Genomic DNA, 72,089 nt, shown 5'->3' with positions numbered 1-72,089 from the left:
ACAGGAATACAGCCATGATTAACCACATTTGCTCCCATTGCTCCAGCCACACTGGCCTCCTTACTGTTCATGGCAATGCACGCTCTGTCCCTAAGGCTTGGAACATGATTGCCACATAGTAGAGGTCTTAGTCCGTTTGGGCTGCTATAACAAAAATACCACAGACTGACTGACTTAACAAATTTATCCTCACAGTTCTAGAGGTTGGGAAGTCCAGGATCAACACACTGGCAGATTCAATCTCTGGTGAGAGCCCTCTTCTTGTTTCATAGATGGTGGTCTTCTCACTGTGTCCTCACAAGGCAGAAACGGTGAAGGAGCTCTCTGGGGTGTCTTTTATAAGGACACTAATTCCATTCATGAGGACACCACCCTTATAACTAGTCACCTCCCAACAGCCCCACCTCTAAATACCATCATATTAGGGGCTAGTTTTCAACATAAGAATTTTGAGGGGACACAAACTTTAGTCTATAGCTGTGTGTCCAATAAATAATAATTTGCCAAATAATTTGAATAAATAAAGTCTCTTGCATCTGAGCATGAGAACATGGAGATTTTGGTAGCTGAGGCCCTTCAGGTTATTAAGTGTGATTTAACATATATTTTGTCAGAGCAGAGAACTTGACCTGGGATTCCATATAGCTAAGGAGGCAGCACTTGGGAGAAAGGGTGGTCTGAGAGCTCAGAGACAGTAATCTAAGAGTCTGTGAGCATCTGTTGATATTGGGAGGACAGAGGTGGATTCTATAATAAAACAGCAGCAACTGTGAAAGGACTGAATCACCCACTAATTATGGCAGGTTAATTCACCTGTATAATTACTTATTTGTGTTCATGGTACCTGCCCTCTTTGTTGACTAGAAAACTCCATGAACCAGACCTGCTATTGTTGGCCTGAGAAGGTGGCTCTTGTGACACTGATGCCCATACTATCAGAGAAGGGGATTATAAGAGAATTAGTTTGGCATCTGATTCAAATTGCAAAGTCTGTAGAGAAAGTCCAGATAAATTCTTAAGCTGCAAGTGTCTCAAGAGTAAGATAAGTTCTTTGGGATTCTGAAAGTAGAATTCCAGAATATGTGGGTTTTTCTTAAGCTAAGTATCATGACTCCATCAATAAAATAACTTTTTCATAGATAAGAGCTAAATGAATCATAATACAGAGTAATTTCTGTTTTTAAATTATTGTCAAATTTTGATTATCATCTAGAAATATGGTTCTGAAACTTTAGTGTTTATTGTAGTTATAGCTAGGGTTCACTCCAGTCTTACTGAATGTTTGGAGTTATGTAGGTGTGGATTCAAAAGCCACAAAGGTTTTCTAAGCTCTAGCTAATACAAAAGGAGCTTGAAAAATGGTAACATGGGGCAGTTTTCTGGAAATAGCAAGTGATACCCTTGCCAATTATAATGAGTCCAAAAAGTTCCAAGAGTTCTGACTCCTCCTTTCTTTGGCTCAGTTAGGATTCACTTAGACAGTTTTTGTTTGTTTGTTTGTGGTTTTTTGCAAAGCTCCTTTTTCCCAGGGAAGTTCTCAGTGCTGGAGCTAACAAGCCAATCATTGCCCTGATGGGGCAGAAGGCTGTGCTCCCCTGTCACCTCAGACCCTCCCCCCAAGTGGATGCCCAATACATGGAGTGAGTGGACTCAAGATCATCCCTTAGCTAAGACAGTTTTTTTAAATGTCTGATCATCAGGGAACACCATGGGGAGTGTTGCTCTGAGGCTGCAAGATACACCCTTCTGATGAAGGACAGTACAGATGCAGCTTTGAGCATTTGTCCTGTCACAGTAATGCTACTTTAAGTGTATGTGGCAGGGGAGTCTCTGGGATAGGATTCTGTGTGGCTGAGTTCTAGGATAAGACCTGTCATTTCTCACATGACCACTCTGCTCATATACAAGGAGAACTGGCAAGAGAAAATGGAATTCCATCTCCTCCTGGTGATTTTGTGCAGTATATCTCCATTCTATGCAATTTTCTTGTAGCACATCCCTCCTCCCCTTGAATCATGGTAAGAACCCCATAAACTGTATTGTATCAGACCAGTAAAATGTTATATTCATATCTCTGTCTCAAGTTTACTATTCTCAGATGTCTATAATTTAATCTCTCCACAAATATTTTCATAAATTCAGTATCAAATATTTATATCAAAGTAACTTACTGGTACATTTCTTAAATTTTATTAACTGACAATTGCAATCAATAAATGCTATCCCAACAACACTGCAGAGGGCCTGAGACAATGTAGGAGGAAGTAACACATCATCTCTTTCCTGTCAGCATAGAGGATTTTAGTAGGGTTGAACAACTGGACACTGGCCTAAAATGTATAATTCCAGGGATTAAATCCTCTAAGATTATGTTATTTATCATTTCAAGGTGAGATTTTATACCTTACTGATGGAGCACAAATAAACTCACACGAAGTCACCTCTGAGAAGATAATATTCATTCCTTATTTTGTAACAAAGAATAAAAAAAAAAAAATTGGGAAGAAGTTCATGCTCTACTATATTTTAGAAATACCCTTTTATGCAAGTTACTTGACCTTTAACATTTTTCCATTATTTAAACAAATGTGAGGAAAATACAGCTGACCCTTGAATAGCGTGAAGGTTGAGACACCAACCCCTCACTCCCCAACACTGCCCTTGAAAACTAGGTACTGCTGTCTCTCAAAGGAATTGATAAGTGACTCATCCAAGGGCAGGAAGCTGAACCAGTTTGAACAGAATCAGAACTCAAACCCTAGTTCTCTTGATTTCACATATTATGATCTCTAATCAAATACACTTTTCCCCACTCTTAGTATGAAGATCTGTAAAATGAAAATACAAAAATCATTGGAAAAAATCTGCATGTAGGTGGACCCATACAGTTCAAACCTGTGTTGTTCAAGGGTCAACTCTACTACCTACTTCATTGAGATATTATGTAATTTAAATAAGAATGCGTGCAAAGAAATTAGTACATTGCATAGTACATAGTAAGTGCACAATAAATGCTGCTGCTGCTGATCTACCCTTGGTATATCAGCAGCAATCATCTTGACATTTACAATAAACAATGCCCTGAACCTCTAGTCCAAGAAATCATATCAAAGTCTAGCAGCCTTCTCCAAATATTTCCATGTTACAGTCTAAAGCTCAAATTTGGTACTAGCATCTGGATTCTAATAGTAGCTAAGTATAGTGGTCAATTTGTTTTCCCTCAGTTGCCTTTATTAGTTTCCAAAATATCACTCCAGACACAGAATACAGCATTGTTCCCTGATTTCACCAAATATATCAACCATGAATGGTGCTTCTGTGTGTTGTGTGCTTTAAAAATTGTGTTGAGATCCAGAAATGTCTATTACCTTGTAGTCTCCCAAACCACTGGGCACTGACTAGTGGGCAGCCCTATTACATTTCCAAGAGCATCCCAAGGACCAGTTTAGTGTCTCCAGTGTATTCATTCCTTTTTTCACACTCTCTCCTGTTGCCTATAGCCTTGCTCTTTTCTTAGCATTATATGTTTAGCATTATAGGCCTCAGTGTGAGTCAGAGATGGAGACCTGGAAGATGTATAAAAAGAAGTGCTAACTTGAATAATTCTGAGCCCAGGAAGAGAGTAGAGGTCCAGAGACACTTTCATTGGAGCTCAAGGCCCATCTCATGGATGCTCAGAAATCTGTCAATGTCTTCCATCAGGAGTCCTGAGAGAGGCCAGGGTCCACAATGTACAATAGGGTGTCTAGGGAGTGGATAATCGTCCTCCATATGCAGATTCAATCTCCTGCCACTCCCAGGACTGAAACTCATGCACATCCCCAAAAAGGAAGGCTACAGCATTGATTCACCCACTCATAACTGGGAAAGGAGGAGTTAACAGCATCTCTGGATACTTGGTCTTTCTACATTGCTTATTGTACATAAAACTGGAATTTATGGTTTATAGGGCACAACTGGAGATCGAAAGTCAGTCATGTAGGTTCCCTACCTGTGATTGATGGAGTGTAGAAGCTAAGAATCTAAAGTGGCTTCCTCAGGCTCTAACTTTTAAATCACATGTGTTACACATATTGTTAGCACTCTTCTCTTAATGTAAAACCAAAATACATCCCAGGGTGAAAAAATGACTTCTTTGAGAAGTACATCAGATGGTTTTAGACCATTTCAGAGGTGGATGTTGCTGTCTCTGTCCTTGCTTTTTGTGTCTATCACTAATCATAGTAAAGTTTGGTGCTAGGTACAACATGTGATTGCTGTGAATCTGTTTTGACAATTGAACATTTGTGGTAGTGTAATGACTTAATCAGAACTGTGTCCTTCAACAAGCCTCTGAGATTACTATAAATCCTAACACTTGACTTCTCATTACTACCTTCTTTTCTTGACTATTTGTTAATATCTCATTCCTTCAAGATTTCTTGTTCTTCCCTTTTTCTGCTACCTTTGTTCTCTTAGGATAATCATTCGTTCTGAGGAAATTGTTCACAGAATATTCTTACTACCTAAGTTACACAAGAGATGAGCAATCATTCTGTTTGGTTAAATGTACTAAAACCTAGGGTCAAAACAATTTTTGGTTGTTGTTCTCTTAATTGAGCTCCTTGTCCCCTTTACGTTTCACAGGTTTAGGAAGTTCCCCACACCTTCTCATCAAGAACAGTGATGCCAGAGTGGTCCATCTGGTGTGTCAGGCTGCAGGCTGGTACCCAGAGCCTGAGGCAAGCTGGGGAGATCCCTAAGGACAGAATTTAAAGCCACACTCTGAAAACAACAGAGCAGGTGGAAACAGCCTGTTCTCCACTGAGCCTTCATTCCTGGTAACCGTGACCTCTTTGGTCCTCAACCCCAGGCTCAACGAGAAGAAGGAAATAACTATTTCTGTTGTCAGGTTAGTTTCTATATTATTACATCTCATTGCCTTGAGTAGTGTTTTAAAAGGTGTGTTTCTTGTGTATTGCTGAATTTCTAATAGCAAGGAAGATGATTTTGAGTCCCTGAACTGTACTTTTTTAAGCAACCTTCCAATACCAAATTGAATTATTCTATTCAAAGTCTCCTACTTGGTCCAGAGTTGCTAGCATATCTTTGCTAAGTGAGATGTGATATGAAATACAAAATTCACAATATTCTTTCTTGAGCTTGGGTTTCTTACCAGAGTCTGATTTTTAAATAATGAATATAATAATTGTTAACAGTAAATTGACAGGAAGCACAGTGAAGTTGAAGCTTTCCTTTATCCTTACATAGGCACTTCTTTTATTCATAATATTTATGCAATGGCACAGTAAATAGTTGGATTATATTAAAATCATTGAAATGATTGTTTTGTCTGTAAGATGCCAGGGAAGTTATTTGTATTATTTTACTGGTCGATTTAAAAGTGATGGAGGCATGTGTGTGTGAAGTGATCAGATTAGGACTGACCCATCCCCTCTAGTGTAGACAGGGGCTACAGTAGAGAAGAATTTAAATGTTATCAAAAAAAAAAAAAAAAGACAGAAAATGTAAGATGCTTTAAGGTCAGCATGAACTAGATATCTGGCTCTTTTGAGAAATTAAGTATGTACTGACACACATTGCCACCTGTCGTAATTGATGTCTATATTTTCCTTCAGGACAGAAATAATATATGGATAATTTTGAGTATTATTTTAGCTGTGGTCTGCATTTCCGTGGTTGTTTTTTTCATTGTGGTGCAAAGAAGATCTAAAAGTAAGTGGGCTGGGGCAATGTGATGACTGTCATTTGAGTTTGTCCATTGTTGGGACCGGGTGGAGTAAGATGGTGACTTGGAAGAGTAAAACAGTTATCTAAAAGAGTTAAATGACATGTATGTGAAAGAGACTGAAGGCTTGGAAAGCAGGAATATGAAGAGTCATTTTTTGGTAGCACTTCTTCAGTTGAGAATCTTGGTTTTATCTTGGTACTGAATGGCGTGTAATTCTCAGTCTTGCTATTGTGGAAAAAATGCTATTTGCCCAACAGAATATATTACCACATGGACCCTAGTCTTCAGCCTCCCTTAGTTTGGCTTCAGTTAGGATTTATATAGGGGCCCTGAGTAACCTGGTTCCCATAATGGAACAGATGAGATGTCCAGCAGTGAAGTGTGGGACACCACTGTGTACACAGCAGCAAAAGAAAAACAAACTATCAGAATAAGTTAATTAAAAATAAGCCAAAAGTATAGATATAACCCATTTTTGAATAAGAGGATAACTTAGAGATAATTTAAACTTTCTCAAACCTTCTCCTGGAGAACACTTTCCCCAGATGTTAATTAGGGGAGATTTGGGGAAATATCTGATTAAATAAAGTTGAAATTTCTTACTTTAAAAATGATCAGAGATATTAAATGATAATATGAATTATGAATCTCTAAACACATTTAATTTCATGAAAGAATACTTCAGAAAATATTAAGTTAAAAATGTATAAATGTCCATATTTTATAAAGTTAATATATAATTTGAAAAAATACATAAGATGGGATGAATTAGAGTTTTCTTTTTATATCCATGGGTGATATTTATTTTATTCTCCATATATTTCTGATCCTCCCTATTATCCATAATAAGAATGTATAATACTCTGAAAAAAATTTTAGAAAAAATAGAGTCGATAATTTTTTTCTAGTTATACTTTCCATGCATATCAGTTAATCAGACATAAGGTGAGGATCCCTCTTTAAGGAGAATGGTGGATCAGCTGCAAACCAAACATCATTTAATAGATGTTCTGCTGAGCCACAGTTCTCCACAGACTCTGACCTCCTTGCTGGGTCCCTGCCTTCTCCTTTGCTTGAGCAGACCCACCAGGAAGGATCACCTGAGAACGCTGAGAGGGTAAGGGGTGGATGAGGAAGGGCAAAAAAACCCTTATCTCAAGAGGGGCCTGCTTCCTCTCTCATGATTTGGTCCAGTTGTTTCACATGACATCACCTTTTCCCATCCCGGACCACTTCCTCTACATTTGGCATCCCTAGCATGGAAACCAAAGAATGTTAGCATGGATGCGGAACTGGATATGCAGTTTCTCCACCCAGACACTAAATAAAGGTGTAAACAACAGTCTGTTTTCTTGTTACAGAACCATAAAATTGTAACAGGAGCCCCCAAATGGTAAGAATCCTAACAATTTATTCTTCCAGTAAAATTCCTGAAACATAGGAAGCACTTGATTAATGTTGTGTTGCATTACATATTGAACCCAATCCCTCATTTTCCATGTGAGAAAACTGAGGTCTAAAGGCATTCAGGGACCAATTTAGTCCTAGTAACAGAACTGAGATGGGGATTCTGAACACCCAGCTTCCAGTCTTGCAGTCCCTTCTCTGCCATGGTGTCTGTCTCAGGCAAGGGCAATTTTGAGTTGAAATACAATGTTGGTAATATTTGTGTTCTACAACATCTGCCAGTTTGGGACTTTCTTCTTTCCATGACCTAAGTAAATCTATGCTCAAAATGCTGCTGCATTGTCCTAATCCCACATCCTCCTCAATCTAATATACCTGCTATGGACCCTTACACTTCACAGTGCTGACTTGGTTATCCAGAGTGACAGCTAGAAAATAGGTGAAGTGATCCTCAACAGTCATCCAGGAGAACATGGCTTAGCATTGGCACTTATCATCCATTGAGGAAGACTTCGTATATTTAATTTGTCCAGTTTGGCCAAATAATTCATATTAAGCAAAACACATATTTTAGAATAGTGATGGGGTAAATAGCCATGTGGTTTCCCTATCACACTTATTTCTGTAGGGAGAGAAAAAGTTCTGCAATATAATGAAAGACTCGAAACGCTTTAAAAGTTGTAATAGTTGTTCTGGGACTGATCCTTTTATCCAAAGCATAGTTTCTGTTGCATCTTTCCGAAGTTTGATTTCTGGGTAGTTTGGGGCAAACCTCTCTCTGGCTTTGCCCTAGTTCTCTTTCTTCAATTTTGGAGGACCTGAACATCTTCCATGGAGTGGCTTGCCTGGCCCCAAGGCTGGATGGGCTTAGAGAGCTCCAGTTGGATTAGAACACTTATTACCCCCTCCCCAAGCCTCTCCTTTTATCCAACACATCTCCAAAATTGTCCAACCTTTTTTGCTACTTCAGAATTGACACTTGGAAAGTTTCTTCACTCCCAGTTTTTTCTCTACATTTTTCTATATGGCCTTCGTATTTTAGATTATTCAAAAGCTTTGTTTTCATAGTCTATCTCATATAAACCATATTGAACAGTTTTTAAAACATTTTCCCCCTCCCTCGCTTCCTTCCTTCCTCTCACTTCCTCTCATCCACAGCCGGGTCAGTATGAAAGAGCCAGTTTTCCCTTTAACCTCATATTCAGTTGAATACACATCACATGTAATTTATGATCTAATCTTCTGTTTGCCATGAACAATGTTACCATTTTGATGCCTAGATTCACAATCTCATAACTTTCAGACATAGTCAAAATAAATTTCTCTATGGAGCTTACTGAGACCACTTCTAGGAATTCACAGTATGCTTCACTTTGCTAATTGTAGTAGCAGAGAGCTAGTAATTACTCATACTTGTGTGCCAAGTTTTTTTTTCTGTCTCTCCATTCTCTATGTCTTCTGAACTTCCATGGTCTACTAGAAATGTCTTCATCACAGTTGACCTTGGTCTGAAAATCAATAACTCCATCTTTTTACTCTTCATCAATCTCTGTAATATGCTTATTTTTTTATACATCTTCATTGGAGTATAATTGCTTTACAATGTTCTGTTAGTTTCTGCCGTACAACAAAGTGAATCAGCTATATGTATATATATATCCCCATATCCCCTCCCTCTTGAGCCTCCCGCCCACCCTCCCTATCCCACCCCTCTATGCCGTCACATGGCACTGAGCTGATCTCCCTGTGCTACGCAGCAGCTTCCCACTAGCCATCTATTTGTAATATGCTTATTTTTAACTAAAGTAAAACTACAGACATTTCAGTACATTGAGTTTCTACCAGGTTTTGGCTATCAGAAACAGTAAATTATGGCAGACTATTTTTGTTATAGTCTTTGCCCTCTCTTTTTTCACATTGCATAGTCTGATTACCCATAACAGTATATATGTCTGGCATCGGTGGAAATATGGCTCAAACTTCTAGATACTTTCTGATCTTTCCGTTCGAATCCTGTCTCTCACTTGTTGAAAAATATGGATTCTTTTCCTTTCTTTTAAAATTATTTATTTTTACCTTTTTTTTTTTTTTTTGCTAGAAGTATGTGAAGGCTACAAGTCTACTGGGGAATAGAATTGATATTGTCAGGTTTCCATCACTGCAGTAATAAATTCCACTGAAAGGGCCATCATGTAGTTGATTTTCAGAATCACATTGGAAACCCCTACATTGATCCCCGTTTTTAATACAGGTGCATCTCTTTCTCTTTCCCCTACTGGGTTCTTTTACTGAGCTCCTCCTTTGCCTGTGAGGCTCCGATTCCTGCCATCCATATCCAAGTGCTCTCCTTAGCTGAATCAGCTCTCTTTTGGAGAGGTGGGTGAAAACATGCTTTGGTAGATTTGGTGCTCTCCAGTCAGGCTTCAAGAAGGTTGGCCCTAGGGTAATAAATCATCCCAGTTTGTCTGGGACTAGCCTGGTTTTAGTAATGAAATTCATGTGTCCCAGGAAACCCCTTTTCATGATGCAAAAATCTCCAGTTTCCTATAATGGGTACAGAAGGTTGGAGGAAAACTGTAAAACCAGTGTAGCAGCCCAAAAAATAGGTCTGAAAGCAACACTCTGTTTTTTTTTAAATTTTGTTTATTACTTGCTTCTTATTAGCTTTTATTTATTTATTTAGTTTTGGCTGCGTTGGGTCTTCGTTGCTGCGCGGGGTCTTTCCCTAGTTGCAGCGAGCGGGGGCTACTCTTCTTTGCGGTGCGCGGGCTTCTCATTGCGGTGGCTTCTCGTTGCGGAGCACGGGCTCTAGGCGCACAGGCTTCAGTAGCTGTGGCACACAGGCTTAGTTGCTCCGCAGCATGTGGGATCTTCCCGGACCAGGGCTCAAACCCGTGTCCCCTGCATTGACAGGCAGATTCTTAACCACTGTGCCACCAGGGAAGTCCCTGAAAGCAACACTCTTTTTAATATCAAATGAATACAGCATAGATTATCTGCCTTCTTTAGTCACTGTCACTGTTTTTTCCCCTGATAACTGATGTTGGCAATCATGATTTGCAGTTCACAGTAATGAATCACCTGTTGTTGCATCAGTCTGAGTTGTGTGCAAAGTAAATGCATTGTAATCATGAGCATTACCCATCCATCTTTGACTTTGCTTGTAGATTAACTGTGGTACATTGTATTGAGATAGTGCTAAAATTTTTTTGAAAGAATACTGGCTGAAAATTTCCCAAATTTGATAAATAGTGAACACTCACAGATCTAAGAAGCTCAGTGAACCCAAAGCATAAGAATCACGAAGAAAACTGCACAACGTCACACAATAATCAAATTACTGAAATCTAGTGATAAAGGAAAAATCTAAAAACCAGAAAGAGAAAAAAGATACATTATTCTTATTCTGTAATAAGAATAAGAATTACAGCAGACTTGTTAGTGGAAAAAATGCAAGTCAGAAGAGAGTAAGGGTAACTTCTTTAAAGTATTAAAAAAAATTTTTTTAACTGTCAATCTACAATTTACCCACCAGAAATAAATTTCAAAAGCAAAGGTAAAATACTTATTCATCCCTAAAAAAGGTTAAAGAATTAATTACCAACAGAACTTCACTACAAATGTTAAAGGAAGGCCTGTAATCCCAAGGAGACTAGAGCACGTGGAAATCCGGATTTGTACAAGGAATGAAATTTATGGAAAATAAATACAGAGACAAATATAAGACTTTTTTCCCTTTAAGATTTAAATCTCTTCAGAAGATAATTGACTGCTTAAAGCAAAAATAATGACATATTTGTGGGCTTTATGACATATACAGAAGTAAAATGTGTGACAAGAATAGTACTTAGGCAAGGAAAGGGTAAATGGAAGTGTATTATTGTATGGTTCTGGTTTTTTTTTTTTTTTTTGGCCTCGCTGCAGGGCATGTGGGATCTTAGTTCTCTGACCAGGAATAAAACCTGCACCCACTGCATTGGAAGCGTGGAGTCTTAACCTCTGGCCCTCCAGGGAAGTCCTACTATTGTATGGTTCTTAAAGTGCCATGAAGTTTAATATTACTTGAAGGTGGTCTGTGGTTAAAGATGTATACTATAAATATTTATCTAAGAATCTATCATTATGTAAAACAAAATTATAAAACATAATTAAAAATAAAGTATAATAAGAGGAAAGAGAATGCAAACAGCAGATGGGCGAGTAGAAAACAAATAGAAAAGTGTTACACACAAACATATCAATAGTAACATTAAAGATAAATATTCCAAAAGACCCAACTAAATGTCAGATTGTCAAATTGGATAAAAAAACAAGACACACAATATGTTGTCTATAAGAAACCCAATAAAAATATAAATAAACGTTGCTGAAAAGTAAAAAGATAGTAAAGAATATAGCATGCTAACACTAATCCAGAGAAATTGGAAGTGGCTATATTAATAGCCATATGAATATAATTCAAGTTAGATTTCAGAATATAGAATATTACCAGGGATAGAGGACCATGTAGAAATGATAAAGGGCCAATTTATCAAGAAGATAAGACAATCCTAATTGTCTGTGCGCCAATTAACAGAGTTTCAAAATACGTGAAGCAAAAAACTGATAGGTCTGCAAGAAGAAACTGACATATCTACAATATACTCGGAAATGTCAATAACAATATCTCAGTAATTGATAGAACAAGTAGAAAGAAAATCAGTGAGGAAAATCAGTGAGGACATGGTAGACTTAAACATGAGTCTCAACCAACTTCACCTAATTGATGGTTATAGGACATCCCACAACACAACAAAACACAACACAACAGCAGAGTACAAATACAACTTTTTCTCAAGTGCCTACAGACCATTTACAAAGTGTCATTTACATTCTGTGTCATAAAATTAAGAAAGATTTCAGCAAAATGCAGGGTATGTACCTTATTTGTAGCCTCATTAGCATGAAACTACTGTGGAAAAGAAATCATGAGTGTGGGATCCTGGATGGAATCCTAGAGTAGAAAAGGGCATTGGTGGAAAAACTGATGAAATGCAAATGAAAGCTTTAGTTTAGTTAGTAATATTGTTACCAATGTTAATTTCCCGGTTCTGATCATTGTACTATGGTATTAAGATATTAACATAAGGGGAGGCCAGGTGAGGAATATATGGAAACTCTCTACTATTTTTGCAACTTTACTGTAGGTCAAAATAAGGCTTTTTTAAATGTAAGTCAATTTTTGCCTATTAAATTAGCTTTTGTGGACTGCTGCCAAGAACATAGTTTATGTAGTCAGAAAGACATAGGTTGCAATCCTAGCTTTATCACTTACTACCTGTGTGTCTCTGGGTAAGTTACTCAAGTCCTCTGGGCCTCCATTTTCTTAATCTCTAAAACTGAGATGATGATACCTTCATTATAAAATTGTTGTGAGAATTATGTATGTAGGTTAAGTGCCAAGGACAATGCCTGGCACAGAGTAGGCAGCAGCAAGACTGTTTTTCTTCCCACTGCACGACTGAGTTGACCTATGTGCTATGTCCCTATCCTTTTGGAGCCCATAGTCCAAAGAGAAAAACATTCCAATCATTTCAGCTTTACATGATTTCCTTTCCTATGGCACTCATCAATCTGCCTTGTACTATTTGTGATTCAGCATTAGTGATTCTCATGAGCAGGCAAAGAGAATAAGAGAAGAGATGGCAATACACTCTACTATACTTTGAGCTCCTTGAGAAGAGGACTAGTGTTTCTCACTTCCCTTGGTTCACCACCCAGACCTGAGTACAGGGCCTTTCACAATTGTATTGAAGTCAATAGAAAGTAGGAAAGGAAGAGTAATCTGACCACCCACCCAGACTCCTTTTCGGTAAGGCTGAGGCCGATGGCTTTTTGTTTTTGTTTTGTTTTTCATGGGAGGAGGATCTATGTCCTCTGCATCTTGGGCTGCTCCAGGCTTTTTCTTTCTTTTCCACCCCTAGTGGTTCCATGCCAGGCAAAGGGCCAGCAGGAGGATGATATTAAGGTTGATTTGTCCTCTTCCAGTCATATGGTGACGGGAATGCCTTCTATTGGGAGTTCTGTCATTTTCCTTTCTTTCCCTCTAGGCTTCAGCATGGTTTGGGAGACCTTCTGGCTTCCATCCTGTTAATCATGCAGCTTTCAGTCTGCAAGCTTGAGATGAGGGGTCCCACCACTGGAACTTTAGCTGTTCCGATAGAGGCTTGCTGGTGGTGTCTGTTCCTGCAAGCACCACATGCATGCTGCCCTCTGGGGAGAGACTGGTACCTCCTGCTGACATGCTGAATTGCCCTCTGAGGACAACGAGATGCTTACAGCCATTGCCACAAACATGTTAAGACCTCACCTCATAGGTGGGGACATGTCAGAAGCCCCTGCCCTGGCCATGCTGGCTCTGCTTCCTCCTGGATCCATGAAGGCTGCTCCTGCCAGCACTGAGTTGATCTGTCCTGAGTGTGAAGACTGGGTGGATGCCATGTCCATAGCACCTGCTGTGGCTCCTATTGTTAGCGCTGCCTCCCCGGCCCCTGCTGCTGCCCCTTAGTCAGGCAGCGTAGGTTTCATGATTGCAAAAGAGTGTGTGCTTCCATAAACACAGTATGTCTGGGAGGACTACTGGATTCCTCCTTGCTCCCACCTAAGCATAACAAGAAGAGATGACCTTAAATATCTCAGGGATCATGTGAAATCACCTGATTCTGACCTGACCTTGATGCCCTTCTCCATAGATACTCATGACCTGTGCCAAGGGGGTAAAAACAAATAGAGAAAATGAGTGAGACCAGAAAGTCCTGCTCCCTCTCTTCCCGTAGATGAATAAGTCAAGAGTTTGACTTGAAGTCAAGTCCAATCTCCTGTTTAATCCCCTCTCTAGTATCCATACGATGGTGATTCAAGTTTTGCTTGAATAGTTCCAGTGTTAGAAAGAGAACTGCCACAATATACCTTTATTTTATATACTTTTGTTCATATATCTGCAGAATATATTCCTAGAAGTGAGACTGCTGGCCATTTTGATAGCGACTAACAAATTGTACACATGCACACAGCTTGTACCACCTCTGATGTAGACAAAAATCAGTGCGTGACAGTCACAGGGAGATGGATTAGCTCTCAAATAAAGGGAGGACTTTCTATTAGTTAAAAATGTCCCGCAACAGATCAGACTGCCTGTATTGGAATTGTAAGTGTTCAAGAATAGATTGGATGGTCAGTGTGATTTAGAAGGCATTACGACAGTGGGTATTCGAATGGAGGAGCTGGTATCTAACAAATCTCACTTTGGAAGCACTAGGAACCTTGTGGCAAGGCCTCTGAATGGTGGCTCATTTGGCCTTGAACCCTTCCAAATGCAATTCATTTTTCAAGTGAGCCCCAGAGCACCACCTGCTTCGCAGGAACCAAAACACCCTGGCCCCATTTTCTGGAGTATCTGCTAAGTCTTAACTTCTAGACTCTTCTTGTCCTCTGCCTCAAAGGGAGCTAAATCCATTGTGTCCCAGCTGGGATGGCCTGAGCACTGCTAGAACTCTCCCCTGGTGGTCTCAGGAGGTTTTCCCAATAAACAAAAAGATCTCAGGGCAACACACCAGGAGGTAAAAAGAGCAGCTAGTGGCAACCTTCAGATGGAGATGTTGTTTTTCCATGACTATGGATTGATATCTTTATTAAGTTGAAGGGCTACAGCCTACAGGGAGCCAAAGAGTGGGAGATTAGGTGGAAACAAATAGAAAGGAAAACAAATAGGCCCAGCCACATTCCACTCCTTCTGTTAAAAGAGTTACCAAGTCCTGTACATTCTACTTCACCTCTCACATCCATCTCTTTTTCTTGAGAGGTTGAGCCCTAATTCAGATTAATAAAGTACATCACTGATCTCATCATGCCTCAGCTCAAAAACCTTTAATGGCTCCCTGCCACCTACTAAAAAAAAGGTATGTGCGAATCCCTCCTTCCCTCGCTCTGGCATGCAAGGCCCACTATACGTCCCCAACCTCCTTGTTTGGCGTTACTTTCCACAGTCCCCCTTACATACTCAGCCAAAGATCTCTTCCTCCACAAAGGCTTGGTGAACCTCTGGGGCTGTGTCAGATCTCTCTTTCCTTTGAATCCATGCCATATTTGGGAGTCCTCCCATGGGGAGGCCCCTAAGAGCTTGGGTTCCATGTCAGAGTGTATTATTTGCAATACTGTCTTTGTTCTGCTGTATCATTCTTAAAGGGAGGGACTGAAATGCCTAGACTCACCTGGTCAGCTCTAAGGTCTTTGTAGGCTTGAGCCATTTGAACCATGTAATGCAGTAACACAGATTTATTGCTTAAGGCTATATTTTGTCAAGACAGCTGAAAAGACACATTATCTCTTGTCCCAGTTTCCTTAACAGCCTCATAAAGGTCTGTTTCCCTAGCACCTACAAGCACAGCACCTACTAAATGCAGTTAACCCATACATAGTGCCCTTTTAGACAAAGGGGCCCTCTGGGCAGACACAGCCCCTCAGACACATAGTTTGGCTAGTAGACAGGTGCCCTTTCCTCCAGGCTATGGCAAGCCAGCACCAGGATGACTACACAGCTTGATGAAAGTAATGCAGCCTGGATTGTGTACTCTTACCCTCACCTCTGAACCAGGTGCCCTTGTGCAGTGAGCAACCTACACAACATTATGGGACGGTCTTACCGGCCCTAGAGTGACTCACAGGCCTCAGACTTGAATTCCGCCCCCCTTTTCCGCCCCAGGCCTATTGCAGTTCACTTGCTCAACCCCCTGAGCAGCTTCGCTTTCCCTGTAGACCAGAGGTCAGCCAACCGTGGGCTACATCCAGCCCACTGCCTGTTTTGCAAATAAAATTTTACTGGAGAACAGGCACATTCATTCTTTCACACATTGTCAATGGCTGTTTTTGTGCCACCATGGCAGAGCTGAGTGGCTGTGACAGAGACCACATGGCTTCACAAAGACTAAAATGTTATCTTGCTTTTTACAGAAAAAGTTTGCCTACCCTGTCCTAAACCTTTGCGTGTCTGGATCTCAGTTCACTAAAGGAGCCCCCAGGTCTCATGTTTTTATGTTATTACTGAGAGCCTATTTGTTTATTGTTGGTCTCTGCTCTTTTGTCCCAACTACCTGAGCAAGGGCATGTGTTCCTTGTGACACCCAGTGGGCATACTGAGCCCTCCTTCTCTAAAGCTGACTTCAATCTGAGCAACCCTGACTTCAGTCTGTCTAGCCAGATGGGTTGTAGAGAGCTGTGTAAAGTTTCCATTAGTTTATCAGCAGTATCTTTGTCAAGTTTTTTTTAAAAAATCGCATTTTGTTAACAAAAGACAGTCATTGTGCCCTGTCTTTCCAAGACTTCTCAAAGCCTGTTTTTTTTTAAAAAAAATATTTATTTATTTATTTATTTATTTGGTTGCACTGGGTCTTAGTTGTGGCAGGTGGGCTCCTTAGTTGTGGCTTGCCAGCTCCTTAGTTGCGGCACATGGGCTCCTTAGTTGTGGCATGCAAACTCTTCGTTGTGGCATGCATGTGGGATCTAGTTCCCTGACTAGGGATCGAACATGGGCCCCCTGCATTGGAAGCACGGAGTCTTAACCACTGTGCCACCAGGGAAGTCCCTCAAAGCCTGTTTTAATTTTGTGTCTTAAATCAGGATAAGCCAGTGCTCTGGAGAAAACACATATGCTGCTAAGTCCTCTTCTTTTCCCAAGTTGGTCATCCTGACACTTTGCAAGTGCATTGTCTCCAGCTGTTAGGGTGATGAATTCTCCCACACTGGGACCCATATAAGTCCATTCCCGCTACAGGAATTTCCAGACAGGACAGGGAGAATGACATTAGCTGCCTCAGCAACTGACTTGGTGAGGATTAGAATCAGAGACTCAAACACCATGGGAACTCAGAATCACAGAGCCACCGAACTTAAGCTGCGGAACAGAGTTCACCCAATAGAATGCATTGCCTTTACTTCAAGACATAAAGACATCTTTTCCTGATTGGGGGTATATTTTATCTCCTTTACAGTTTTGATTTAGTGAAAATGAGTATATTGTCACTCAACAGAGAAACATGCCATTATTCAATGACTGCTGATATTTAGGCTGAAATAATTATTATATGTTCCTAGTGAATTGAACTTTTTACAATTGTAAAGTGTCTCTTCATAAGTCTAGTTATACTTAATGCTATAAAGTCTACTTTGACTAATTTTAGCAAGCCACCCAAGCTCTCCTTTTGTTAGACTTTATATGGGGCTTTTCCCCCCAAACCTTTTAGCCTAAATTTTTAGTTTGCTTTATATTTAAGTTATGTATGTCTCACATAAGGAACATGTAGTTCAGTATCTCACTCAGTCTGACAATCTTTACATCTACTTGGTGTAGTCTGTTTACACTCAATAGAATCAATGTTTATTTTGGTTTAGCTTCATCATCTCAATATTTGTTTCCTATTTCACTTATCTATTGTTTAGTTAGGCTTAACTTTTTAACATCAAACCATAATACAGCACTGTGGGTAAAAGCATTGGCTCTGGAGTCAGGCAGCTTGGGAACATTTCCTAGTTCCACTACTTGCTAGGTGTGACCCTAACCATGTTTCTGAACCTCTCTAAGCTTCATTTGCTTAACAGGAAAATGGGATGATAATAGCAATTATCATAACTATCTGACAGGAGAGAGTTAGTTTTTAAAAATCTCAAGTAAAAAACATTTGATATGTTTTATCGTAATGTTTATATAATATACTTTCTACTAATCTTACCTATTATTTTATTAAACAGTAAACATAATTTCTAAAGCCAATACATTTCCATAGCTCCCCTGACATAGAACGTAGGAGCTGCATCTGCTACCCTCTGTCACACTCCATATCAGTGTTTTCTGATAATTTAGATTGACATTTGTATTTCTTTTCCACAAAGAAAAATTAGCTCTTAAAATTTTTATCAGATTTTTGTGCATGACTTCTTGTCTCTTACATTATCCTCTTGGATTCTGTAGCATATGCTGTCGGTGCCCTGTCCCATATTCCCTTGGCCCACCTGGGTTCAGCAGTAACCGCAAGAGATATTTGCCCTGGCAGCTTTCCACATCAGGAGCCTTGATCTCTCTTCTCTGCCTGAGAGCTTTCTCAAGCACCGGGGCGCTTTCTCAGCTGCTAGAAGGAGCAGCCAGAAGTGCAGGGAATGACAATCAGTGGATAAATGTCGCAGCGTCCCTGTCCTCTGTTAGTGTGATTCTGAGCCATTTTTCTCACACGTGTTCAGAGAGTTCCAATTTTCCACAATATTAACCTGCTCATTAATGTATTTTCCTTAGCTTTTTTCCCACCCTTGTCTCGCTTTCCCAGTTTCCTCATTTGTGTTTCCTAGGATCATCTTCCAAATAAACACTTACATCCAAGTCCTTCTCAAATTGAGATTATCATGTTTTTTCTCCTTTGTCTCTTACATTGGGGTAGTTTTCAACAATTTTATTTTCAAATATTAATAAACATTGCATTCTGAAAATAAACTTAATATGGTTGTGACACACAGAGAGATCAATAGATAAGTTGATTTATTTTGTTAACATGGTACCCTATAATTTTCATTTCTTGTAATGTCTTATCAAGTTTGGGCATCAAAGTTACATTGCCCTTACAAAATGTGGTGAAGAGTATCCATATTTTTCTATTCTCTAAAAGAGTTTGTGGGAGATTTTTGTTTCTTCCATTTTAAATGCTTAGAAGAATTCCTCATGAAAGTCATCTGGACCTGTAGCTTTCTTTATGGGATGATTTTTATTTTTTTATTTTTATTTTTTTTCAATGAGAAATTGATTGATTGATTGATTGATGGCCACGCCCCCACAGCTTGCAGGTTCTTAGTTTCTCAACCAGGGATGGAAAACCCATGCTCTGCAGTGAGAGCACAGAGTCCTAACCACTGGGAAGCCAGGGAATTCCCTGGGATGATTTTTAATGTTTCATTTAGTTGCTTTAATAGATAGACTTGTTCAGATTTTCTATTTTTTCATGAATTGGTTTTAGCAAGTCACGTTTTCTAGGAATTAATACATTTCATCTAAGGTGTCAAATTTATTGTCAAACTAGTTCACAATATCTTCATATGAATTTTGTAATCCCTGTGGCATATTTTCTCTCTTTTCTAGCCCTTCTAAGGATTTATTAATTAAAAAAATTTTTTTGTCATAGCAATGGTGTTTTGCACATGAGAGGAGGCAAACTTAGCTTACTGTTCCCTATTTAACCATAATTCCAATTATTTTTAATGACTCATTTACTCAAGTCAGGGCAGAAAAAATGGAAAATTTTCTCAAAGAGATTACCTTTCACAAAGGATGTAAATCAACTCTAATGGCTTCTGAAGTGAAAATTTCTGAAGCTCCCACTCTGTGCTTTCCCCCACTTCCCCCCAGCATTTTGCCCTAGAGAGAGAGTCACACACAGGCTCTTTATTGGAGCCAGAATTTAAATCATAGCTTAAATATCTTTCTGTTTTCCTCATTAAACCTCCTCCACTGGTATCCAGGTTGAACTCCCTACTTCCAGGAAAAACCACCCTATTTCACCTGAACTGTCCAACTTGACCAGTCTTACTCCAGCCTTTTATTATTTAAATGGGGACAAAAATCACGTCTCAGAATTGCGGTACGGATAGAGATAATGCATCAAAAGTAACAAGCATAGTTCTTGATTCTTAGTTGTACCATAAATAGTAGTTATTATTATTGCTTTCCGTGCTTGATTCCCCCGCTTCAACACACTAGACTGTAAGCCCATAATGAGATGGGCAGTGTTTTATTTACCTATGTAAATCTGTCCTTTGTGGTCAGTAACTGGCACAAAATAGACATATATTTTTTGTTTGAGAGTCTGAATTGAAGTCCTGATCTTCCAATAAAAATTTTGTCCCTTAGACTCTTGGAACCACTACAAAGTTTCACAATTTAATAAAGGTACTATGATTATTTCCCGTATTATATAAGAGGGCATGGTTGAGTGATAAGGCATGGACATATCACCAACACTGTGATATGCCTAGTGCATATTAGATAATTTTTTAAAAATTAATTATTTATTTATTTACGGCTGTGTTGGGTCTTCGTTTTCTGTGCGAGGGCTTTCTCTAGTTGCGGTGAGCGGGGGCCACTCTTCATCGCAGTGCGGGGGCCTCTCACTATCGCGGCCTCTCTTGCTGCGGAGCACAGGCTCCAGACGCGCAAGCTCAGTAGTTGTGGCTCACGGGCCTAGTTGCTCCGCGGCATGTGGGATCTTCCCAGACCAGGGCTCGAACCCGTGTCCCCTGCATTGGCAGGCAGATTCTCAACCACTGCGCCACCAGGAAAGCCCCAAGATAGTTAATTTGTTTTTAATTTGATTGCATGTTGATGGGGTAGAGAAGAAAAAAAAACTCCACTACAGAATTTGAGCTATTTTCAGATATGTGCTTTAGCAGCACTATGCCTGGCCTATAAGGATATTCAGTGTTTTCAAATACAGTATTACTCTTTTATTTTATAAAGAGGTCTTTCAAATCAGTAAGTAAAGAAGAACAGGTGAAAAGACCAGCAGAAAAGAAAACCAAGAAAATTTACAAAATGTGTATCTGAATATTCATCATAAGTAGTATTCAGAAACTACAGACTTACAGAAGAGGAAATTCTATCTATATACAATTAAATAAACTCAAATAGGCAAAGAAACAGCTTGAAGATCTTATGTAGAACTGGTGAGGGTGCAGGGAAGAACATTCCCTTATAAAATGATGGCATGTTGGCACAATATTTCTGAGAAGAACAATTGGAAAATGCATGTCAAAAGTTTAAAAATTAAACAATATTCTTTGACGCAGCATCTCCTTTCTTAGGAAATTATTGCAAAGAAATTATCAGACAACTGTATAGGGATATAGATGCAAAATTTTATTACTTATGGAAATAAAAAGTAAAAACAAAATAGACCTTTTTAGCAGGGAATGTTACAGAGACAATGCACTGAAGGAAAAATGTCAACAATTAAGGAAACTTTTATATCTTAATTACTGATGGGTATTAATGGATTTTCTTCCAAACACTCAAAAACAAAAGAATAAAAATAACAATTATTATGATCACCAGATGGCAGCGTGGCTCTTTTTTCAAATGGAGCACTTTGCCATTGGTTCCAAGTTGTCACTCCAGAAGTTCACAACTTTCTTAGCCAACCAAGATTTGTAGTGTTAGTATTGAAATCAAAACTGAGAGTTATAAGGGAACAAGAACTTACCTAGTTCTGACTCCTCATATCCTTTCCATGCCTGACTTGCAGGAATCCCCTTTATAGTATCACTCACTATGGTTAACTCAAGCACATTAGAACACTTCCTACTGAAGCTGCCCACTGAGATGTTAGGGAAGTTTGTACTTTAAAGTTCTTCTTTAAATGAAAATATACCCCCAGTGAGCCAAGTCAGCTCTGGTTTCTGGCACCTCAGGGAACTTTCCCCTTCAGAATCTGGAAATATTTGAAGATAGCTAGCACTGTTTTCCCACATTTAATCTTATTATTTTTTCCAGGTGGAAGAGTTCCCAGTTTTCTGCTTTTCTCATGTTTCTGTGTTGCTTTAGTTTTCTCTTTGTATTCTGCTGTCATTCCCACATTTTCCAGGCAACCATGTAGCTAGTGCTTAGAGCATGGGTCTTTGGAATCCTGACACCAATGCTTCCTACTTGTATATGCTTGGGCATATACACTCTGTCTTTCAGATTTTTCAACTGTGAATTAGGAAAATAATAGAACCTATGACCTCATAGGTTGGTGGTGAGGATAAATAGGACAATTTGTGAAAAGTAAACAGCACGATGCCTGGCACACAAGAAGTGCTCAATTTGTGTTAGCTAGAACTAAACTTCTGTTTTCTGTAAAATAATACTCAGCTCATAAGTTATCATGGGAATCTAATGAGAATGTCAGTTAACTGCCTAACACAGCATCTGGTGCTCAGTAAACATGACACAGGAGATCCGGTGTACAGGGGTGCCTAAGGCCTCCCTGACTCAAGACTAATGAAAACATAAATGATGGCAAGAGTGGTGGTTTGGTTTTTTGTTTCTTTGTTTTGTGAGACTTTATTTTTTTAAGGTAATTTTATATTTGAAGCGAAATGAAAAGGAAGGCAGAGAAATTTCTCATAGACTCCCCTGTCCGCACACATGCACAGCCTCCCCCATTATCAACATTTCCCATCAGAGGGGCACACTTGTTGCAATTGATGAACCAACATTGAACATCATAATCACTCCAAATCCATAGTTTACATTACGGTTCACTCTTGGTGTTGCAGTTTCTGTCTACTATAATATTCCTCCTCCCTAAAGAATGTCCTTAACATTTTTCTAGCACATTCTGCTGGTAGTGAATTCTCTCAACTTTTATTTGTCTCATAGAATCTTTGTTTTACCTTTCAAGTAGTCCTGTTTCTGACTAAAAACCTATGTGTGATTTTTTTTTCAGATCTGGCCATAGGCAATTACAAAGTCTTTCTGGACCTGAAACATAGACTGCCAGATATTTCTCCAGCAAAGATGGGTTTATTCAGGATCAGCAGAGAATTGCAGTTCGGGATCTGCAACCATGGCGAGCCACATGCAAGTCCCCACACAGCAAAAGAAGAAAAGGGGAAAAGGAAGTTGGGAGGGCTGCAGTTAACAAAGAGTCCGTGGCTTTTCTTTGGCTGAGTCCTTGCCTGGAAAGGAGAGGAGACTTCTTGCTCTTGGGCTCTGCAGTGGTGCTGGGTGTGAGAGCTCCCCTTTCTGGTCTCCCAACTCTATTTAATGGAGGTTTCTGTTTATTAATTTTTTATAGCTTTATCTGGCTGCCCTCCCCACACCAGACTTGGAGCACAGCCTGTGCATTGCAGTCTCTGAAAGGAATTGCAGTCAATGACGCAGGCCCACCCCCCCGCAACCCCCCCACCCCCCGGCCACCTATGCTCGTATGTATATCTGCATTCCTAGTTCAAGTGCCTCTGGAGGCCTCTTCACTGGGGCTCTTGGCAGAAGCCTTCATCAGACACTTCTGCCGAAACCGCTTTGTTGGGAAGAGGGGAGGGAACCTTGAAGCCATGTTCTCCGCACTGACTCAGCACTCAGTACTTTTCCAAGTCTAGCCTACTCTCCCTGCCCCTGGCTTCCAGGTCCATGAAATTGCAGGAGCTTTCTGATCAGGGCTCCCTCAGCAGTGAGACAAGCCCCACATCTGTGCTAATCCACTTAACCCTTAACTGACACACCATTCCTTGAGGGAAAATGGAATGGAGGAGTCAGTGCTTTCTCCTGTTTAGCCTCTTGCTTGTACTATGACATTAAGTGATTAAAAACTTGTCTGTTATTTTCATTTTGCCTTGTTGTCTTAACTGGATACTCCAACACCTGGCAGCTCAGCTGTCTCTAGCTCATCTGAGCTCCTGACACCTTGACTTCGAAGATATTTTTATCGTGACTAGAATTCTGGGTTGACAGTTTTGAGATTCAGAACTTTAAAGATGTCATACCATTGTCTTCCAGTTATGACACGTATTTCTTATCTTTATTCCTCTGATTTAATGTCTTTATTGTCTCGATGTCTTCAAGATTTTCTCTTTATCATTGATTGTCAGCAGTTCAAAAATGATGAGTTTAGATTTGTGGGTGGAGTTATTTGGTTGGTTATTTGGGGTTTTTGTTGTCTATATTGCTCATTATTTATTCTACCTGAGGTTTTCCAGACATGGACCTTTGGCTTGATATTTTTCATTGTTTTTGGAAAATTCTTAGTCATTATCTCTTCAAATATTACTTCTACCTTGTTCTCTACTTTCTTCTGCCTGTAGGACTCCAGTTACATTTATGTTTGCCTGTTTGTCAAAATGAAAAATCATCTAATGACTGCTGGATTTATTGTGCCAATAATTTGTTTTAATTCTTATATATACATTCATGGATAAAAAGACACTCTAGTGTGCCTTTCTTATCCTGTCTTCATCTGGTTTTGTTATCAAGTTAAACTAACTTCACAGAATAAATTAAGATGTAGTTCCCTCCTTTTTCATATTCAGAGATTTTGTAAAGGATTGGAATTAACTCTTTTTGAAACTGTTGGAGAATTGCCTATATAACTGCTGTACTTGTGTTTCCTATAAGAGAAGATAATAACTATTTTTGCAGTTTCATTTATTGTTATAGGACTATTTAGGTTTTTTATTCTTGATATATTTTAGTAAGTTTTATTTTCTCAGGAACAGTCATTTCATCTAAGCTGTTGAATTATCAATATAAATTATTTGATGGTACTCTCTTACTATATTTTAATCTATACTGGATTGGTAGTTATGTATTTTTAAAATTCTCTTTTGGCTTTCTTGATTCTCTCCATTTTACCTTTGTTTTCTAAATCAATCATTTTTATTAGTTTCCTTTGTTTTCATAATCTACTCTTAGAGCCCTCCCACCGCTTTATCAGGAATAATTTTGTTGTATGTTTCTTACCTTCTTTATTTGGACTCACTATTATTCTGCAGACTCTCCATTCCTAATATAATAAGCCATAAGTATAAATTAAAATATACAAAACCAAAAAGTTTTTGATACATGATTTATTTACAATCATTAATTCATTTATATATCAATTGGCATGATTTCTTCTTTGACCCATGGGTTATTTATAAACGTGCCTTTAATTTGCAAACATATTAGGGATTAAAGTCACGTTTCTTGTTACTAACTTCTAATTGTGTTGTGGTCAATAAACATGATCTGTAATGATGCCTCTTCTTTGAAATTTGTGAAGATGAGCTTATGACCTAGTTAGTACAGAATCAATTTTTGTAAATGTGTTTTATAGCCTTGAGAAGAATGTGTGTTCTTTAACTGCTAGATACAGATGTCTATATATCTATATTAGCTCAAGATAAGATTACTCGTGTGATTCTAATCTCCTTGACTTGTCAATAATGGGAAGATATGTTTAACTATTCCATTCTGACAGTGGGTTTCTTAGTTTCTCTCTGTGATTCTATTATTTTGTGTGTTATCAACTTTAAAGCTCTTTTATTAGGTACATATATGTTTGGAAGTGATGTATCTTCCTAAAGAATTAAATTCTTTGTCATTTCGTACTTACTCCCCTATGCCTAATGATGTGTTTCATCTTAAAACATTTTCATAATGTAAAATAGTCACACCAGTTATTTGGTTTAGGTTACTTTTTTACTGACATATTTTTCCATTCTTCTATTTTCAAAACTTCTATGGTCATATGTTTTGGGTGTGGCTATTGTAAATAGCATGAAGTTCAAGTTTTAAAAAATCTAATCTGACCATTCATGTCTTACTAATTGTAAGTTTAATACACTGGCCTTTTAGTATTTTTTTTTATATTTGACATATTTACCATTTAACCATTTTACGTTTTAATTGATAGTAGTACCATTTAAAATATTTCCCCCCCCCTTTTTTTTATTGCATCAGTTTATTTTCTTATTCCACTTCTCTCTCTGATTTGTAAATTATGCTCTCTAATCTTTGTCTGGTTACACTTGAAATCTTAGCATGCATTCTTTTTTTTTAATTTTTTTTAACATCTTTTATTGGAGTATAATTACTTTACAATGGTGTGTTAGTTTCTGCTGTATAACAAAGTTAATCAGTTATACATATACATACATCCCCATATCTCCTCCCTCTTACATCTCTCTCCCTCCCACCCTCCCTATCCCACCCCTCTAGTTGGACACAAAGCACCAAGCTGATCTCCCTGTGCTATGCAGCTGCTTCCCACTAGCTATCTATTTTATATTTGGTAGTGTACATATGTCCATGCCACTCTCTCACTTCGTCCCAGCTTCCCCTTCCCCTTTCCCATGTCCTCAAGTCCATTCTTTACGTCTGTGTCTTTATTCCTGTCCTGCCCCTAGGTTCTTCAGAACCTTTTTTTTTTTTTTTTTAGATTCCATATATATGTGTTAGCATATTGTATTTGTTTTTCTCTTTCTGACTTACTTCACTCTGTATGACAGTCTCTAGGTCCATCCACCTCACTGCAAATAACTCAATCTCGTCTCTTTTTATGGCTGAGTAATATTCCATTGTATATATGTGCCACATCTTCTTTATCCATTCATCTGTCAGTGGACACTCAGGTTGCTTCCATGTCCTGGCTATTGTAAATAGAGCTGCAATGAACATTGTGGTACATGACTCTTTTTGAATTATGGTTTTCTCAGGGTATATGCCCAGTAGTGGGATTGGTGGTTCATACGGTAGTTCTATTTTTAGTTTTTTAAGGAACCTCCATACTGTTCTCCATAGTGGCTGTATCAATTTACGTTCCCACCAACAGTGCAAGAGGGTTCCCTTTTCTCCACACCCTCTCCAGCATTTATTGTTTGCAGATTTGTTGATGATGGTCATTCTGACTGGTGTGAGGTGATACCTCATTGTAGTTTTGATTTGCATTTCTCTAATGATTAGTGATGTTGAGCATCCTTTCATGCGTTTGTTGGCAATCTGTATATCTTCTTTGGAGAAATGTCTATTTAGGTCTTCTGCCCATTTTTGGATTGGGTTTTTGTTTTTTTGATATTGAGCTTCATGAGCTGCTTGTATATTTCGGAGATTAATCCTTTGTCTGTTGCTTCATTTGCAAATATTTTCTCCCATTCTGAGGGCTGTCTTTTCGTCTTGTTTATGGTTTCCTTTGCTGTGGAAAATTAGCGTGCATTCTTAAGTCATTGAATTTTAAACAATAATTTGACATTCCTCCCTTCCCTTTCCATTCTGTAGACTGTTTTAGTCTCTTATATTTAGATGTTACTACCACTATTATATAAAAATCTTTGTTAGTTGTTTCTACATATTCACCAATTTATTGTTTTCATAGACCATACATCCTTCTAGGATCATTTCCCATCTCCTTAAAGTGCAATTTCCACATTATCTATGGATTTAGAGAATTCCACATCTCTTTAAAGTCCTTTTACATTCCTAGTTGTAATACTTATAAATATTCTTTCTAAGTTCACCAATTACCTTAGTAGTGCCAAAGCCAATGGACATTCACCAATTACCTTAGTAGCACCAAAACCAATGGACATTGTCTTTATATGTTGCTTCATCTTTATTAGGTATTTGACACTTATACTTCCTTAAAGATCCATCATTGGATTTTGTATGTCAGCTCTCACTTACTTTCATCTATCATTTTTAGTCACTGTTTAGTTTCATGTAATGCTTCTGATGCTTCATATGCTTCCCCAAAATCATGTTTTATACAGCTCTATCCTAGGTTCTCTTTTTCTTCATGGAACAAATACTTAAGTATAATATGCAGCCCCTGATGAAATTTTTAAAATGAAAAGCTTTGAATAACATGTTAATAAATCAGAAACAATATTCTTAGTCTAGGTCTCTTTGATAAGGTCCAAACATACATCTTAAGTATGTACTGCACATCTCCAATCAGATTAATGAAAGCCACCAGAGATCCAAATTTTCTACAGCTGAACTCATTTTCCACCAAACTCTGCTTTTATTCCTCAGCTCAGTGTACCATACCTTTACCCATCTAACTGAATAATCCAGAATCTTGAGAATTATCCTACATTCTCTCTCAAGTCCAGGGTGATAAATCAATAAATTATCTTCAGTCATCACTATACAGTGTCTCAAACTTCCTGTTCCCACTGCCTCTGACTTCTTTCTGGGATTACAGCATGCTCTCCTTACTCACCAGCCTGTTGCCACAGTGGCCACTGAATACGTGTGCCTTCCACGCTGCATCCCAGGCAATCTTCTCAAAATTTAAGTTTTTCAATGGCTCCTACTGCCTAACAGAGGTGAAGTTTGGTTTGGATCTCTTGATAATTGACATATCACTTTAGTTACCAACATTTAAAAATTATATTTTACTTACCTTCTGGATTTGAGTGTCTCTTGATAACCCGGATGGCCTGGCAACACTGAGCCTACATTGCTACATGGCAACATTTGGCTGGACTGATTAGCAGCTGCCCAAATTTCACTGAGTTTGCATGTCACTTAACAGTTGGTCTCTGACTTAAAGATTAAAACCAAAACTCTGTGACTTAGAACATAAAGTACTTTGTAATACTGATGCTTCCTAACTTTCTGTTACTGCTCACACGGTTTCACATACTTTCTTTTGTCTCCAGCCAAAAAGTACCAATCATTTTTTGTATAAACATGCCACGATGTTGGATACATATGTGCCTTCAAACTTGCTGTTTCTTCTGTCTAGAATGCCCTTCACTCTTGTCTCCATCTAGTGAATTACTACTCCATTTTAAAAATTCAAGTCAAGAGTCATTTTTTCTGGACGACTTTCTCACACGTGGTCCATTGCATGCACAACTTTTCCTCTGTTCCCCTGCAGTACCTTGCACATATCTATTTTATAAAGTGTGAGGCATACCCCTGCATGGCCATTGTTGATTTGGGTGACTGTCTACACTCTTTAGATTCTTTTCATAAGTAGGGAGGGAAGAAGGAGCAAAAAGGGTAGGCTTTATTTGTAATTATGTTTCGAGCCCTGAGTTTGCTCAGTTCTTAACACTTGGTTAGTGCTCAATAACTTTGTCAAATGAATGAGTTTTCACTGATTTAGGAATTCTCGGAGTTTAATGGTGAAGATGGGGAAAATGTAGATATAAGTGGAAGATAACAGAGAGGAGAGAGGAATACATAACAGAGGAAAGGAAGTGGGAGGAAGATGGAGAGAGCAAGGGAGCAAAGCAGGTGATATAGTCATGGGCCCATCGCCATGCGTTCTGTTCTCTCAAGTTTTTCTGTAGTGTTTTAAGATAAAAATAAATTCTGAAACTTCCTTCTTTCTCCTATTTTTGATCCAGCTACTACTGTTTTAACACTGCAACCGAAATTGCTATCCTGGGGTACTTCCTTTGCATAAAGATGACTGACAAACAGAAAGGCATTCTTTGTTTGCAATAACTAAACAAAATAATAATATAACCAGAACTGTTTGATTTCCTAGAAAATGACAAGTAGTGTATGTAAAAGTAGTCACAAATACTTACATAGAAACTACTATCATTCTTCTAAATCCCTTTATGTATATATCTCAAATAGTATTCACATACACCCTATAGAGTCTCATACTATTAATATCATCATTTTTATCTTACAGATGATGAAACTGAAGCACAGAGAGGTTAAGTAAGTTGTCCAAGGATCACAGCTAATAGCTGGAGTAGCCTGTGGATAAAAGCAGGCTGTCTGGTTTGAGGTCAGTGTTCTCGACCACTAAATCACACTGCTTATCAATGAACATGAGTTGAAAAAACATAACTTAGCAGGTCCAAAAATTCAGGAGTTAAATGAAAATGAGAATTACAGATATAAAATTAAATAAAAACTGAAGTGTTGGAAGAAATGGAGAGAATAACATAATGGGATATTTACAGACATACTGACAAAGTGTGTATGGAAGACACAGAAATATCTGCAGCTACGAGATGATCCCTCTCCCCTTCATGCCCATGTCCACCACCATGTCCACCACCTTCCCCTTGACCACTCCCATTCAGAGGCTAGTCTCCTGCCTCCACCAGTTTTAATTATTACACTCTTACTGCTCAGAGCGAGACTGACATGTAACTTCATCCCAACCGCTCTCTGAGCTGAACATTGTGGTGATTTCTCCCAGCTACTACTTTCTGGGAGTCCAGTTGTAGTTGAATTGGCTCATATTTTAAGAGCTCAATCTGTGTCAGCATGACTGAGAGCCCCTGTCCCCCACCTTCCCATCAGTAGCTGGACAATCACCATCTGATCAGATCTGGTGAATATATTGCAATTAAGATCTCTTTGTATTGTGTTATTATCCACGGTATTGAAACTTTAATTTCACAGCAGTTCACAGAATTAGAAAAGTAACTATATGTGCTCATAAGAAATGACAGTCCCGACTGATAGGCCTGGCCGAAATAATTTCTTCAACTCCTTGATGGTCACCATTACTGCTTGATTCAGGGGCTGGTCAAGGATCCTTAGTATAAGTGCACCCTCCCCAGAAAATTCAGTATCCAAAAGCTCCATACATTAGAGGAATTTATGAAAAAGGCTGCTTTTCCCAAGTCATCATATAGGAGTCGTTGAGCTTATTTTGTCCCCAGATAAGGACAGCATTGACCCTCTGCTGGGAGCTGTTCTCAGGTTCCTGAAATTGAAGGATTGCAGGTTTCTGAGCTGAGCTTAGAGACTCAGGGAGATAACTCAACAACCAGCCACTTCCCAGGCAGACTCTCTGGACCTAAATGGCTGGACCCTCCCAGAAGGAAATGCAAAAAGAGAAGCAGGTCCTCCCACCTCCACAGGAGGAAGAAAGAAGTGGCTTGGATTTTGGTGCCTAGAACAGAAAACCTCCAGCAGCTACTGCTGCCAAACACACTGTACTCAGGCCCAGACTGTTAATGGCCAGGACAGCCCCGAAGCACCTTCCAGTGCTGGGCTCAGGGGCTCGCTGATATCCTCCTGGTAAGGTACTAAGCTGCAGCGAGAGAGCCCTGGGAAAAGATCAGGAGGGGCATGGGGTGGTTTGTGTCTTTAGTTTGGGGTTTCAATTTGATACACAGAAGTCTAAGGACACTTAGAGATAATAGGGTGGGGACAACATGTTTCTTCTGGGTTCTCTCCAAGCACAATGAAGAAAACCAGCCCATTCAAACAAAATGCCAGAGACATTCACTAACTTATAAACATTACAGGCCTGTAACAGGTACGGATGTTGCTTAAACAGTTTCCATTCAGTAAAATTGTTCTCATCTGACCCAAAAGGGAAAAAGCCCCCAATCATTAGGGTCCCCATCTCTACAAAATCCAGCCTTCAGTTGCTGGAAGCAGAGGGGCTTGCCCATCCCACACTCCATTAGAGGAACCAGGGAGAAGAGCATGGGTGAGTGTAAACCCAATCAAAATTCTAGCTGGGTTTTTTCACGTGCTGATTCCTAATTTTATGTAAAAATGCAAAAGATGTAGAAAAGCCAAAACAACTTTGAAAAAGAAGTTGGAAGATTTACATCACTTGACTTCAAGGCATAATTTGGGATGGTTCATAGACCTCACTGGAAAACCATAACCATAAACCTAAAAAAAAATAACATAGCAGAATATCCTCACAGCCTTGAGATAGAGAAAGATTTCTTGGACAGAACACGAGAAGCGTGAACCATAAGAGGAAAATTATTCAGTTAGGCTTTATCAGAATTAGAGATGTCTGCTAATCAAAACACCATTTAAAAATTAAAAGACAAGCCACAAAACAAGGCTGAGAGACAGTATTTGTAAAACACATATCAGCAAAGAACTTGCACGAGACTATATAGAGAATACCTAGAAATCAACAAAAAAACCCATTTTTTTTTTAACATCTTTATTGGAGTATAATTCCTTTATAGTGGTGTGTTAGTTTCTGCTGTATAACAAAATGAATCAGCTATACATATACATATATCCCCATACCTCCTCACTCTTGCATCTCCCTCCCACCCTCCCTATCCCACCCCTCTAGGTGGTCACAAAGCACGGAGCTGATCTCCCTGTGCTATGAAGCTGCTTCCCACTAGCTAGCTATTTTGCATTTTGTAGTGTATATATGTCCATGCCACTCTCTCACTTCGTCCCAGCTTACCCTTCCCCCTTCCCGTGTCCTAAAGTCCATTCGCTACATCTCCGTCTTTATTCCTGTCCTGCCCCTAGGTTCTTCATGACCATTTTTTTGTTTTGTTTTTTTAGATTCCATGTATATGTGTTAGCATATGGTATTTGTTTTTCCCTTTCTGACTTACTTTACTCTGTATGACAGACTCTAGGTCCATCCACCTCACTACAAATAACTCAGTTTCGTTTCTTTTTATGGCTAAGTAATATTCCATTGTATATACGTGCCACATCTTCTTTATCCATTCATCTGTCAATGGACACTCAGGTTGCTTCCATGTCCTGGCTATTGTAAATAGAGCTGCAATGAACATTGTGGTACATGACTCTTTTTGAATTATGGTTTTCTCAGGGTATATGCCCAGTAGTGGGATTGCTAAGTCATATGGTTGTCCTATTTTTAGTTTTTTGAGGAACCTCCATACTGTTCTCCGTAGTGGCTGTATCAATTTACATTCCCACCAACAGTGTAAGGGGGTTCCCTTTTCTCCACACCCTCTCCAGCATTTATTGTTTGCAGATTTGTTGATGATGGTCATTCTGACTGGTGTGAGGTGATACCTCATTGTAGTTTTGATTTGCATTTCTCTAATGATTAGTGATGTTGAGCATCCTTTCATGCGTTTGTTGGCAATCTGTATATCTTCTTTGGAGAAATGTCTATTTAGGTCTTCTGCCCATTTTTGGGTTGGGTTGTTTGTTTTTTTGATATTGAGCTGCATGACCTGCTTGTATATTTTGCAGATTAATCCTTTGTCTGTTGCTTCATTTGCAAATATTTTCTCCCATTCTGAGGGTGGTCTTTTCGTCTTGTTTATGGTTTCCTTTGCTCTGCAAAAGCTTTTAAGTTTCATTAGGTCCCATTTGTTTATTTTTGATTTTATTTCCATTTCTCTAGGAGGTGGGTCAAAAAGGATCTTGCTGTGATTTATGTCATAGAGTATTCTGCCTATGTTTTCCTCTAAGAGTTTGATAGTGTCTGGCCTTACATTTAGGTCTTTAATCCATTGTGAGTTTATTTTTGTGTATGGTGTTAAGGAGTGTTCTAATTTCATTCTTTTACATGTAGCTGTTCGGTTTTCCCAGCACCACTTATTGAAGAGGCTGTCTTTTCTCCATTGTATATTCTTGCCTCTTTTATCAAAAATAAGTTGACCATATGTGCGTGGGTTTATCTCTGGGCTTTCTATCCTGTTCCATTGGCCTGTATTTCTGTTTTTGTGCCAGTACCATACTGTCTTGATTACTGTAAGTTTGTAGTATAGTCTGAAGTCAGGGAGCCTGATTCCTCCAGCTCTGTTTTTCTTTCTCAAGATTGCTTTGGCTATTCGGGGTCTTTTGTGTTTCTATACAAATTGTGAAATTTTTTGTTCTAGTTCTGTGAAAAATGCCATTGGTAGTTTGATAGGGATTGCATTGAATCTGTAGATTGCTTTGGGTAGTAGAGTCCTTTTCACAATGTTGAATCTTCCAATCCAAGAACATGGTATATCTCTCCGTCTGTTTGTATCACCTTTAATTTCTGTCATCAGTGTCTTATAGTTTTCTGCATACAGGTCTTTTGTCTCCTTAAGTAGGTTTATTCCTAGTTATTTTATTCTTTTTGTTGCAATGGTAAATGGGAGTGTTTCCTTAATTTCTCTTTCTGATCTTTCGTTGTTAATGTATAGGAATGCAAGAGATTTCTGTGCATTAATTTTATATCCTGCAACTTTACCAAATTAATTGATTAGCTCTAGTAGTTTTCTGGTAGCATCTTTAGGATTCTCTATGTATAGTATCATGTCATCTGCAAACAGTGACAGCTTTAATTCATCTTTTCCAATTTGTATTCCTTTTATTTCTTTTTCTTCTCTGATTGCTGTGGCTAAAACTTCCAAAACTATGTTGAATAATAGTGGTGAGAGTGGACAACCTTGTCTTGTTCCTGATTTTAGAGGAAATGGTTTCAGTTTTTCACCATTGAGAACGATGTTGGCTGTGGGTTTGTCATATGTGGCCATTATTATGTTGAGGAAAGTTCCCTCTATGCCTACTTTCTGCAGGGTTTTTATCATAAATGGGTGTTGAATTTTGTCAAAAGCTTCTTCTGCATCTACTGAGATGATCATATGGTTTTCTCCTTCAGTTTGTTAATATGGTGTATCACATTGATTGATTTGTGTATGTTGAAGAAAATTTGCATTCCTGGGATAAACCCCACTTGATCATGGTGTATGATCCTTTTAATGTGTTGTTGGATTCTGTTTGCTAGTATTTTGTTGAGGATTTTTGCATCTATGTTCATCAGTGATATTGGCCTGTAGTTTTCCTTCTTTGTGACATCATTGTCTGGTTTTGGTATCAGAGTGATGGTGGCCTCGTAGAATGAGTTTGGGAGTGTTTCTCCCTCTGCTATATTTTGGAAGAGTTTGAGAAGGATAGGTGTTAGCTCTTCTCTAAATGTTTGATAGAATTTGCCTGTGAAGCCATCTGGTCCTGGGCTTTTGTTTGTTGGAAGATTTTAAATCACAGTTTCAATTTCAGTGCTTGTGATTGGTCTGTTTATATTTTCTGTTTCTTCCTGGTTCAGTCTCAGGAAGTTGTGCTTTTTTAAGAATTTGTCCATTTCTTTCAGGTTGTCCATTTTATTGGCATATAGTTGCTTGTAGTAATCTCTCACGATCCTTTGTATCTCTGCAGTGTCAGTTGTTACTCCTCCTTTTTCATTTCTAATTCTATTGATTTGAGTCTTCTCCCTTCTTTTCTTGATGAGTCTGGCTAATGGTTTATCAATTTTGTTTATCTTCTCAGAGAACCAGCTTTTAGTTTTATTGATCTTTGCTTTCATTTCCTTCATTTCTTTTTCATTTATTTCTGATCTGATCTTTATGATTTCTTTCCTTCTGCTAACTTTGGGGTTTTTTTGTTCTTCTTTCTCTAATTGCTTTAGGTGTAAGGTTACGTTGTTTATTTGAGGTGTTTCTTGTTTCTTGAGGTAGGATTTTATTGCTATAAACTCCCCTCTTAGAACTGCTTTTGCTGCACCCCATAGGTTTTGGGTCACTGTGTTTTCATTGTCATTTGTTTCTAGGTATTTTTTGATTTCCTCTTTGATTTCTTCAGTGATTTCTTGATTATTTAGTAGTGTACTGTTTAGCCTCCATGTGTTTGTATTTTTTACAGATTTTTTTCCTGTAATTGATACCTAGTCTCATAACGTTGTGGTTGGAAAAGATACTTGATACGATTTCAATTTTCTTAAATTTACCAAGTCTTGATTTGTGACCCAAGATATGATCTATCCTGGAGAATGTTCCATGAGCACTTGAGAAGAAAGTGTATTCTGTTGTTTTTGGATGGAATGTCCTATAAATATCAATTAAGTCCATCTTGTTTAATGTATCACTTAAATCTCGTGTTTCCTTATTTATTTTCATTTTGGATGATCTGTCCATTGGTGAAAGTGGGGTGTTAAAGTCCCCTAATATGATTGTGTTACTGTCCATTTCCCCTTTTATGGCTGTTAGCTTTTGCCTTATGTATTGAGGTGCTCCTATATTGGGTGCATAAATATTTACAATTGTTATATCTTTTTCTTGGCTTGATCCCTTGGTCATTATGTAGTGTCCTTCTTTGTCTCTTATAATAGTCTTTATTTTAATGTCTATTTTGTCTGATATGAGAATAGCTACTCCAGCTTTCTTTTGATTTCCATTTGCATGGAATATCTTTTTCCATCCCCTCACTTTCAGTCTGTATGTGTCCCTAGGTCTGAGGTGGGTCTCTTGTAGACAGCATATGTATGGATTTGTTTTGGTATCCATTCAGCCAGTCTACGTCTTTTGGTTGGAGCATTTAATCCATTTACATTTAAGGTAGTTATCGATATGTTTGTTCCTATTACCATTTTCTTAATTGTTTTGGGTTTGTTATTGTAGGTCTTTTTCTTCTCTTGTGTTTCCTGCCTAGAGAAGTTCCTTTAGCATTTGTTGTAAAGCTGGTTTGGTGGTGCTGAATTCTCTTAACTTTTGCTTGTCTGTAAAGGTTTTAATTTCTCTGTCGAATCTGAATGAGATCCTTGCTGGGTAGAGTAATCTTGGTTGTAGGTTTTTCCCTTTCATCACTTTAAATATGTCCTGCCACTCCCTTCTGGCTTGCAGAGTTTCTGCTGAAAGATCAGCTGTTAACCTTCTGGGGATTCCCTTGTGTGTTATTTGTTGGTTTTCCCTTGCTGCTTTTAATATTTTTTCTTTGTATTTAATTTTTTATAGTTTGATTAATATGTGTCTTGGTGTGTTTCTCCTTGGATTTATCCTGTATGGGACTCTCTGCACTTCCTGGATATGATTGACTGTTTCCTTTCCCATATTAGGGAAGTTTTCAACTATAATCTCTTCAAATATTTTCTCAGTCCCTTTCTTTTTCTATTCTTCTTCTGGGACCCCTATAATTCTAATATTGGTGCATTTAATGTTGTCCCAGAGGTCTCTGAGACTGTCCTCAAATCTTTTCATTCTTTTTTTTTTATTCTGCTCTGTGCTAGTTATTTCCACTATTTTATCTTCCAGGTCACTTGTCCATTCTTCTGCCTCAGTTATTCTGCTATTGATTCCTTCTAGAGAATTTTTAATTTCATGTATCGGGTTGTTCATCATTGTTTGTTTGCTCTTTAGTTCTCCTAGGTCCTTGTTAAACATTTCTAGTGCTTTCTCCATTCTATTTCCACGATTTTGGATCATCTTTACTATCATTACTCTGAATTCTTTTTCAGGTAGACTGCTGATTTCCTCTTCATTTGTTTGGTCTGGTGGGTTTTTACCTTGCTCCTTCATCTGCTGTGTGTTTCTCTGTCTTCTTATTTTGCTTAACTTACTGTGTTTGGGGTCTCGTTTTTGCAGGCTGCAGGTTCGTAGTTCCCGTTGTTTTTGGTGTCTGCCCCCAGTGGCTAAGGTTGGTTCAGTGGGTTGTGTAGGCTTCCTGGTGGAGGGGACTTGTGCCTGTGTTCTGGTGGATGAGTCTGGATCTTGTCTTTCTGGTGGGCAGGACCACATCCGGTGGTGTGTTTTGGGGTGTCTGTGACCTTATTATGATTTTAGGCAGCCTCTCTGCTAATGGGTGGTGTTGTGTTCCTGTCTTGCTAGTTGTTTGGCATAGGGTGTCCAGCACTGTAGCTTGCTGGTCGTTGAGTGGAGCTTGGTCTTAGCTTTGAGATGGAGATCTCTGGGAGAGCTTTCACCGTTTGATATTACGTGGAGCTGGGAGGTGTCTGGTGGACCATTATCTTGAACTCGGCTCTGCCACCTCAGAGGCACAGCCTGACACCCAGCTGGAGCACCAATACCCTGTCAGCCACACGGCCAGGTACGTGGGGAGTTTCTTGCCTTTTGGGAAGTCTGAGGTCTTCTGCCAGCATTCAGTAGGTGCTCTGTAGGAGTTGTTCCACATGTAGATGTATTTTTGATGTATTTGTGGGGAGGAAAGTTATCACCATGTCTTACTCCTCTGCCATCTTGAAGGTCTCCCAAAAAGCCCAATTTTTAAAAATAGGCAAAAGACTTGAACAGATACTTCAGAAAAGAACAGTAGTTTGCTAATAAACTCCTGGAAAAGTGCTCAATATCTTCAGTCAATGGAGAAATGCAAATTAAAACCACCAATGATATATCATTTCACAGAAATGTCAAAACTAATGAGTAAAATAAAAAAGACTATACCAAATGTTGACAAGGATGTAACTCAACTGGAACACTCATGCATTGCTGGTGGGAGTATAAAATGTACAGCCCCTTTGAAGATCTGTCCAGCAGTTGGTTATATAATTAAATTTGCATCTTACCCTATGACGAAACAATTCCACTCAGGCACTTATCCAAGAGAAATTAAAGCATGTTCACAAAAAGATTCAAAGAAGAATGTTAGCAGCCCGGTTCATAATAGCCCCAAATAGGAACCAACCTAAATGTCCATAAACAGTAAAACGACTAAACAAATTATAGCATATTCCTACAAAAGAAACAGCTTTTATACTTTTTAGACAAACAATAAATTTGTGAGGAATCAACAGGACAAACTTAGGCTTTGGGTGCTTAATTAGTGAAGAATCTAAACAGATTTGGGGCTTGGGTAGTGAATTAAAGAAGTAGCAAGGTTTGTTTATACAGGATTCTCAGGCTGAATTCCCTATCTCTGGCGATAAGTGTGTCCTTTTACCTCCAGATGTGGGGAGGGCACCTTTCACATGGGAGACAGGAGGGTTGAAGTGTCCCTCTTGTGTTAGCCGTTTCTTAAATGACTGTAATTCAAAATAATATGCCACTGTGGAATATTTGGGGGCAGCCTGCCCTGGACCCCAACAGTTTATACTTTTGCTGGAAGCCTGACAAATCTTAGCTCACATTATGATTACCACCTTTCTTTTTCTCTCTTCCCTGAACCCCTTCCTTCTCCTTCTCCTTTCCCTTTCAAGTGTGTATCATATTATCTCTCCTTATCCATTACTGTTTACTTTTTAGAATTTTTAGTCCATTCATACAGTTGTTGAAAAACTTTGTCATCCTACATCAGTTTACCAAGTGTATTAGTTTCCTAGGGCTGCCTTAACAAATTTCCACAAACTTAGTGGCTTAAAACAAGAGAAAATTATTCTCTCACAGTTTTGGATGCCAGAGGTCTGAAATTAAGGTGTCAGCAGGGCCACACTCCCTCCAGAGGCTCTGGGGCACAATGCATTGCTTGGCTCTTCTGTCCTTTGCTGGCTCCGAGCATTCCTTGGTTTGTGGCCACATCACTCCCGTCTTTGCTTCCATGGTCAGATTGCCTCTTCCTCTTCTCTCTGTGTGTCTCTCCTCTATGTGACTTTCATAAGGATGCTTGTCTTTGGATTTAGAGCCCACTCAAATAATCCAGGGTGATCTCTTTATCTCAAAATCCTTAACTTAATGACATCAACAAAGACCTTTTTCCCAAATGAGTTCACATTCATAGGTTCAGAGAATTAGGAAGTGGATAAAGCTTTTGGGGGCCACCATTCAATCCATTACACCAAGAAAGAGTATTAGTCCCTTTTGAAAGTGTCAGGCTTCTTGCAACAAAATGAAAAGTTGTGGTTTATTTAGCTTACCTTCCCATAAGTTCAAAATAGTTTAGTACTAAGTATGGAAAAATTGAAAATAAGAGCAATCTACTGCCCTGATGTTCAGGGATTCCATAAATCATTCTTTGGCCAACTGCGGTTCGATTCCTAGAGCACAAAATATCTTCATTTTTAGTTATGCATTCTTTGTTATACACGTCCCAGATAATTGCCGTGAACAAGTGACACAGCAGCAGTCATACTGGATTTTTTCTAACAACAACAACAACAACAGTAACAACAAAATTTTAAGTATGTTTTCTGAGGTACAAATCTTGATTAAAAGTAATGAAGTATAAAAAACCCCAGTGGTGGAAATTCTAAAGCCACTAATAACAATTTAAAGATTCATTAAAATATATTTCTTATACTGTTGTGATAAAGTGAGTTCATATATTGGGCCACAAAATGGAGAGTGAGCCCACAGCCCAGCCCACATCACAGATCAAAACCTCAGTCGTTTACTGGAAACACCCACAAGGAACACTGACATTCACCAATCACAACCATCCAACTCAGCTTTAGCTAGCTTACCTTACCCTAATTTCTCCTCAGACTGTTTAGCTGTTGTGATATTGTAATTTATAAGAAATATATATACTTGGTCATTCAGATGACTAAAATATGTTTCTCATTATACTTGGTCTTCATCCACAGTTCTGGCTCTCAGCTCCCCAAACCTTTGGAATTTCCTTAGCAATAAGAGCAATGCTCTTTTGTTATAATATTTGGTCTCGTTCTCAGTCCCTGAAAACCCTTCAGAGCCATAAAGGTGAAATAGGTATCTTGTTATTATTCATAACAAGCCCCTTTTCACCACATCCGGGTTATGTTCGTGAGGTGACTTTTGGAAAGCACTTAAGAATGGGGGCTGGCTGCCAGGAATAGAGGGGTGGAACTTTCAGTCCCACCTCCTGATTTCTGGGTACGGGAGAGACGCTAGAGATTGTATGAATCACCAATGGTCAATGAGTTAATCAATCACGCCTATTAATGAAACCTCCATAAAAACCCAAAGGAGGAAGTTTGGAGAGCTTCCAGGTTTGGGAACCAGAACGTTTTTCATGTTCTACCTTACCCAGCCCCAAACTCCATGAGGACAGAAGCCCCTTTGTTTGGGACCTTGCCCTATACGTCTCCTCATTTGGCTGTTGATTCAAATCCTTTGATATCCATTGTAATAAATGGGTAATGTAGGGAGTAAATTTCCTGAGGTCTATGAGCTGTTCTAGCAAATTAATCAAACCCAAGGAGGAGGTCATGGAAACCTCTGATTTATAGCCAGTGGGCCAGAAGGACACGTAACAACCTAGGCTTGCCATTGGCATCTAAAATAGAGGGTGGTCTTATGGGACTGAGTTCTTTACCTGTAGAATCTAATGCTATTCCCAGGTTCCAGAATTGAGTTGAACTCTTGAACACCTACTGGTGTCTGAGAATTGCTTGTTGGTGCAGGGAACGCCCGCACCTCCACAACTCACATGCACTTTGGAACTGGGTCCAGGAACACAGAAAAGCTGTCTCTTACCCTCTCCCACCCCAGTTCCACCCCAACCTGCTCACCCTTTCCACTCTCCTGCTCATGCCCTGGGAATGAGTGTTCCCTGAGGTATTTGGGTGAAACCAATCTAGGGAGACCAATCCAGCAGAACTGCCCCACTTGTATCTATATTCTCTACGATAGAGCTAACAATCCTCCTTTGTTTTTAGGTAACATAAGCATTGAGTATTTACACAGGCCCGGCTCTCTGTAAATATTTTAGGTACAGAGCCTGACTTAATTCTTCCAGTGGCCCTGCAGAGATCAACACAACCTTCCCTTTTACTAATGAGGGCAGTGAGACTCTGAGACAGCTACTTTCAAGAACACACTGGCGGAGCCAGATGGGAATTCAGTCTGCTTGACTCAGATGTTTGTGCATGTAAACAATTCACTGTATAATGGTAGCTGTCCAAATTTAAATACATACAATAATTTTTATGATTTTGATAAAAAATGTTAGAGACCTGCTAACACAGAAACTTTTTTTCTAGCATGTAAATCTTTATGGGAATTGAAGAGCCTTCCATACACCTCAATTAAATTATTTGTGTGATTTGGACAATTTAAAAGTTGCTACTTCAACTTTTGGGATTAAGGGTTTCAAAGGCAATTTTATTCTTACCATCATTTCATCTCACAATCCTTTTTCCATTCTTTCTCTTTAGCAAGAATTATGTAGAGACCTGACTAAAGTTTTACCTTAAAGATTTTAAATGTTTCTTTGCACTCTTTAAAGTTTAGAAGGCAATTTCTGTGAAGAATTATAACTTGAAAACTTTGTATTTTATTAATTGTGAGTTAGTTATGAAATAATTTCTGAAGGGAGAAGAAGTACAATTTTTATATTAGTTCTAATGACGTTTGTGAATTTAGTGCCAATCCTACAGGGTGCCAGTAGGGAAGTTTTCTGCTCAACTCACTGCTTTAACTAGTGATTTTTAAAATCCCACCCCATTAGGATCATAGGCCTTTAGTGTTTTTACATTATTGGCTACCTTATAGTTACCATTATTGAGAGACTCCTATGAGTCAGACACTGGCCAAATCCTTTACTTACATTATGTCATTTAATCCTCCCCACACTCAGAAGTAACTGTCATGACCATCAGACAGGCTCGAGAAACTGAGACTCATTCATATAGATCACATTGATTATTTGCTGTATTTTACCTTTTCACCTTGCATTTGTGAGACCTCATTTAATACTCGTAACAATTCTGTGATGTAAGTATAATTTTACATCTGTCTTACAGGTGAGGAAATTGAGGCTCAAAGAGTCTATGTTACTTGCCCACAATCATAAAGCTAGTGAATAGCAAAGCCAAGATTCTTCAGGCCCTTGCTCTTAATCTCTGGCTATACTGTCTCCCAGAAAGGGAGGGAGGGAGGATGACAGCCAATGCTTAATGCAAAGTGTGAATCTTTCACTTAGAGAAGATGAGGTAAGTCATGATTGCTATCTTCAAATTGTTCAGACATTGTCACAGGAAAGGAAGTTGATCTCTTCAGGGTGGCCCCAAGAGGGCCGAGCTGGTGCCCCTGGGTCCCCACCTCTCTCTCACTGAAGGAAGAATTCTAGCAGAACAGCTATCAAGGGGTCGTTTCAGCAAGAAGAGGACTCCTTTTCCCTGGCACTTGGTTCTCCAATTTTGACCGGTTCACTGATCACCCATAGAGCTTATTTTCACAAAGCAGACACTCAAGAACCCTCTGCCAGGGACTCTCAGTAAGTGCGAAGCAGAGCCCTGGAAGCTGCATGTATAAGCAAATGCTCCTGGGTGAACCTGAGGCAGGTGGTCTAGGGCCACACAGGGAAATACCAAATAGGCAACAACTGGCAACCCCAGGGTTAATAAGGGGATTCCTTCATTACAGGGGAGGTTGGACTGGATGGTCCCTCTGGTATCTCCAGAGTCTCTGAAACCAGAACTGTAAAATAACCTCTTGAGCTGCTAGGAATGTGAGGGGATTGACTCTGGGAACTTCTGAGAGCTGACTGTTCCATGTGATAAAAGAGCCGTATCACCATCTGGTGGACTGCCTGAAAGTCTCACGTTCAGTCACCCTAGAGCCTTGGAAGGATTTTCTCATTTAATTCTGATACACTCTGCCTTACAGACCAGGAATCTGACTCGGAAAGACTGGGCAGCACACACGGCCTTGGCCGCACACCCAGCAGTTCCCAGTCTACTGATTCTTATTGGATTCACATCAGCACCATGAATGCCTCACACCTGGCAGTATCTCTCCCAACCCAACTAGATTCCAAACTCAGCTTCCAATGCACGCATCCAATTAGCTAACTCTAAATCACACATGAATCTCTGGCTAAAGTTTAGTTAGGAAAATGGGAGTTTTTCACGTTCAGTATAGTTTTTCACTTTCTAGCCTCTGCCACCCAGGAAGGCATATTAGAAAAAAAAAAAATTGGAATAGATGCTGAGCAAACCAATCAGAATCTCGTCACATATATCTATCCCCCCTTGACCATTTTCTCCGAAACCTTCCTCTCTTACCTCTATACTACGTTCTATTCCTGGAAAGAGTTGTCTGTTCCCACTGTCTCCAATTCCTAACCCCCCATCCTTCCTTCGCTCACAGAGTACGACTGCATCCCTCTCATAATCAGTTCACATCACATGACCTTTTCCGTCTCCTTGCTTTGTCTTTTCCCCCCTCTTCCCCTTCCACTCCTCTTTAGCATTCTCCCAGTTCTGCATTAGCACCTCACTCCTCCCAGTCTAATTATGCAGATAATGCCCCCAAACATAATCCCAGCTATAAAATCTTTCCCAGGTTTCCAACTGCATCCTGAAAGTACCCACCTGAATATCACAAGCACCTCAAACTCAACATGTTAAACCCGATACTAAATACTAAAGTCATCTTACTGTTCTCCCTCCTGCATTCTATGTCTGTGTAAACTGCATAACTATTCACCCGCTTACTGAAGCTAGACCCACTTACTGAAGTTGATTTGATTGTCCTCTTTCCCTTTCTATTCCTATATTCAATCTGTCCCTAAGACCATAAATTCAGTGGAATCCTCTTACTGAGTTTAATAGGTGCTCTTTAAAGAAAGACTTCAGACATGCTCATTCTAGCACTTTATTGGAAATTAGTTATGTACATCAATGAAATCAGATCAACATAAAAGCATCATTTTCACACAATAATATCCCGATAATCTGTGCTATCTTCTTACATAATTTAACAAATCCCCAGATGCTCCTGATTTTGGTCAAAGAGCTTGAGCAATCCAGAAATCTCTCTATACATATAAATATAAATTGTAGCGTTTAAAATAAACATCATTGTTTGAGTTAGTTCCAAAGGTGCTGGGAACATCTCGTACCTTGGAATGGTTGCAGTGCTGGTGGGAGGGGATGAAGGGAGTACACGTTATGCGGTGGACCTAATAACAGCAGGGGCTGGGGCGGAGGGGCACACAGGGGACGGGGCGGGTGCTGGGTATCCTGAAAGCTGGCCAGGGAACTCAGCCACCCTGCATCTGCCAACACTGCTTGAGCGTCAAAGCTATGGGACGCTAATGCAGAAAGAAGCCCATCACCCCAGCTCCCTTGGCATTGCCAAGAAATGTCAGAGCCCCTCCAAACTGCAGATTCTGGTGTCCCGGGAAGATCCACCCATCTCCCTCCCCGTGCCATGCTCAATTCCCTCCCAAATTAGACAACTCAAGGGAGTGGCACCTCAAAGAAAATAACGTTGAGCCACATGCTGTTGGTCCCTTGGAATGATGACAGGGTGCCTTTTCTTGCCTTCACCTTAGGGGCACTGGGAAAGACTGCTCTGCTCCAGTATCTCCCTCACCACCTTGAAGGCCCTCATCAGCAGCTAGGGTCTTTGGTTCTTCAAAGCTTCTCAGCATTCAGCAGTAACACCTGTGTATCTACTCACCAACAGCTTTAACCTCCACTAGGTCACTGGTTCTCACAACCCCATGAGGTAGGACGGGCAGGAATCACGATCCCCATTTGGAAAATAAGGAACCTGAAACTCATAGAATTAGGTCCCTTGACCGAACTCACACCACTGGCCAGTGGCAGAATCAAAACCAGAACTCGGATCTCCTCACATAGCGAGCTCCAGAGTCCACGCTCCAAAGTCCCTCCTGCGGCTCTTCTGAGAAAGGGGGAGAAGCTGGGGGCAGGGACGCTGTCCTCATCCCTCACCTGCCCCTCTTGGGAGGTTCTCAGACGGCCCCATTGAGGACAGGATGAGTCCGCATGCGATAGATGATGACCGCAGTGGCCGGGCACAGCAACAAGGAGGTCATGATGACAATGGTGGCCAGGATGATGAGGACAATGACCCAGATGTCGAGGATGTGCTTGGGGAGCACGACTTCCATGGGGACCTGGCTGACGGCATCCATGCTGCTTCACTCTGCAACAGACGGGAAAGAGGAATTCACCGTTTTGTACCCCAGGAGTCAGAAGGTAGGTCACTTACCAGCTGCTGTGTACTCGTTAATGTTGCCTGATCAATAATAGTAACGGCCTCATTTACTGTGGGCTTCCTATGTGCCAGGCCCTATGCTAAGCACTTTACGTGTATTAACTCACTTAGTCCTCACTTCAACCACCAACCCTTTGCGGTAGGGACTATTATTGTCATGCTTTTTTATTTCTTGGCCTTTATCTTCAGTTATTTCCATTTTGGAGATGAAGACTCTAAAGCCTTAAAAGATGTAGATGTAGTTAATTTGCCCAAGGAAGCAAAGCCAGGTGGGTGGGACTCCAGAGTCTTCATGTTTAACTATTAAACTATCATACCACCAGTCTGTTCCCTCATCTGTAAAATGGGAATTTCATTGTTTTTGGTCCTGCACCCCTTCTCCCCTTCTCCTGGTAACAGATCCTCCTCTTTTCTGGAGAACCTACCTTTTCTGTGTGGTTTAGTTAGGGCACACACCTGAGCACAGGGAAGCACATGTGACCTAGGCTTGGCCATTACAAATCTCCATAGCCTCAATTCAGGAATAGGCAAGTGACCCAGGCTAGGTCAACCAAAGTCCTCCCAGGGCTTTTATTCACAAACTATTGGGAAAGATGATTCTTTCTGCTGGGATTGCTAAACTGAAGGGATGTGAGTCTGGAAAGGATGGGCATGGGGCTATCTTGCCCACATGTGACAGCATGTCCTAGAGATGGAAAGAGAAGTGGAGTCCTGACGACCTCATTTGAGTACCTGAACCCAGCCAGTCTGACACCATCTGCAACCTCGGATGGCCCAGATATATGAGCGAATAATCCTCTAGTTTTGCTAAAGCCAGTGTCAGTTTGGTTTCTCTCACTTGCAGTTAAAAGAGTTCTGATGGATAAAGATGTCAATCAATTGTTCCCAAACTTTTTCGATTCACAGCACCTTCAGTAATTTTCTCACAGCACTCCAGGCCAAAAGAAATACCTAGCAGTTCCATTTATTACGTAGTTAGGTTCAATTTAATAAACATTTATGTCCTAACAAATAAGTAGCTGTTTGAAAAAATAATACACAGAAATTGAAAGAAAAAATTTGTATTTCACTCTTAGCCAGTTACTTACGGCATGTGTGCAACTGTGAGGCATTGCACAACTTTTCAAACTTTGGAGTCAGATGGGACGATGCCGTGCTCACTTCCTATTCCACACTCATTTGTGTGCAGTGCTTGCAGTATCATGGCAACTGCCAAAAACTCAGCATCACAAAATATGGCATCACCAAAAGGAATGTAGTATGATTAATGTTAGACTGTAAACTATCTTGAACTAGTAGTTTGCACAATGTCTGAGAGTTGTCAAATATCAATATTCCTGTCAAAAATTTTAAAGATCCCACAGCTCCCACACACACACTTTTCCAATGAGTTCACTGCGGCTCCCCAGGGCTCAGTGCACAACCTGGGAACCACAGGTGCAATATGTTCCCTGCCCAGAAGTCACAAGGCCGGAATAAACAATCTCCTACAGTTCCTTCTAGATCAAAGATTTATAATTCTGTGATTCAAGGTCCCAGGCAAAATCCCCAATTCCAGTCCTATTTCCTGCTTTTACCTAAATCAATAGCTTTTCCTTTTTAATGCCTTTGGCTCCATGCCCACTGTGGCCGCATTAAGTAAGTTTACTGATTACCATACCCAAGGTACAGTCTCCAAGATATGCATACTAGGGTGTTTGTTTCTGCACTGTCTGCTATAGCAACCAACACAACAGAAGTATCCATAAATAGTAGAGTATATCCATATAATGGAATACCAGGCAGCAATTTTCATTCATTTATTTAACAAATATACAGTGCTTGCTACACACCATGCACTGTTCCAAGTGTGTTACAAATATTAACTTATTTAATAGTTATTATTAAAAAGAATGATGATCTGTAGTGAGCTCCAAAATAGTCCTAAGTGGGGAAAAAAATAAAGTGCAGGATAATGTGTATAGGATAATTTCTTTGGTTCAGATTTTGTAGAATTAAGTAGATAGATAGGTGAGGATATATAAAAGTAAAATCATTTATAAGCAGAATCCGAAGAAAATGTTAATAGTGATTACCTTTGGGAGTTGGACTAGGAGTGGGAAAAGTTCCTGCTTTTCATTCTTCATTTTTTTTTTATACTGTTGAGTTTTATAAACATGAGCATGTCTTACTTTTAATTATTTTCAAGTCAACCGGTTGATGGAGAAATGGGCTTTTTTGTTGTTGTTTTTTCTTTATTAAAAAAGACTAAATATATACACATACAATTTTCAAGCCAAATAAAATTAAAGTATGAGACTAGGTTAGTGGTCACCAAATGCCATATACCGTGCTAAGTGAGAACCACCTAAGGACAGTTTAAAAAACGTTGCTTCGAGGTCCCATTACAGACTTACTGAATTAGACTCCAGAGGGGCCTCCCCGACCCCCATTTCCCAGGTGATTTGAATGTGCAGCCAGCTTTGGGAAACCCCTGATCTCTAAGGCCTCTACCACTCTTCCTAGCTCCACGATTTGGGAACTGATTCCTCCGTGCTCTGTAGCCAGTCTAAGTCAGATGCGGGCACGTTCTAGGATGGAGGAGGAGCCTCCAGCGAGGCTCTCAGGGCCACAGGATTATAAGGCAGGGGGCCTGCCCTGGAGGAAGAGGCACAGGCTGGCCCTGCCTCAGCCTCAGAAACATGGTCACTTTCTCCAAGGTCTAAGGCACAGAAGCGTGAGTCACAGGAGACGCACACTGTTAAAGAGGGACAGGGGTGGGGGAAATCATTCGTTGTGGTCTCCTGATTACATCAATAGCTAGCTTGCCTTGGGCCAAAAGAACCCCACAAAAGCCCTTTCCGGTAAACCCATTAACATCAAACAGTCTCTGTAACTCCAAATGCCAGGAACACATAATCTCCCTGGCTGATTTTCATAAGGAAAACCTGTCATTTACGGGAACTCAGGCTTCAGGGCTCATCCACAACCAAACACCACTGAAGCTAGAACTAGCCTTGTTTCACAGGTGGCAAAACTGAAGCCCAAAGGTCTTCCCCCACCTTCAAGCCCACCCCCTTCCAGAATGATCACTCAAAGACATAAATCTGATCAGATCACTGGCTCTAATTAAAACAAAACAGAACAAATCGATGAATAAATGAAACTTTGTCTGTAACCTGTATTCCAGACTGTACCACTATTACTTTTTCACACATGAAATTGTTTAAAACCCAGTCACAAAAACAGATAAAATTGGAGCTCCTCTAGACTGCTGGGGAGTGCTCAGCGAGAGGGGTTTGGGGTCCTATCCAGTAAGCAGAGCTGAATAAATGTCCTTAGAGGCCCTAAGCACTAGAGATTAGGGTGCCCACCCCCTTCACATATATAATTCAAACTCAAAGCAATACTAAACCATAACACCAAAATGTACATGTTATAATGAAATTAAAGTAATTTTTTTCGGGCTTCCCTGGTGGCGCAGTGGTTGAGAATCTGCCTGCTAATGCAGGGGACACGGGTTCGAGCCCTGGTCTGGGAAGATCCCACATGCCGCGGAGCAACTAGGCCCGTGAGCCACAACTACTGAACCTGCGCGTCTGGAGCCTGTGCTCTGCAACAAAACAGGCCGCGATAGTGAGAGAGAGGCCCGCGCACCACGATGAAGAGTGGCCCCCGCTTGCCGCAGCTAGAGGAAGCCCTCGCACAGAAACGAAGACCCAACACAGCCAAATAAATAAATAAATAATAATTAAAGGTGCTAATAATTTTTTTTTTAAAAAGTAATTTTTTTCTTCTAACTGAAAAGATCTGAGAACATAGCTTTTCCCAGTCATTTTTTTGGTGTCCCCACTTAGCACAGCCTGCTTACTTGGTACAGCACAGCTATTCAGCTGCTCCTTGACCCCTTGGGCTCCTCAGAAGACAGATTGAAAGCCACAAGCTGTGATGTTCTCCAAGGGCCCTTCAGGGCTCTAAGGCTGGCCATACACGTGGCCAGGAGTCAGAGGGCACAGGGAGCTCCCTCTCCCTGTTTCAGCCCTCTCAGTCCTCCAGCGTGTTCTCTGATGAGCTATTCCCTCCCATGTAACAGAGGTTCCAGGAACTTCCACCCTTCCCCACGGTGAAAGAAAAGAAATTTTCCCCCAAATGAGAACTACACAAACCATATGTTCAGCACCATTAATGGCATGCTGGAAAAATTGGCTTGAGAAAAAGCAGGACTCGCTGACTTCTGTTTGACCTCTATCTGGCATCTGGGTGACTGGCTCCTTGTGAGGGCTCTATCTGGCATCTGGGTGACTGGTTCCTTGTGAGGGCATAAAACTCTGTTTCTTGGTACATCTAATGAATAACTATAGATCAATAAGCTTATTGTTTGCTTTACAGATATATTACTTGTGATTTCTGATGAATACGTCAAGTTGGAATATGGCACAAGCCATTCATGTCACAAATTTAACCTTATCATTGATAAAAATATAATGTTTTTATGACCGTGGAAGGTAAAACAGCAGTCAGGCCTAAATTCTTGTTACTTCAAACTGGTATACTTTATCTATTTACCTCGTTAATAAATAATAAACTTTAACATATGTTCGATATGTTTGTCTAAGAAACTATGTTAAAGTCACCCTGAGCTGACAAACAAAGGAGCCACTAGCTCCATCAGCCACTGACACCATCTAGGCCCTACACCACCTGCCCTGTGACCTGGAGACATCATGGTTCCACTTTAGACCACAAGTTTAAGCAATGGAAAAGTTAAGAATCCCAAAATGACTATTTTGTATCCATTAATAAGACTAAGTGTAAGGGGGAAAAAAAAGAAAAGAAAAGAAAAAAATAGTAGTTCCTCCAAAGGAGGAAAACATTGTACCTTCTCCAAAAGTGGGCAATTCATCCCATCTATCAAGTAGTGTGTTTGGTCCAGTCTAGGAAGGAAAGCGGAGGTTCCCTGCTGCCTGCTTCAGAAACATCAAATTTTACTTTCGGGACCATTTTTCTAAAGTAACTGAAAGTTCTTTTACAAAAAAAAAAGAATCCTTCCAGTCAGTTCTATCATATGGCAAATTTTCTAGTGCCAACAAAAAAATATACATTCCATAAACTAAAATTTCCTACAAGTCAGGAGTTATAGAATAACCAAATTCAAAGTGACTAATCTGTGCTATCTACCTTCTTTTCAATTATGAGACTCACTCCGCAACAAGTAACTTTCACCGCTCTGACAGAGCACTGTATAGTTTTTGGCTGAGCACTCTCAGGACCAGTAACTCTGTCTAGGGTGTTCATTCATTCATTCACTTGTTAAGTACTTGCTATATACATGATACTCTCTTAGGAGTTACTATTATTTACTCAAAAGACATGACTCTTTTAATTCCAAGGAGCATAAAGAAGTATCCCTCCCCTTAAACACAGAATTACACAAGCCAGCATTTGTTTAACAAATACCAACTGCTAAGGACTGTGCTAGGCCTCGTCCCATACATTAATTTATTTAAACTTCACAGTAATCCTGTGCAGGATATATTATTTTACAGATGTGGAAACTAAATCTGAGAGAGGTTAACTGGCTTGTGATCATAAAATTAGTAAACGGGATTCAAACTCAGGTCTCCTGACCCTGTATTCACCACTACATACAGCTACCTCCAAAGCACCCACACAGACCCAGGAGTATGAACAGGGAGATGCCAGATCCATAGCTCTCTTTTAAGTCCAGGTCAGACTATTACTGTTTTTGGTCAAAGGGCATTCTAGATTTAGAGAATTAAGAAAAGGTATGCACAGAAATAGAGCAAACAATCCTAAAATGTGTATGGAACCAACAAAAGATCCTGAGTTGCAAAGCAATCTGGAGAGAGAACAAAGCTGGAAGCATCATGCTCCCTGATTTCAAACTATATTACAAAGCCACAGTAATCACAAAAACATGGTATTGGCATAAAAACAAACAGATCATTGGAACAGAATAGAGCCCAGAAATAAGACCACACATATACGGTCAATTAATTTACTACAAAGGGGGCAAGAATACACAATGGAGAAAGGACAGTCTCTTTAACAAATGGCATTGAGAAAACTAGGCAGCCACATGCAAAAGAATGAAATTAGATTACTATCTTACAACATGCATAAAAATTAACTCAAACTGGATTAAAGACCTGAAACCGTAAAACTCCTAGAACAAAACATAGACAGTAAACTCCTGGACATTTGTCTTGGGAAGGATCCTTCAGATCTGACTCCAAAGGCAAGGGCAACAGAAGCAAAAATAAACAATAAAAAAAACTACATTAAACTAAAAAGCTTCTGCACAGCAAAGGAAACTATCAACAAAATAAAAAGGCAACCTACTGAATGGGAGAAAATATTTGCAAAGCATATATCCAATAAGGGGTTAATATTCAAAATATATAAAGAACTCATACAACACAACAACAACAAAAAAAATCTGATTTAAAAAATGGGCAGAGGATCTGAATAGACATTTTTCCAAAGAAGACAAACAGATGGCTAACAGACACATGAAAATATGCTCAACATCACAAATCATCAGGGAAATGCAAATCAAAACCGCAATGAGATATCACCTCAACCTGTTAGAATGGCTATTACAAAAAAGACAAGAAATAAGTGTGGGCAAGGATGTAGAGAAAAGGGCACCTTTGTACACTGTTGGTGGGAATGTAAATTGGTGTGACCACTATGGAAAACAGTATGGAGCTTCCTCAAAAAATTAAAAATAGAACTACCATATGATCCAGCAATTCCACTTCTGGGTATTTAGCCAAAGAAAACAAAAACACCAATTTGAAAAGATATATGCAGCCCTATGTTCATTGCAGCATTATTTTTAATAGCCAAGATATGGAAACAAACTGTGTCCATCAATGGATGAATGGATAAAGAAGGTGAGGTGTATATACACAATGGAATACTACTCAGCCATAAAAAGAATGAAATCTTGCCGTTTGTGACAACGTGGATGGACCTTGAGGGTATTAATGCTAAGTGAAATAAGCCAGTCAGGGAAAGACAAATACCATTTGATTTCATTTATATGTGAAATATGAAAAAACAAATGAACAAACAAAACTAAACTAAACCAAACCAATAGATACAGAGAAGAGACTGGTGGTTGCCAGAGGGAAGAGGCGTCAGAGAGTGGGTAAAATGGGTGCAGGGGGTCAAGAGGTACAAACTTCCAGTTACAAAATAAATAAGTTGTCGGGATGTAATATACCGCATGGTAACTATAGTCAAGAGTATTGTATTTCATATTTGAAAAGTGATAAGAGAATAAATCTTAAAAAACTCATCACAAGAAAAAAAAATTGTAACTTTGGTGACTAGATGGTAACTAGAATTATTGTGATGATTATTGCACAGCATATACAAATTTTGAATCATGTACACCTGAAATTAATATAATGTCATATGCTAATTACACCTCAGTTTAAAAAAAGAGAGATGCAATCTACAAAGATCAGGACTTTCACTTCTGTTAACGACAAACTAGATAATTTTGACCAATCTTCTTACTGAGGACTGGAAAAATTAGGCCCCCCAAAAATCTGCTCAAAGGCACTAAGAAGTAGCAAAATAATGAAGAATTACCAGGCTAAGATCTGGAAGAAGACAGAAATTCAGGGAGGTGAGCCTGGCATTTGAAGCAGCATTTCCATTAGTGGAGGATGGAGGCTAAGCAGTGTTTCTGACAGACTCAGAAGTACAAGACTGCCAAGACAGAGAAAGCAAAACCCCTGCATTTTGAGTTTGGACTTCAAAGAGCACTCTTAGTGCTAAGAGTGAACAAGAAGTATACGAATCCCGGAGACTGCAACCCAGCTTTGAATCATCACGGTCCCAGAAATTGAATTAAGTTAGTTCCAGATCACTAGTACCTTCAGGTGCTTGGCAGAAGCAAACTTACATCCTCTCTAGAGGAGATAACATCACAATTCAAACTTTCATTCAAATTTCAAATTTTTTATTCAAATGTCCAATCATGACCAAAAATAAGCAGCAGTGAAAAAAGGCAAGATGACTAGAATGGAGCCATCAGAAACAACAGACAATAGAAAAAGATTTACAGGGCTTCCCTGGTTGCACAGTGGTTAAGAACCCACCTGCCAATGCAGGGGACATGGGTTCGAGCCCTGGTCCGGGAAGATCCCACATGCCGCGGAGCAACTAAGCCTGTGCACCACAACTACTGAGCCCTCGTGCCACAACTACTGAAGCCCACACGCCTAGAGCCCATGCTCTGCAACAAGAGAAGCCACCGCAATGAGAAGCCCGCGAACTGCAACGAAGAGTAGCCCCCGCTCACCGCAACTAGAGAAAGCCCACGCACAGCAACAAAGACCCAACGCAGCCAAAAAAAAAAGAAAAGATTTACAGGGGCTCCAGATATTGGAGTTGTCAGACAGACACACACTTTAAGTAACCTTGATTACTATGTTTGAGGAGAAAATAAAACAAGATTGAGAATTTTCACAGAGAACTGGAAACTATAAGAAAGAACACAACAGATTTTTTAAAAGAACCAAATAGAAATTCTAGAACTGAAGAATACAGTTAATTGAAAAAAAAAAAACCTCAATGAATGGACTTAACAGCAGATGAAGCATAGCTGAAAAAAGAATTAGTGAAGTGGAGGATCAGAGAGAAAAAATCATAATGAAGCAGACAAATAAAAGGGTGAAAAATACAGAAAACTGGGTAAGGGGTATAGAGGAAACAGTGACACAATACAACATACATGTAACTGTAGTCCTAGAAAGAGAGAAGAGAGAATGGGGCAGAAACAACATTAGAGAAAGAAAGAACTAAGCTGATGAAAGACATCAATTCACAAACTAAAGAAGCCCTATGAAGTCCTAGCAAGATAAATAAAATGAAATCCATAGTTAGGTGCATTATAGTAAATCTGCTGAAAGCCAGAGACAAAGAGAAAAAAGATTATCTTCAAATGAAAACCAGTTAGACTGAGAGCTAACTTCTCAACAGAAACAATGGAATCTAGAAAGCAGAATGATTTTTTTAAAGTGAACAAAAATAACTAAAAAGTATTAAGATGAAATAAATTTTCAGATAAAAATACAGGATTTAAATATTCAATGACAGTAAATAAATAGCAGAAGAAACAGAATTAAAGTGTTCTGATTTTCTGGCATTGTCTGGGAAAGGGCAAGATAACCAAATAACATTGGACTTTGTTAAATCAAGGATGTATATTGTAATCTCTAGTGTAGCCATTTAAAAGTAGCAAAAGGGTACATGATTTTCAGAGGAAACAAGAAAAAGGGGGGGGAAAACAGAACAGGTGGGACAAATAGAAAGCACATAAAAAGATAGTAAATTTAAACTGAAACTAACAAAAACTATCAGAGCATATAAAAATTTTTTTACAAGAAACACATGGGGATTCAGAAATGTTGAAAGTAAATGGAAACAAAAGGAATACCATCTATCACAAATTTTGGAAGCTAGTAGAGCTATCTTATCATCGGATAAAGTAGACTTTTAGGCAAAAAGTATAACTAGAGATACCAAAAGATAAAATGATTTTAAATTTTTATATACCTAATCTCAGAATTATAAGGAGAAATGGACAAATTTACAATTATAGTGGGAGAGTTCAACACATCTCTCTCAAATACTGACGGAACAAAAAGATTTTAGAAAACACCTAAGGACACAGAAGACTTCTTAAATTAGTAGTTTTCTACAATATATAATTTCAAGTAGAAAAACTAATTTAAAATAAAAAGTTAACATTTAGATTATTTCCTCTATGAATAACTATATATTCATTAATGGTATTGGAAGAGAATAACTTGGAGAGTAATTACATTAGAATAAAGGGAAGCATAACGTATTGCATTCAAAAAGCAAGTTCAAAGCAGAGTAGTTTTAGTGTAGGAACAAGTAAGTTTTAGAACTTATTTCATACATTAAGTCATTTGATCTGACTCAGAAAATAGAGAGCTGGTTCTAGTATGCTCCAGTTACAACTGTAAATAGGCTATTTCTGTAAAGCAATGACAGTAAGCAGAATTCTAAGGTGGCTCCCATAATCTCCGTTCCCTGGTGTTACCCTGTGATTATGTTGGGTCACGTAACAAGGGAGAAGGGATTTTGCAGACGTAATTAAGGTTCTAGAATTGCTTACTTTAAAGTAATGGAGGGCTTCCCTGGTGGCGCAGTGGTTGAGAGTCTGCCTGCCAGTGCAGGGGACACGGGTTCGAGCCCTGGTCTGGGAAGATCCCACGTGCCGCGGAGCAGCTGGGCCCGTGAGCCACAATTACTGAGCCTGCGCGTCTGGAGCCTGTGCTCCGCAACAAGAGAGGCCGCAACAGTGAGAGGCCCGCGCACCGCGATGAAGAGTGGCCCCCGCTTGCCACAACTAGAGAAAGCCCTCGCACAGAAAAGAAGACCCAACACAGCCATAAATAAACAAATACTTAAAGTAATGGAAAAGATTACCCTGGGTGGGTCTCACTTAATCGGGTAGAAGTCCTTTAAAAGAGGGCTGAAGCTTTCCCTAGGTCAAAGATACTCTTCTGCTGGCCTTGAGTTGCAAGAAACAAATCTACCCACAACCTGAAAGAGCTTGCAGGCAGATTCTGCCCTAATGGATCCCCCAGATGCCAATGAGGTCTGGCTGACACCTTGACTGAAGCTCTGTAAGGACCCAGCTAAATTGTGCTTACAATCCTGACCCAAGGAAACTGTGAGATTCTGAATGTATGTTTTAAGCCACAAAATTGTGGTAATTTGTTATGGTAGCAATAGAAAACTAATAAATCCTACTGGGTTTGTTCCATGGAGGTGAAACTTCTACAAAGTAATGGTATTCTAGAAATCTACACAGAATTTAGACACTATCTAGTTTAAACCACATAATCTACCTTCCGTTTTATAGATGAAGGACATGACTTGCCCAGGGTCACATAGCAAGTTAATGGCAGGACCCAGGGGAGAACTCAGGCCTCCTGATTCGCAGTGCTCTTTTCAATTCCATCACTATCCTGTTTCAGATGGGAGCTGGGAGAAGACTGTGGGGCATCGGGTCGGAGAAAGCAGTGATAGAGAATAAACTAATATAACGAATGAGAGACAGCCAGTCTTCTTTTTTTTTGTACTGAAGTATAGTTGATTAACGTTAACATTAACAATGTTAACAATGTTGTGTTAATTTCTGCTATACAGCAAAGTGATTGTTATACATATATATATTCTTTCTTAAAATATTCTTTTCCATTATGGTTTATCATAGGATACTGAATATAGTTCTCTGTGCTATACAGTAGGGCCTTGTTGTTTATTCATTCCATGTATAATAGCTTACATCTGCTAACCCTAACCTGCCTCCCCCAATCCCCTCCCCCTTGGCAACCACAAGTCTGATTTCTGTGTCTGTAGTCTGTTTTGTGTCATATTTTAGACTCCACATATAAGTGATATCACATAGTATTTGTCTTTCTCTTTCTGAAATACTTCACCTAGTATGATAATCTCTAGTTGCATCCATGTTGCTGCAAATGGCATTATTTCATTCTTTTTTATGGCTGAGTAGTATTCCATTGTATATATGTACCACATTTTCTTTATTCATTCATCCATCAGTGGACATTTAGGTTGTTTCCCTGTCTTCGCTATCGTGAATAGTGCTGCTATGAACAGAGGGGTGCATGTATCTTTTGGGATTAAAGTTTTGTGCGGATATATGCCCAGGAGTGGAATTGCTGGATCATATGGTAATTCTATTTTTAGTTTTCTGAGGAACCTCCATACTGCTTTCCATAGTGGCTGGTACAGGCTTCTTGACTGTACCTTTTTTACTACATAAAAACCTAAGGGGACCTTTGGGCCCAGAGCCCTAAACAACTTCCCCAAAGGTGAGGCAGTGAGATAGTTTTCCAGGACCACACACACACCCACACACCAAAAGCAAAGCAAAGCAGTGTCCTGTCAGAAGCACTCATGGATATAGTTCTAACCTTTGTATTTCATCCCTTTGACTTAAGGTCCAAATGCAAATCAACCCAGTGAAGAACGTAATGACTAAGCCTTGTAACTTATTTATTCCTCACCTTGGGCAAGAACATCAGAGAAGAGAGGGAGAGACACTGGAATCCTACTTGTAGTGGGACACTCCACCAAATTGGAAAAAAAAAAGCCAACATGCATAGAGAACGAAAGACTAGGAGAGGAATGGACTTTGCCTGGGTTCCAGCTCTGCCCCATCACTGATTTTACCCAACACAGCTCCGTTCTCCTCACAGAATGCCTTCCCTCTCTACTCAGTGGTATAGGTACTGAATAAACATTTCTTAAGTCAGCAAAGCCCCAAGCTCCTGTAATCTGGTAAGGTGATGGAAGCTCTTAGAGTGGAGAGAATACTTGGAAACAGCAGGGAATTAGCTCCTAAACACTCAGACTGCAGAGTAGTGTTAAAAGCCCAGTCTTAGAGGCCAGTCGGCTTGGATTTAAATGTGGCTCTACCACTTTCTAGCTGACCTACCTTGTATAAGTTACTTTAACTTCCTAATGCTTCCATTTACTCAGCTGAAAACAAAAACAAAAATGGGAAAATAATAGTATCTGCCTTGTAGGGTTAGGAGAACTCCATAAGATAATCACATATAGTACTTAGCAGTGTTCTGACAAACAGTAAGCACTCTACAAATGTTCGTCCTATGATGAATAATTCCTGATCATAGGGACTCTCTGCAAATATCCACCCACTTTGGCTAGAGTTTGTTAGCATCCCTAACTTGGACTGTGTCTTCGCTTTATCAACAAAGATGATAGATGCTTAATCCATATTAACAATTTTTTTTTAATCAACCAGCAGCAGCACTGGTTAACCTGACCTATTCCTACAGTCCAAGTATGAAGCTAGTAGAGTAGCAATTCATTCTAATTCAATAAACATTTATGGCACTGTGATTAACACTGGGGAGTGGGTGTGGAGATAGAGAGAAATACAGTGTTTTCCCTTAAGAGGCTCAGGCTCTTCTGGAGGAAAAGACATGAATTACAATACAAGGCAGAAAAGTGGACTAAAGGTACAAACTATATGCTATCTCCAAGGAGGAAAGAAGGAGAGTACTTGATTTGAATCCTGCTTTCCACCCTTAGAAGTATGACTTTGGACAAGTTATTTAAAAACACTAAACCTGTCTTCTCATCTTTAAAATAGGGACTCTAAAAGCACTGCACTGCAACATCCTATTGCGAGGATAAAGTGAGATAATATGTATGGAGTCCTGGAAAATAACAGACGCTCAAAAAAATATTAATCCTCATGCCTTCGTTTTTGTCTAAGTAAAACTGAAGACAAAAAAGGGGGCTTTTGATATGGACTTTGAAGGTAAGTAGGAGTTCAAAAGAAAGAAATACAGGGAAAGGCAAGATCAGTAGAATAAACATCATCAACAAAGCCCAGAGCTGATGAGATACTTGGTGTGTTGGGAGCACATGTGGTCCTGGTGGCTTTGGCAAGAAACTTAACCTTTTAAAGCTCCAGTTTCACTTTAAAATGGGAATAATAATAACTATTAATAGTAACTTCTTCATAGGGATGCCATGGAAGTTGAATGAGCTAATGCACATAAAGCACTTACTTGGACAATGCCTGGTACACAGTAAGGGCTTCATAAATGTTAAACTGAGCTAGTGAACACAGCTCCCAAACTCACACAAAGTTCAGAGGCTCCACCATTAGTTTGGGCACCATGACTGCTCTGCGACTAATCTAGGAAACTGCAGTGATAGTTTCATAAACAAACAGCTGTTGATGTCTGTCCCAGCTTTGACCTTCCACCAGAAATGCACACTCTCCACATCTGAACTGCAGCTAACAGTTAACTTTTGAGAGACTGCCAGTGGTTATCCAACCAGTTTTACCACCAAGGAGTTCTCCAAGGAAGAATGCAATAAAAGAAATGACTTCCTGATGGCAGGCAAACTTAATTATGCCAGAGTGGGAGAAAAGGCAGATAGAGGCAGGTGGCTTCCTGCAGGTGTGGCCTTAGTCCGGCACTGCCAGAGCTCTGAGCAGACAGGGCTGATGACTCCTTTCTACTAGACACGGAGGCCAGGGAGGAGGCAGCTAGAACCAGCTCTGAGTCACTTAGGCTGGAGGCGTCTCTTGAAGCAGCACAGGGGAGTAGACTAGGGGGTTTACCAGCAAGGCCCAGTTTGTAGCACCTCTTCCTAAAGCTCTACCCTCTGAAAGAGCTGGTGAGATTGTCAGAAAAGAATGGAGCATTTAGGCCAGACAGAGAGGGCAACTCAAGTACCAAGAAGGGACCCCACTGGCCACCTAGTAGCCTGGGGTACCTAGTGACCTGTGTCCCAAGTGCTGTTCCATTTCAAGACCTTTGCGCTTGCTGTTCCCGCTTCTTAAAATGCTCTTGCCGCTAGATCTCTTCAATATCCAGTGTCTCAGTGGCCATGATCTCAACTTAAACGCCACCTCTTTGGAAAAGCCTTTCCAGACCCACCCTATTAAATTACCATCTTATCCACCAGCCATTCTCCATCTCATACCTTGTTTTATTTTCTTCATAGACTTTTCACAGCCTGAAACTAGCTTGTTTGTTTGCTTGTTTGTTTGTTTTTATTGGCCATCTTTGCCCACTCAAAGTACAGTGCAAGTACTAGGAGAGTAGATGCATCATCTCTTGTTCTCTGCTGTTCACTTAGCACCCATCACAGGCTCTGCTCTGGCACACAGTAAGTGCCCAATGAATGTGAGATTGACAAAGAAATGAATATGGACAGACTGGGGAACTTTAGATTTGAGCTTAACTCCTAGAACTTAGTTAGTGGGGGAAGTCCAGAAAGGATCCTCATCCCTGTAGAAGTTCAACGACCTTAAAGTCAGAACCTTATCTCTTGAATAAAATAACACCTTCTGACTTGATCTCTGTACACTGAGGAAGGATTACGGGGCCTCTTTCTTTCCCAGTCCACCTTGTACGTGCCAGGCAAAGGAGCGCTGGCCTTTCAGAATAATGTCCTCTAGGCGTCCCACCTACTGACTTGCTTGGGCTGGTGAGTCAAATTCAGGTTTTGATTCCCTGTGTTCAGGGGCTGGGCATTGAGGTGGATGTGTAGGGGTTGGGGAGTTACGGCCCGGAGTATGGACTTTTCTCTCTCTGTTCTCCAAAGAGGACAGAGAGGCTGATAAAAGGGAAGGGGATTTCTCACGACAAGTCCAGTGTGAGAAGGCCATCCCAGTCTCACATTTACTCTTGGAAACAGTGTTATGTAATAGTTAGCCTCAAGTATTTACCAATTCAGCAAGGAGTCCATTTCACCAGGGACCTTTGTTCCAAAGAAAGGGGCCAATGGAAGGAGTGGGCAGGACACACAACTATCAAACATGTGAAATAAAGCAAATGAGAGGACTTTCTCCAATGACCCGAGGTCCCTGAGGAGCATTCTGTTCTCATTTTACCCCAGTTGGCTTCTATCTCCTCCAAAATTCTTAACAGTCTAAAGACTTGTTCCCTGCATGAGTTTCTATCTGCTCCTCTGTGGCTGGAAAAATGGAAAAACACCAGGATATTTCAAAGAGATCAGAAAGCAGCCAGAGCTGTTCAAGACTGCACGTACCATCTGACCCAGCCAATCACAGAGTCTTAGAAACCAACAGGGAGCCAGCAGAGGAGAAACCCGGGCCAAATCCACAGCATCCTGTTTAAGCCTCTACCATCCATCATTGTTATTTGCCAGTGACTAAGTGCCTGCTGCTGCTGGGCTGACAAAGGAGACGCTCCATGAGATCGGCTCTCGGGGGCCTGGGGGGGCAGAGGGGTGTCAGTGATAGAGCTGCAAGGGCACCGCAGTGGTGTGAATCCCCTGCCAAGATGTGTGATCCAGAACAAGTCCTTCTGCTAAAGCGGGCCTTGCTGTGTATGGTAGGCAGAATAATGACCCCTCAAAGATGTCCACATCTTGGTCCTCAAACCTTAAATATGAACAAGGAAGCATGGCTCAGAGGCAGGAGCCAAGGGAAGAGGCAAAGGGACTCTGCAACTGTGATTAAAGTTAAGGAGTTTGAGATGGGGAGATTATCCTGGATTATCCAGGTGAACCCAATCTAATCACATGCGTCCTTAAAAGTGAGGAGGAAAGCAGCAGAGTCGGAGAAAGGACCTGACTGGCTGTTACTTACCCTGAAGGTGGAGGAAGGGGGCTGTGCGCCGAGGAGTGCAGTGGCCTGAGAAGCAGGGAATGGCCCTCAGCTTGCAGCCAGCAAGAAAACAGTGACCTTGGTCCTACAGCCACAGGAACTGAGTTCTGCCAGCAACTCAAATAAGCAGGGAACCAAGTCTCCCCTAAAGACTCCAGAAAGAAACGCAGGCTGATGATGCCTCGATTTACTCTAGGGAGATCCACGCTAGATTTATGATCGCTAGAACTGTAATGCAATATATCTGAAGCCATTAAATTTGCCGTAATTTGTTACAGCATTAGAAAACAAATGCAGGGTGTGATCCTGCGTAAGTCCCTCTTTCAAAGTGAGCTTCAGTTTCCTGTAGGTCAATAGGAGAGGATGGACAAGGTGACCCCCTAAGGGGCCAGCTCTCAAAGACTGACTCTGCTCCCCGGAGAGCTCCGCCCCAGGTCAAGATGGTGTGTTGGGTTGAAAACCATTAAAGAAAACATAGAGAAGAGTGAGGGAAAAAGAAGATTAATCTTTAAAAAGCCCCAAGGTGTTTCCTAAGATGCCACCCAGGGCACTCAAAAAGAAAGGTCTCCTGTTTTGCCCCTCATTACTTCCTTGACCACACATATCCCTGAGGAACGAAGTGGGAAGCCTGAGAGGGCTAGACAGACGCTTCACAATCAATCCGTAGAGGCTGTCCAGAGCACCGTGTTAAGAAGGATTCTCCTGCCCTGTGGAGGTTTGTTGAAAAGTCCTGAGTATCAGTGTCAGCCTCGGGTAGGGAATTAGGAGGAGTGATGTGTGTGACAGATATATGTCATCATTAATTTAAACTGATTTGGGGAACCCAGTTGTTTTCTCTGTCTTTCCTTCTCCCTCCTCCATTTCTTTTCCCCTGGTCCTATGTAGTGGGTCACCAGCAATTCACATGCCCAATCAGCCAACCATGGTCCAAATCAACAAAATAAGGAAGCTGTATCTACACACAACTAAGTAGTTTAAAGTCACACAATTTAGTCACTGAATCTGTTTTGCTGTTGTTTAATGTGCTAGGCACTTATAATTCTGACCTGTTGCCCTTCCTGGCTACCTAACTCTTAGCCTTTACTCCCAGATGTACACCACTCTCATGTGAGTTTCAGTGTCTGTTTCCCTAGTGAGTTGGAAGGGTACTAGAGTCCCTAGTGATTCACTAGACCAGTGGCTGCCAAATTCTCACTTAACTCCCCCAGGTCACCCTGTAAGTAAGTGGCAGAGACAAGATCTGAATCCAGATTCCCGCAACTGCAGTTAGGTTCAGAGCATAGACCCTGGAGCCAAACTGCCTGCGTTCAAATTGCAGCTCTGCCACTTACTTCCTGTGTGATCATGCGTGAGTTACTCTCTGGACCTCAGTTTCCTCATCTATAAAATGGATGTAGTGATGGTCCCTACCTCATAGGATTATGGTAAAGATCATAGCATTATGTAAAATGCTTAAAATAATGCCTGGCTAATAGCAAGCACTCAATAAATGTCAAGTATGATTATTATTACATTTTATTCAGCTTACCTGGCCAATCAGGGAGGGGGTCAGCAATGTGTGGTAATACTAACATTTACTCTTATAAACTGTGAGTGCGAGTACACGTGTGTCTTTGATACCACTGCCAATAGTGGCAGTGTAACACAATCAAGATAAAGCTACTCTTTCCTTGGAAATATTTCCTGTGTTTTTATGCTTTAATCCATGGAGAAGAAACAGAAGCACTTTTTCTTTTCTTTTTTTTTTTTTTTGCACTTAATGTATTTATTTGAAACTTTGTACATGTCCCACTAAAGCATTCTAATATTTCGTTAGAGTGTGATAGGCAGTATAGTAAGCATCTCTGTGTAGGTGAACAAACATCTATTACAAATATACCGTGTTTCACTGAGCCTTCCCTGGAAGAGCAGACTCTACACTTTCTGGCAGCATTTTTTTTTTTTAAGTTCTGTGGGTATTATTTCCTCTAGAATATGTTCTTTTATTTTACCTGATAGTCAACAAGGTGGATCTTTGTGGGGGCCTCTTTTAGAAATGCCACAAGAAGGACCAGGTGCAGGACCACCACTACATTCACCAGAATGGTCAGTTACCCATTCTCTAACTACTGCTAACAAAAATTGCTTGTGAGTCATTTTATTCTGAGAAGCACTTTTCTTAAAAAAAAAAAAAAAAAAAGGATCAGAATATGGCTGGGAAAGCATCTGAGGCTGTAACTACCTCTTTACCCCTTGGTCTGACACCCCTGGGCCCAATATGTGACCCAACCACACTTGGTCCCCAGAGTCTCTGATTTGTTTTATGTCTCAAACACCTCACCACGGCTCAGTGATTCTCAGGCTGGGCCAGAGACAGGGAATCCCCAGACGTTTTACGGGACGGAGCCCACAGCACTGACGCTCTGAGAGGTCAGTGTCTGGAAGATCTGATGGGGCACTAGTTATAACCCCCGTGGCATGATTCATAACCCCAAGACAGCTGGAAACAGGAGGTCTCGGTTGGAGCAGAGAAACGCTTCTCCTTGCCTGTTTTTGGTTGTTGTTATGACAGAAGTACGTGATGTCCTGAGGCTCAGCTGGGCTGTCTCGTATATGCTCAGAGGATTGCTGAGTGGCCTGAATAACCCCCAAAGCACATCCCCCTTAACCACAGACACCCAACTGTTCCACCTCCACTTCCTCATTTTCTAGGTGGGGGAAGCAAGGTCCAGATAGGGAAACCCCTCAAGGTAACCCAGAGTGTCTCCTGACTCCCAGGGAAATGTTCACCCAACCCCCAGCCCCACCCTATTCAAGCATTCACAACCCTTCCGGACTATGGACTATTTACCCACCACACTGGGACCACAGATCATAGCAGATGATCAGGGAATCTTACATCCTTGAATAACTGAGCAGCTCTCAACACTACAGCCTAGAGCTTTGAGGGAATCTATAGGCAAATGGGAGACTCAAGAGCCCCCAGGTGCCAACAAGACTAGAACGAGTCAAGAAGAAACAAGTGGAGCTGCACGCATAAGAGCCCAGCCTGGCCACTGAATCCAAAAAACAACCTTGACAGTTGTTTGGGTTTTTAATGGTTTACATCTCTCTCTCACTCAGTAGGCAGTATCGGGCGCCTGTTCACCAGGCCCTGTGCCAAGCGCTGAGGATGAGAGACAGTCCCTGCACTCAAGGGGGCTCAGGGGTGCAAGAGAACTGGCAATTGCAACAACCAAGTCCTAAGTAAAGAGGCAGGAGGGAGCTTGGGAGGAAGGCTTCTCTCCAAGATACTTTGCACGTTCCCTTTCTCATTTGATCTGTATGCAAAGGGTATTTTCTCCATTTCACAGATAGAGAAACTGCTCGTGACAGACCAGGGCTGGAACCCACCACCCCTGACTCCAAACCCCTGGCGCCCTCCACGTGGGACTTTGAGAAAAGTAAGACAGATAGCCTGCTGCTCTGGGTGGTGCAAAGACCCAAACTGCCGGCGCAGCCCCCACAGCGGTGCTCAGGCTGGGGAGCTGAGCCCTGACGCCGCGCCTGCAGAGCAAAGAGGCAGCAGAGCCTGATCGAGGAGGGGGCGCGCTCCCCAACCCCGGGCAGGAGCAGGGAAACGCGAGAGAGGCCCGTTTCCGGTGGGGCTGGGAGCCCACCCATCCAAGCTCCGGCCTCCGGGGAGGCCCAAGATCGAGCACCGAAGGTCTTTGGAACTTAGGGGCTGACAGAAGGAGAAAAGAGAAAAGCAAAAGTGATGAAGGGGGAGAAATGTGGAAGAAAAGGAGATAAAAAGAGGGCAGTTGGGAGAGCATTGGGGTAGAGGCAGCACGAGAGCCAGAGTCCCAGGCACGACACTTAATAACCCCACTCACCCTGGAACCGCACAGCTCCTTTGAAAACCCACGGCTCCCGCCGCTGCTGGATCGTGCCAGGTCTGCGAAAAGTTCCTGGGGTAGAGGCAGCTGGAACGCTTCTCCAGGTCTCCTCGGACGGTACGGGCCCCAGCAGCGGGATGCGACCCCTAGCCCTGGGATCTCGGCCCCGAATGCGCCCCGTAGCTCCAAGCCGCGGGCAGGCGGAAGCGCGCAGCAGTGGCCGGGACTCGCGGCTGGGCACGGGGCACGCTCTGCTCGGGTGGCTCTGGAATGCGCGGCCGCCAGGGACCGCCCCCCGGAACGCGGGGGCCTCGGCAGCTGCAGCCCGGCTCAGCTCCTCCCCCTGCCTCCCCAGCGGGCTGCACAGGAAAGAAGAAACCGAGTCTCGGGGTTCCGAGAGTGCCACTTGCCACGCACTCGCCGTGTGACCTTAGCAATCACTTCTCCTGTCGAGGGTCTCCACTCTCTTGTATTGTAAACAGAGAGACTTGACCTAAAATGTGTCCTCCGTGATCCTTTCCAGCTGTAGTCTTACACATGGGAAAGTCTAGCCCTTTAGTTTGGTTGGAGTTTGGTTTGGAAGGAGGTTTGAATGGAGGAGCACAACTCAAAGCTCCTCCTGTGCAATGTACTGAGCGTAGGATCCTTAACAAGAGGCTTCACCTCGCTGACTGTTGCATTCTCTGTAAAATGAGGACAGGAACACCTGTCTCCCAGTCGTGTTGTGAGGACAGGGTTGGAGGGCCAGCATGAATGAAGCTGGTTGGTTGCCCGCTATAACGTGCCTCTGCACGTCCTGTTTATTTTGTGATAACAGTGAAATGGCCCAATCTAAGGCCCATTAGAGCTCAGTGTCTGAGAGGCCTCCCAGGCCCTACTCGTTCCCCACCCAGCTTCCACAAGGACAGTGCCAACTCTGCAATCTCCTACACACCTCTGTGATCTACCCAGTGAGGGGGACTCCCAGTCCCATCTCGGCACCTACAATATTTAATTCAGTAGCCCAGCGTTCTTCAGTCTTACTGTTCTAAAAAACAGGAGCTCAGGCCTTGACCATCAGTGCAAACTTGAGGAGTCTTGGAGCCCAGCTGTGTTTCAGTTTCTTCCTTTGCCCAGTAGATTTGTACAGTAGGAACCATACTTGCTCAGGACTAAATTTCATACGGCGTAAGCGCCAGACTTAACCCCTACTCTTTTCTCTGAATCAGGGATGAGGTGAGCAGAAATGACTTCTAAATCATCACTACCAGATGCCAGTTTTTTAGAGGGAAAGCAATGCGGATGAAGGGGACTGACATGAGAAGTTATTTGACGAAAATTCTGGGAATTGTCACTCAACAGCATATTTTAATGAAAAGAGAAGTATGGGATCCTAAAAACAAGTACCACACAATTCTGAATAGTTTAATACAAAACTATTGACAGGGAAAAATAAAAAGTTAAAGGAGGATAATCTCAACTTAATACAAAATATTCCCTGGTTAGTGGAAGGGGGCAGGGGTTCCTTTGCATGGACAGCTGGTAACTCCATGTGCCCTGTATGAACACTGGCTTCCTTCTTAGAGAATGAAGAGGCCCCGGACAGAGCCAGTTGCAGCCAGGCTTGGTCTGCCTTTCCCATTTGGCAGTGTCTCAGTCTCTCTTTAGTAATAATTTGCCCTGGCACCCAAAAGGCAAGCCAGAAGAAGAAATTTGAATATCCTATGGAAGATATCCCATATTAGGTCTGGTGTCTCAGCTGGGCTGATTTTACCAAGACAGCTTTGGAAGGGAAGAATAATGGATGCTGTGTTGGGGTAGTAGGAGGGGGAGAATAGCTAATTTCAGCAACAAGCATTTGTTACAACAAAAATCAGGGAACAACTGACATTTCTCTTTCTTAATACTCCATTACAAGTACACCAAAGGGAAAAACAACAGGAGCTCAAAGAAATAAGTAATACTTACTGGGAGATTCCACCCTCCTCCCCTCCCATAGTGGGGAGAATTTGAATAAAAGAAGCTGTAGTCTAATGACATTGGCTTCTATCAAAACACTGCCTAGGGCTTCCCTGGTGGCGCAGTGGTTGAGAATCTGCCTGCCAATGCAGGGGACACGGGTTCGGGCCCTGGTCTGGGAAGATCCCATATGCCGCGGAGCCACTAGGCCCGTGAGCCACAATTACTGAGCCTGCGCGTGTGGAGCCTGTGCTCCGCAACAAGAGAGGCCGCGATAGTGAGAGGCCCGCGCACCGCGATGAAGAGTGGCCCCCACTTGCCGCAACTGGAGAAAGCCCTCGCACAGAAACGAAGACCCAACACAGCCATAAATAATAAATAAATAAATTTAAAAAAAAAAAAAAAAAAAAAAACACTGCCTAAAGGTCCCCCCACTAGGATGCAATCCATTTCTGATACCCTCTCTGTGAATCACATCTGTGCAACAATATTCTTCTTCAGTGTATTTTCTTTTGTATATTTTTCACTTGCACATGAGCATTTATTTAGTTGTGAGAAATAATGTGGTATGTTGCGTTAGAAATCAGGAAACCAAAATTCTGAGTCTGTCACTCAGTAGCTAAATGACCATTAATGCCTCAGTTGCCTCACTTGTAAAGTAGTAAAATGAGACCTATTCCTCCTGTCTGATACAATTATTGAGTATTCATATATTTCTTTATTCAAAACTATTCATTGAAAGTCTTCTACATGTTCTGGCCACCAAGGAAGGCGAATTCTCTTTCTTTTTTTTTTTTTTTTCCCCTTAAATTTATTTATTTATTTATCTATTTTTGGCTGTGTTGGGTCCTCGTTGCTGCGCGCGGGCTTTCTTTAGTTGCGGCGAGCGGGGGTACTCTTCGTCACAGTGCGCGGGCTTCTCACTGTGGTGGCTTCTCCTGTTGCGGAGCACGGGCTCTAGGTGCTGGGGCTTCAGTAGTTGTGGCTCGCAGGCTCTAGAGCGCAGGCTCAGTAGTTGTGGCGCCCGGGCTTAGTTGCTCCGCGGCATGTGGGATCTTCGTGGATCAGGGCTCGAACCCGTGTCCCCTGCATTGGCAGGCGGATTCTTAACCACTGCGCCACCAGGGAAGCCCCAAATTCTCTTTCTTTATTGTGTTTACATCTAGTGGTAAAATGTTCACAATAAGTAAGTAAACAAATAAATAAGCGAGATGATATCAATTTGTGAAACCATGAAGACTACACAACAAGATATTGTGATACCGTGATGGAGAGTGTTTTATCATGGAGATTGTAGTTAACCTGAATTTCCTAAATTGTTTATGTCATTTGTGATTATGTTACTCTGTAATATATCAGCTTAAACATAATTTCCAAGGTCTTTAAGAATTTTGACTGATATTAAATCAAGTAAGTTGGTGAATAATCTTTAGATGGCTGAATAATTTTTAAGGAAGATAGAATACAAAAACATTGGTCACCAAGCATGGTATGTACACACACACACACACACCACACATGCCTCTTATTTTTATGTTTGAGAGTAGATAAACCTTTGGGGTATATTAATGTATATGTTCAGTTTTGCCCCTTTAAGAAATTTAAAAGGGATATGTGTGGCCATAGGAAGTTTTATGTTTGCTTTGCTCATAGCTAAACGTTTGTGTATTTCAAACCATACTCAGTTACTTGCCTACAGTTACCTCCATGAGGAAATAGAAGGTAGTTACATTGGTTAAAATTTGTAATTTATATGCTAAAAGAGTAGAACTTAATGTTCTCAGCACAAAAAAAAGGAATGGTAGCTATATGATGGGATGGAGATGGTAGCTAATACTGTGGTGGTAATAATTTTACAGTTTGTAAATGTATCAAATCAACATTTTATACATCTTAAACTTATACAATGTTAAGTACCAATTATATCTTAGTAAAGCTGGAAAAAAAGAGAAATGGATAGGATCCCATTTTTTAAATTGAAGTTTGGTTGATTTACAACGCTGTGTTAATTTCAGGTGTACAGCAAAGTGAGATATATATATATATATTTTTTTCAGATTCTTTTCCATTATAGGTTATTACAAGATATTGAATATAGTTCCCTGTGCTATACAGCAGGACCTTGTTGGTTATCTATTTTGTATATAGCATCTTGTAACTGTTAATCCCAAACTCCTTATTTACCCCTTCCCCGCTTTCCCCTTAGGTAACTGTGAGTTTGTTTTCTGTGTCTGTGAGTCTATTTCTGTTTTGTAAATAAGTTCAATTGTATCATTATTTTTAGATTCCACATATAAGAGATATCAGATGATATTTGTCTTTCTCTGTCTGACTTATTTCACTTAGTATCATAATCTCTAGGTGGTCCATCCATGTTGCTGCAAATGACATTATTAGTTCTTTTTTATGGCTGAGTAATATTTTATTATATATATATATCCATTCATCTGTCAATGGACATTTAGGCTGCTTCTGTGTCTTGGCTATTGTAAATAGTGTGGCTATGAACATTGGGGTGCATGTATCTTTTCAAATTAGAGTTTTCATCTTTTCCAGATATATACCCAGGAGTGGGGTTGCTGGATCATATGATAGCTCTATTTTTAGTTTTTAATGGAACCTCCATAGCGGCTGCACCAATTTACATTCCCACCAACAGTGTAGGAGTGTTCCCTTTTCTCCATGCCTTCTCCAGCATTTATTATTTGTAGACTTTTTGTTGATGGCCATCTGACCAGTGTGAGGTAATAGCTCGTTGTAGTTTTGATTTGTATTTCTCTAATAATTAGCGATTTTGAGCATCTTCTCATGTGCCTTTTGACCATCTCCATGTCTTTTTTGGAGAAATGTCTATTTAGTTCTTCTGACAATTTTTTGATTGGGTTGCTTGTTTTTTTTGTTATTGAGTTCTGTGAGCTGTTTGTATATTTTAGAAATTAAGCCCTTGTCAGTCACATCATTTGCAAATATTTTCTCCCATTCTGTAGGTTGTCTTTTCATTTTGTTTATGGTTTTCTTTGCTGTGCAAAAGCTTATAAGTTGGATTAGGTCCCATTTGTTTATTTTTGCTTTTATTTCTTTTGCCTTGAGAGGATGACCTAAGAAAACATTGGTACGATTTATGTCAGAGAATGTTTTGCCTATGTTTCCTTGTAGGAGTTTTATGGTATGATGTCTTATATTTAAATCTTTAAACCATTTTGAGTTTATTTTTGTGTATGGTGTGAGGGTGTGCTCTAACTTCATTGCTTTATATGCAGCTGTCCAGCTTTCCCAAGACCACTTGCTGAAGAGACTATCTTTTCTCCATTGTATATTAATGCCTCCTTTGTTGAAGATTAATTGCCTGTAGGTGTGTGGGTTTATTTCTGGGCTCTCTATTATGTTCGGATCCCATTTTATTCAATATGATGGGAACTAGAAAAATCTTTTTGAGATACACAAAATAAGATACGAACTAATGTATGAACCTATCACTTTTCTAGAAGAAAAATCTAGTTGTGACAATGTCAATTCTCTTCATATAAATGTATAAGCTTAAAAAGTTTTGGGCTTCCCTGGTGGCGCAGTGGTTAAGAATCCGTCTGTCAATGCAGAGGACACGGGTTCAAGCCCTGGTCCAGGAAGATCCCATGTGCTGCGGAGCAACTAAGCCCGTGAGCCGCAACTACTGAGCCTGCGAGCCACAACTACTGAATCCTTCGTGCCTAGAGCACGTGCTCCACAACAAGAGAAGCCACCGCAATGAGAAGCCTGAGCACTGCAACGAAGAGTAGCCCCCGCTCGCCACAACTAGAGAAAGCCCGCGTGCAGCAGCAAAGACCCAACGCAGCCAAAAATAAAATAAATTTACTTTTTTAAAGTTTTAATTTATATGGGCCATTGAGACTATATTAAGAATTGAAGTAGCAAAGAAATATGAATGTGTATGTAAGATTATGAGTGTGATTGTTTATCAACGTAAAAAGAGCAATTTTTTCTTGAAGTAAAATAAATGGCTGACTGTGCCAGAATGTGAAGATTAGTAAGAGACAAAATTTGAATGGGTAAGTTGTAGAAGTTTCAGGGAAAGAAAACCTTGTTTTCTATGGTTTATAATACCTACAAATTGTAAGTCTCAAAAGAAAGAATGAAATATGTTAAAACTTTTGACAAAATTGGCTCAGCTTTAATGCATTTACTCATAGGACTTGTTAAAAAGGTCTGTGCTGCGGGCTTCCCTGGTGGCGCAGTGGTTGAGAGTCTGCCTGCCAATGCAGGGGACACGGGTTCGAGCCCTGGTTTGGGAAGATCCCACATGCCGCGGAGCAACTAGGCCCGTGAGCCACAATGGCTGAGCCTGCGCGTCTGGAGCCTGTGCTCCGCAACAAGAGAGGCCGCGATAGTAAGAGGCCCGCGCACCGCGATGAAGAGAGGCCCCCGCTTGCCACAACTAGAGAAAGCCCTCGCACAGAAACGAAGACCCAACACAGCCATAAATAAATAAATAAAAATTAAAAAGGAGATTAAAAAAAAAAAAAAAAGGTCTGTGATGCAAATTGTTATATTAATACAAGAGTAGAACTTGATTTTTTTCCTTTATGTTAAAATGACAAACTAGTCTTGGACTATTCAGTTTGTTATCAACAAGAGATAGTAAAAGTTATTTTTAACTTCTGTGTAATCTGCCCAAATATCAGATATTATATATCTGACCAGAAGAACTGTCTGTACTTTCTGCTGACTTTGTCATGGCCTTGATTATTTCAAAACAAAAAAAACAGTAGCAGAAATTCCTCATTTCTTAGATAGTTGAAGTTCCTTGTAATTATACCTACAGTTATGTTTATTTAGCACCAGTGTATTGTCACGCTGGTTAATAGGTAGCCAAGCTACAACCATTCATTGTTCCTAGGCATCTAGGCTTCCATCTTAAGCTGTTGATGGTTTTTTGAAAATTCTTTACAATATTACCTTCCCAAGATCTGTTCTGTAGTTTATAAAAATGTAATTATTAATGTGTTTTTACATGTCAAACCATCTTTGTTGCTTCCTAGATGACTAAAATACCAAAGGCCTGGCCTCTTACCATATAACCCATGATGTGTCATTCTCAATCAGG

General features: G+C 40.5%; 1 protein-coding gene across 1 annotated transcript; it reads right to left on the bottom strand.

Annotated features, from left to right (window-relative positions):
• Positions 1 to 43,604: 43,604 nt before the first annotated feature.
• On the bottom strand, positions 43,605 to 65,380 carry SMIM3 (small integral membrane protein 3). The gene is made up of 2 exons (XM_036848911.1): positions 65,048 to 65,380; positions 43,605 to 44,917 (listed from the first exon to the last, which is right to left on the bottom strand). The coding sequence occupies exon 2, from the start codon at positions 44,904 to 44,906 to the stop codon at positions 44,724 to 44,726; it is 183 nt and encodes a 60-aa protein (XP_036704806.1). The 5' UTR covers positions 44,907 to 44,917; positions 65,048 to 65,380; the 3' UTR covers positions 43,605 to 44,723.
• Between the last annotated feature and the right edge of the window lie 6,709 nt (positions 65,381 to 72,089).

This window comes from Balaenoptera musculus, chromosome 3, assembly GCF_009873245.2.
Source record: "Balaenoptera musculus isolate JJ_BM4_2016_0621 chromosome 3, mBalMus1.pri.v3, whole genome shotgun sequence".
Taxonomy (NCBI): Eukaryota; Metazoa; Chordata; class Mammalia; order Artiodactyla; family Balaenopteridae; genus Balaenoptera; species Balaenoptera musculus.
This window is presented reverse-complemented; position numbering and strand designations above follow the sequence as displayed.

Bases quoted from the DNA above. Each gene is read 5' to 3' on its own strand.
- SMIM3 (XM_036848911.1), bottom strand. From the start codon at position 44,906: ATGGATGCCGTCAGCCAGGTCCCCATGGAAGTCGTGCTCCCCAAGCAC.